This window comes from Colletes latitarsis, chromosome 9, assembly GCF_051014445.1.
Source record: "Colletes latitarsis isolate SP2378_abdomen chromosome 9, iyColLati1, whole genome shotgun sequence".
Taxonomy (NCBI): domain Eukaryota; kingdom Metazoa; phylum Arthropoda; class Insecta; order Hymenoptera; family Colletidae; genus Colletes; species Colletes latitarsis.
The window spans coordinates 2,247,053-2,319,141 of NC_135142.1; positions in this window are offsets into that span (position 1 = coordinate 2,247,053).

Sequence of the window (72,089 nt, forward strand, 5' to 3'; positions counted from 1 at the left end):
TTAGAGGATAACGCATGTTAGGTCTGGGATAGGTCTGGGATTTGCCCTCATCAGACTCATACTTTCGCACACTTCACATACTCGTTGAACAGATCCTGGGTTATTTTCTGGTTTGGATCACATAGTAATGTGGTCCACACTGAAACAGTCGATTAAACCAGGTTTCGATCAATATTTTTGAGGACAACGCATGTGAGGTCTAGGTTAGGCCTGGGATTTTCACTCATCAGACTCATACTTTCGCATTCTTCACATACTTGTTGAACTGAAACTGGGTTTTTTTCTGGTTTGGATCACGTAGTAATGTGGTTCCACACTGAAACAGTCGGTTAAACCTGGTTTCGATCAATATTTTAGTGGATAACGCAAGTTAGGTCTGGGATAGGTCTGGGATTTGCCCTCATCAGACTCATACCTACGCACACTTCACATACTCGTTGAACAGATCCTGGGTTATTTTCTGGTTTGGATCACATAGTTATGTGGTACCAAACTGAAACAGTCGATTAAACCAGGTTTCGATCAATATTTTTGAGAATAACGCATGTTAGGTCTAGGTTAGGCCTGGGATTTTCACTCATCAGACTCATACTTTGCATTCCTCACATACTTGTTGAACGGATCCTGTGATTTGTCTGGCTTGTATCACGTAGTAATGTGGTACCACACTGAAACAATCCATTAAACCTGGTTTGGATCAATATTTTAGAGGATAACGCATGTTAGGTCTAGGTTAGCCCTGGGATTTTCAATCATCAGACTCATACTTTCGCATTCTTCTTATACTTGTTGAACTGATCCTGGGTTTTTTCTGGTTTGGATCACGTAGTAATGTGGTACCACACTGAAACAGTCGATTAAACCTGGTATCGATCAATATTTTAGAGGATAACGCAAGTTAAGTAAGGGATTGGTCTGGGATTTGACCTCATCAGACTCATACTTTCGCACACTTTACATACTCGTTGCACAGATCCTGGGTTATTTTCTGGTTTGGATCACATAGTAATGTGGCACCACACTGAAACAGTCAATTAAACCACGTTTCGATCAATATTTTTGAGGATAACGCATGTTAGGTCTAGGTTAGGCCTGGGATTTTCACACATCAGACTCATACTTTCGCATTCTTCACATACTTGTTGAACGGATCCTGGGTTTTTTCTGGTCTGGATCACGTAGTAATGTGGGACCACACTGGATCAGTCAATTAAACCTGGTTTCGACCAATATTTTAGAGAATAATTCATGTTAGGTCTAAGTTAGGTCTGGGATTTTCTCTCATCAGGCTCATTCTTTCGCATATTTCTCATACTTGATGGCTAGATCCTGGGCTTTTTCTGGATTGGAGCACGTAGTAATGAAGTACAACACTGAAACTGTCAATTAAGCCTGGTTTCCATCAATATTTTAGAGGACAGCGCATGTTAGGTCTAGGTTAGGCCTGGGATTTGCCCTGATCAGGGTCATACTTTCGCAGTTTTAACATACATGTTGACCTGATCGAGGGTTTTTTCTGCTTTGGATCACGTAGTAGAGTGGTACCACACTGAAACAGTCCATTAAACCTAGTTTGGATCAATTGTTTAGAGGATAACGCATGTTAGGTCTAGGTTAGCCCTGGGATTTTCACTCATCAGACTCATACTTTCGCATTCTTCTCATACATGTTGAACTGATCTTGGGGTTTTTCTGGTTTGGATCACGTAGTAATGTGGTACCACACTGAAACAGTCGATTAAACCTGGTTTCGATCAATATCTTAGAGGATAACGCAAGTTAAGTCTGGGATTGGTCTGGGATTTGACCTCATCAGAATCATACTTTCGCACACTTCACATACTCGTTGAACAGATCCTGGGTTATTTTCTGGTTTGGATCACATAGTAATGTGGTACCACACTGAAACAGTCAATTAAACCTGGTTTCCATCAATATCTTAGAGGATAACGCATGTTAGGTCTAGGTTAGGTCTGGGATTTTCACCCTTCAGACTCATACTTTCGCATTCTTCACATACTTGTTGAACGGATCCTGGGTTATTTTCTGGTTTGGATCACATAGTAATGTGGTACCACACTGAAACAGTCGATTAAACCTGGTTTCGATGAATATTTTAGAGAATAATTCATGTTAGGTCAAGGTTAGGTCTGAGATTTGCTCTCATCAGGCTCATTATTTCGCATATTTCTCATACTTGATGGCTAGATCCTGGGCTGTTCCTGGATTGTATCACGTAGTAATGTGGTACCACGCTGAAACAGTCCATTAAACCTGGTTCCGATCAATATTTTAGAGGATAACGCAAGTTAAGTCTGGGATTGGTCTGGGATTTGACCTCATCAGACTCATACTTTCGCGTTTTTCACATACTTGTTGAACAGATCCTGGGTTTTTTCTGGTTTGGATCCCGTAGTAGTGTGGTACCACACTGAAACAGTCCATTAAACCTGGTTTCGCTCAATATTTTAGAGGATAGCGCATGTTAGGTCTAGGTCAGGCCTGGGATTTTCACTCATCAGACTCATACTTTCGCATTCTTCACATACTTGTTGAACGGATCCTGGGTTTTTTCTGGTTTGGATCACGTAGTATTGTGGGTCCACACTGAAACAATCAATTAAACCTGGTCTTGATAAATATTTTAGAGGATAACGCAAGTTAGGTCTGGCATAGGTCTGTGATTCGCCCTCATCAGGCTCATACTTTCGCGTTTTTCACATAGTTGTTGAACAGATGCTGGGTTTTTTCTGGTTTGTATCACGCAGTAGTGTGGTACCACACTGAAACAGTCCATTAAACCTGGTTTGGATGAATATTTTAGAGGATAGCGCATGTAAGGTCTAGGTTAGCCCTGGGATTTTCACTCATCAGACTCATACTTTCGCATTCCTCTCATACTTGTTGAACTGATCCAGGGTTTTTTCTGGTTTGGATCCCGTAGTAGTGTGGTACCACACTGAAACAGTCCATTAAACCTCGTTTCGCCCAATATTTTAGAGGATAACGCATGTTAGGTCTAGGTTAGGTCTGGGATTTGCTCTCATTAGGCTCATTCTTTCGCATATTTCTCATACTTGATGGCTAGGTCATGGGCTTTTTCTGCATTGCATCACGTAGTTATGTAGTACCACACTGGAACAGTCAATGAAACCTGGTTTCCATCAATATTTTAGAGGACAACGCAAGTTAGGTCTAGGTAAGGCCTGAGATTTTCACTGATCAGACTCATAATTTCGCCTTCTTCACATACTCGTTGAACGGATCCTGGTTTTTTTCTGGTTTGGAACACGTAGTAATGTGGTTCCACACTGAAACATTCAATTAAACCTGGTCTTGATAAATATTTTAGAGAACAACGCATGTTAGGTCAGGGTTAGTTCTAGGATTTGCCCTCATCAGGCTCATACTTTCGCATATTTCTCATACTTCATGGCTAGATCCTGGGCTATTTCTGGATTGGATCACGTAGTAAAGTGGTACCACACTGAAACATTCAATGAAACCTGGTCTGGATAAAAATTTTAGAGATTAACGCATGTTAGGTCAAGGTTAGGTCTAAGATTTGCCCTCATCAGGCTCTCAGTTTCGCGTTTTTCACATACTTGTTGAACAGATCCTGGGTTTTTTCTGGTTTGTATCACGCAGTAGCGTGGTACCACACTGAAACAGTCCATTAAACCTGGTTTGGATGAATATTTTAGAGGATAACGCATGTAAGGTCTAGGTTAGCCCAGGGATTTTCACTCATCAGACTCATACTTTCGCATTCTTCTCATACTTGATGGCTAGATCCTGGGCTTTTTCTGGATTGCATCACGTAGTAATGAAGTATAACAATGAAACAGTCAATTAAACCTGGTTTCCATCAATATCTTAGAGGACAACGCAAGTTAGCTCTGGGATTGGTCTGGGATTTGCCCTCATCAGGCTCATACTTTCGCATTCTTCACATACTTGTTGAACGGATCCTGGGTTTTTTCTGGTTTGGTTCAGGTAGTAATGTGGTACCACACTGAAACATTCAATTAAACCTGGTCTTGATAAATATTTTAGAGGATAACGCAAGTTAGGTCTGGCATAGGTCTGGGATTCGCCCTCATCAGGCTCATACTTTCGCGTTTTTCACATACTTGTTGAACAGATCCTGGGTTTTTTCTGGTCTGTATCACGTAGTAGTGTGGTACCACACTGGAACAGTCCATTAAACCTGGTTTGGATGAATATTTTAGAGGATAACGCATGTAAGGTCTAGGTTAGCCCAGGGATTTTCACTCATCAGACTCATACTTTCGCATTCTTCTCATACTTGATGGCTAGATCCTGGGCTTTTTCTGGATTGCATCACGTAGTAATGAAGTATAACAATGAAACAGTCAATTAAACCTGGTTTCCATCAATATCTTAGAGGACAACGCAAGTTAGCTCTGGGATTGGTCTGGGATTTGCCCTCATCAGGCTCATACTTTCGCATTCTTCACATACTTGTTGAACGGATCCTGGGTTTTTTCTGGTTTGGTTCAGGTAGTAATGTGGTACCACACTGAAACATTCAATTAAACCTGGTCTTGATAAATATTTTAGAGGATAACGCAAGTTAGGTCTGGCATAGGTCTGGGATTCGCCCTCATCAGGGTCATACTTTCGCGTTTTTCACATACTTGTTGAACAGATCCTGGGTTTTTTCTGGTCTGTATCACGTAGTAGTGTGGTACCACACTGAAACAGTCCATTAAACCTGGTTTGGATCAATTGTTTAGAGGATAACGCATGTTAGGTCTAGGTTAGCCCTGGGATTTTCACTCATCAGACTCATACTTTCGCATTCTTCACATACTTGTTGAACGGATCCTGCGTTTTTTCTGGTTTGGATCACGTAGTAATGTGGTGCCACACTGAAACAGTCGATTCAACCTGGTTTTGATCAATATTTTAGAGGATAACGCATAGTTAGGTTTGGGATAGGTCTGGGATTTGACCTCATCAGACTCATACTTTCGCACACTTCACATACTCGTTGAACAGATCCTGGGTTATTTTCTGGTTTGGATCACATAGTAATGTGGTACCACACTGAAACAGTCGATTAAACCTGGTTTCGATCAATTTTTTTTTTGGAGAATAATTCATGTTAGGTCTAGGTTAGGTCTGGGATTTGCTCTCATCAGGCTCGCTCTTTCGCATATTTCTCATACTTGATGGCTAGATCCTGCGCTTTATCTGGATTGCATCACGTAGTAATGAAGTACAACACTGAAACAGTTTTCACTCATCAGGCTCATACTTTCGCGTTTTTCACATACTTGTTGAACAGATCCTGGGTTTTCTCTGGTTTGGATCACGTAGTAGTGTGGTACCACACTGAAACAGTCCATTAAACCTGGTTTGGATCAATATTTTAGAGGATAACGCATGTTAGGTCTAGGCTAGGTCTGGGATTTTCACCCTTCAGACTCATACTTTCGCATTCTTCACATACTTGTTGAACGGATCCTGGGTTTTTTCTGGTTTGGATCACGTAGTAATGTGGTACCACACTGAAACAGTCGATTAAACGTGGTTTTGATCAATATTTTAGAGGATAACGCATAGTTAGGTTTGGGATAGGTCTGGGATTTGACCTCATCAGGCTCATACTTTCGCACACTTCACATACTCGTTGAACAGATCCTGGGTTATTTTCTGGTTTGGATCACATAGTAATGTGGTACCACACTGAAACAGTCGATTGAACCTGGTTTCGATGAATATTTTAGAGGACAACGCATCTTAGGTCTGGGTTAGGTCTAAGATTTGCCCTCATCAGGCTCACAGTTTCGCGTTTTTCACATACTTGTTGAACAGATCCTGGGTTTTTTCTGGTTTGAATCACGTAGTAATGTGGTACCACACTAAAACAGTCAATTAAACCTGGTTTCGATCAATATTTTAGAGGATCACGCAAGCTAGGTCTGGGATAGGTCTGGGATTAGCCCTCATCAGACTCATACTTTCGCACGCTTCACATACTCGTTGACAAGATCCTGGGTTTTTTTCTGGCTTGGATCACGTAGTAATGTGGTTCCACACTGAAACAGTCGATTAGACTTGGCTTCGATCACTATTTTAGAGGATAACCCAAGTTAGGTCTGAGATAGGTCTGGGATTTGCCCTCATCAGGCTCATACTTTCGCGTTTTTCACATACTTGTTGAACGGATCCTGGGTTTTTTCTGGTTTTGTTCACGTAGTAATGTGGGTCCACACTGAAACAATCAATTAAACCTGGTCTTGATAAATATTTTAGAGGATAACGCATGTTAGGTCTGGGATAGGTCTGGGATTTGCCCTCATCAGACTCATACTTTCGCACACTTCACATACTCGTTGAACAGATCCTGCGTTATTTTCTGGTTTGGATCACATAGTAATGTGGTACCACACTAAAACAGTCAATTAAACCAGGTTTCGATCAATATTTTGGAGGATGACGCAAGTTAGGTCTGGAATAGGCCTGGGATTTGCTCTCATCAGGCTCATTCTTTCGCATATTTCTCATACTTGATGGCTAGATCCTGAGCTTTTTCTGGATTGCATCACGTAGTAATGTAGTACCACACTGAAACAGTCGATTAGACTTGGCTTCGATCAATATTTTAGAGGATAACCCAAGTTAGGTCTGAGATAGGTCTGGGATTTGCCCTCATCAGGCTCATACTTTCGCGTTTTTCACATACTTGTTGAACGGATCCTGGGCTATTTCTGGATTGGATCACGTAGTAAAGTGGTACCACACTGAAACACTCAATGAAACCTGGTCTGGATAAATATTTTAGAGGATAACGCATCTTAGGTCTGGGTTAGGTCTAAGATTTGCCCTCATCAGGCTCACAGTTTCGCGTTTTTCACATACTTGTTGAACAGATCCTGGGTTTTTTCTGGTTTGGATCACGTAGTAATGTGGTACCACACTAAAACAGTCAATTAAACCAGGTTTCGATCAATATTTTGGAGGATAACACAAGTTAGGTCTGGAATAGGCCTGGGATTTGCTCTCATCAGGCTCATTCTTTCGCATATTTCTCATACTTGATGGCTAGATCCTGAGCTTTTTCTGGATTGCATCACGTAGTAATGTAGTACCACACTGAAACAATCCATTAAACCTGGTTTGGATCAATATTTTAGAGGATAACGCATGTTAGGTCTAGGTTAGCCCTGGGATTTTCAATCATCAGACTCATACTTTCGCATTCTTCTTATACTTGTTGAACTGATCCTGGGTTTTTTCTGGTTTGGATCACGTAGTAATGTGGTACCACACTGAAACAGTCGAGTAAACCTGGTATCGATCAATATTTTAGAGGATAACGCAAGTTAAGTAAGGGATTGGTCTGGGATTTGACCTCATCAGACTCATACTTTCGCACACTTCACATACTCGTTGCACAGATCCTGGGTTATTTTCTGGTTTGGATCACATAGTAATGTGGCACCACACTGAAACAGTCGATTAAACCACGTTTCGATCAATATTTTTGAGGATAACGCATGTTAGGTCTAGGTTAGGCCTGGGATTTTCACACATCAGACTCATACTTTCGCATTCTTCACATACTTGTTGAACGGATCCTGGGTTTTTTCTGGTCTGGATCACGTAGTAATGTGGGACCACACTGGATCAGTCAATTAAACCTGGTTTCGACCAATATTTTAGAGAATAATTCATGTTAGGTCTAGGTTAGGTCTGGGATTTTCTCTCATCAGGCTCATTCTTTCGCATATTTCTCATACTTGATGGCTAGATCCTGGGCTTTTTCTGGATTGGAGCACGTAGTAATGAAGTACAACACTGAAACTGTCAATTAAGCCTGGTTTCCATCAATATTTTAGAGGACAGCGCATGTTAGGTCTGGGGTAGGCCTGGGATTTGCCCTGATCAGGGTCATACTTTCGCAGTTTTAACATACATGTTGACCTGATCGAGGGTTTTTTCTGCTTTGGATCACGTAGTAAAGTGGTACCACACTGAAACAGGCGATTAAACCTGGTTTCGATCAATTTTTTTTTTGGAGAATAATTCATGTTAGGTCTAGGTTAGGTCTGGGATTTGCTCTCATCAGGCTCATTCTTTCGCATATTTCTCATACTTGATGGCTAGATCCTGGGCTGTTTCTGGATTGTATGACGTAGTAATGTGGGTCCACACTGAAACAATCAATTAAACCTGGTCTTGATAAATATTTTAGAGGATAACGCATGTTAGGTCTGGGATAGGTCTGGGATTTGCCCTCATCAGACTCATACTTTCGCACACTTCACATACTCGTTGAACAGATCCTGGGTTACTCTCTGGTTTGGATCACATAGTAATATGGTACCACACTGAAACAGTCGATTAAACCAGGTTTCGATCAATATTTTTGAGGATAACGCATGTTAGGTCTAGGTTAGGCCTGGGATTCTCACTCATCAGACTCATACTTTCGCATTCTTCACGTACTTGTAGAACGGATCCTGGGTTCTTTCTGGTTTGGATCACATAGTAATGTGGTACCACACTGAAACAGTCGATTAAACCAGGTTTCGATCAATATTTTAGAGGATAACGCATGTAAGGTCTAGGTTAGCCCTGGGATTTCCACTCATCAGACTCATACTTTCGCATTCTTCTCATACTTGTTGAACTGATCCTGGGTTTTTTCTGGTTTGGATCACGTAGTAATGTGGTACCACACTGAAACAGACGATTAAACCTGGTTTCGATCAATATCTTAGAGGATAACGCAAGTTAAGTCTGGGGTTGGTCTGGGATTTGACCTCATCAGACTCATACTTTCGCACACTTCACATACTCGTTGAACAGATCCTGGGTTATTTTCTGGTTTGGATCACATAGTAATGTGGTACCACACTGAAACAGTCGATTAAACCAGGTTTCGATCAATATTTTAGAGGATAACGCATGTTAGGTCTAGGTTAGGCCTGGGATTTTCACTCATCAGACTCATACTTTCGCATTCTTCTCATACTTGTTGAACTGATCCTGGGTTTTTTCTGGTTTGGATCACGTAGTAATGTGGTACCACACTGAAACAGACGATTAAACCTGGTTTCGATCAATATCTTAGAGGATAACGCAAGTTAAGTCTGGGGTTGGTCTGGGATTTGACCTCATCAGACTCATACTTTCGCACACTTCACATACTCGTTGAACAGATCCTGGGTTATTTTCTGGTTTGGATCACATAGTAATGTGGTACCACACTGAAACAGTCGATTAAACCAGGTTTCGATCAATATTTTAGAGGATAACGCATGTTAGGTCTAGGTTAGGCCTGGGATTTTCACTCATCAGACTCATACTTTTTTTTTTTTTTTTTTTTTTTTTTTTTTTATCGTGGGGAAAATCTTCGAAAGACTCCCTCCCACCTCCTTGGGGAGAGGTGGGAGGGGTGTGTGGGATTCCCCGCGCCCGTACAACGACAGGCGCGGGACCTACCCACTAAAAACCCCACGGTGACCCTTCGGCACGCTTTGGGAGGATACCGGGAATCGCTCGAAGCATTCTTCCGGTATCCTCCCCGTGCCCGCGCTTTCGCGCCCATCCCCCGGGAGGACAATCGGTCCCCCCAGTAGACACACTGCCTCATAGCGGCGGGACGGGGCCACTCCATCCCGCCGCTATCCGTCCCGGGGCCGCGTTTAGTGGCGGCTGCGAACCCCAACTCGCAACCGCCCGCGACCCCGTTTCCACCCCTCGGCGGCCGGGCGTTCATGGCCGCACCAGACCGCCGAGGGTGCCTCCCCTTGCGTCGGACCGGTAGGGGGAGGCACTCCTACCCCCAACCGGTCCGACCCGGCGCCGCCTGGCGGGAGGAAGGTCCCCTCAGGACCACCCTCCCAGCCTAGGTCATCCGCCACGCCGAGGCGGCCGCCCGCGACGCCTCGCGACCGGGCGACGACCTCGGGCCACCGCACGAGCGCGCGCTTCAGCACGCCGCTGAAGCTCGCGCTCCCTCCCCGCGGCCTCCTTCTGCAACATTACGTTCTCGCAGAAGGAGGCCACGGCCCTCCACTTCTCCTCGCTGCCGAGCATGGCGCGCACCACGCCCGGCAGCGAGACATCCCGCCCGACGACGCCGACCAGGACACGGCGCTCCCCCTCCCACGCGGGGCATACCTCCAGGGTATGATCCGCCGTGTCCTGCTCAGCGTCGCAGTGGCAGCAACGCGCCGTCGGCTCCTTCCCTATCCGGCACAGGTATCTTCCGAAGCTGCCATGCCCGGAAAATACCTGTGCCAGCCGGTAGGTGAGGCTGCCATGGCCTCTGTCCAGCCACTCCTTCAGGAGTGGCCGAACAGCCCCGACAGTCCGGTGCCCCGCGGTTGGCAGAGCCAGCCTCTCCTGCCACGCGAGCAACACGGACTGCCGGGCCTGGCGCTTCAAATCGCCCCAAGCAGGTTCCTGCCCGCCCGGGACCGCCCCCACCCCCGCGCGACGGTCGACGCGGTGCCGGTACATCACCGCGTGCGACCGCGCGAGCAGGTCCATGGGCGGCATCCCCGCTAGAACCGTCGCCGCCTCATGTGACATGGTCCGATACCCGCGGACGACCCTGAGCGCCATGCGCCTCTGCACCCGACGCAGCATAGTCATGCTGCGCCGGGAGGCAGCCAGGTCGTCCGCCCAGACGGGGGCCCCGTATAGGGCCACCGACTGGACCATTGCCACATAGAGGCGACGAACTCGGCCCGCCGGGCCCCCCAGGTTGGGCAGGATCCGGCCCAGAGCCGCAACTATCCTTTCCAACCGGGGGACCAGGCAGCGGAAATGCTGCTCGAAACGCCAGTGGCTATCGAGGATCAGCCCTAGATACCTGATCTGGGGCTTCACCTCGATGTCAGCCCCACCCACCCGGATCAGAGGGGGTGGCGGATCCTGCCGAGGTGAATGAAACGCAATCACCTCGGTCTTATGGACCGCCACCGTCATCCCCATCCCCCTGATCCGGTCGACGACGCGTTGCGACCCCTCCTCCGCGCGACGCATGGCCATCCCCCAGTGCGCCCCGACGGCCAGCACCAGTGTGTCATCCGCATAACACACCGTGCTGACGCCGTCGGGGAGGCCGGCCCGCAACACCGAGTCGTACGCGATGTTCCACAGGAGTGGCCCGAGGACCGACCCCTGCGGAACACCGCAGTACACCTCCCTCCGCATATCACCATCCCGGCCCGGATACTCGATCCACCTGCCGCGGAGATAATCCCCGACGACCGCCCTGAGACAAGGGGGGACTCGATGATATTCGAGTCCCCTCCTTATCTCTTCCCAGGGGAGGGTGTTAAAGGCATTGGCAATATCCAAGGATATTGCCAATGCCACCCCTCCCCGGGAGACGGCCGCCTCCGAGAGGGCCCTCACACGACCTATCGCGTCGATAGTCGATCGGCCCCCCCGGAAACCGAACTGGCAGTCGGCCAGACCGGGATCACCCCGCGACAGGTGCTCGACGAGGCGGGCAGCAATCACACGCTCGAAGAGCTTGCCCACCTCGTCGAGGAGACAAATGGGCCGGTATGCGGAGGGAGACTCCGCGGGCCGACCCTCCTTCCGGAGGAGGACCATCCTCGCCACCTTCCAACTGGGGGGGAATCGCCCGTCCCTCAGGCAGCGGTCGAACAACCGCCTGAGGTCGGCCCCAAGGACGCCCTGGGTCAAGACCCAAACCCGGCCGGGCACACCATCCGGACCCGGGGCCGTGTTACGAACCCCGAGCCGTCTGATGGCCGCTGCCAGCTCCTCCTGCGTGACCCCCAGCTCGACCGTCCACTCCACTGGGACAGCCGCCGCCGCCGGAGGACGCGGTCCCCTCTCCCCAATTGGGAAGAGTGTATTGACCACGTCCTCCAGCAGCCGGGGGTCAAGACCCTCGGTGACGGGGGGCGCCCACGGGCGGAGCTTATTCAGCACCACCTTATATGGGCGCCCCCATGGATCGTCATCAAGGGTCTGGAGGAGCTCCTTCCATGCCTGGGTCTTGGCCCGTTTGATGGCGACCTGCAGAGCAACCCGCGCCACGCGGTATGCTCCATACAGGTCATCAGCTGCCCTCGCTCGCGCCACGCCGTCGCCTGTACGTTGACGACGGCCCGCGCGGGTGTACTGGCGTCGGGCGCGGACAGTCGCGACTCGCAACTCCGCGATCGCGTCCGACCACCAGTACACCGCCCGGCGAGGAGAAGCCCGCCCGACCCGAGGCATCCCCACGTCGCAAATGCCCGTGACCAATGCTCCGAGCCGGGCGACCTCCTCCTCTATGCTCGGCAACTCGGCCGCTCCCTGCGGCCAAGTTGCAGCGAGGGCAGCTGCCATCAGGGCGTCCTTGTCCAGGCGCCGAAGCGCCCAGCGGCGTGGTGGGGTGCCACGCAGGCGGCCGTGTCGCGATGCACTCGCGGCGGCAGAGACCTCCATCCGGATGTACCGGTGATCGGAGAGTGTCTCTGCCCCCGCGACCACGTGCCAACCCGACACCATGCGCACGGCGTTGGGGGTCGCGAATCCAACATCCACGATGGACCCCCCATATCGCCGCACGCATGTGTGCTCCGACCCCCGGTTCAATACCCGGAGGTCGAGCCCCGCCGCCCAATCGCCCAGGATCCCGCCGCGAACGGAGGTCCTGGGGGATCCCCAAGCCACCGACTTGGCATTAAAATCCCCCAGGACCAGCACCGGCCGGGCCACGTAGCGCTGCACGCATGCCGCGACCTCGGCCAAGTACAGCTCGAACGCAGCGTGACCGCTACGGGGCGAAATGTAGCACCCCACCACAGCGACTCCCCCCCAGTCCACGGCGACGAATCCCCGACCGCGCTCCAACAAGGAGAACGGTGGGGACCCGTCGCCCCCTCCCCATACCGTCGCCACCAAGCCGTCCGCGTCGCCCACCCAATGAGGGTGATCAGGGACGCGGTACGGCTCGGCGGCGACCGCCAGGCCAACCCCCCACTCCGCGAGGACTTGGGACATCAAGTCCTGTGCCGCGCGGCAGTGGTTGAGGTTGGCCTGGAGGAGGAGGCGGGGCGGCATTAATTAATGGCCGCGCCAGCCTCCTCCCGGCCGTCCGTCCCCGTAGCACCGTCCACCTCCATGGAGGACGATGCCACCGCACTCGGCACCGGAGCCGGTGCAGCCCGCCTCTTCCTCTCCTTCCGGGAGGGGGGGGAGCACTTCTTGCTCCCCACCCTGTGATCGGCTGGCCTCCCCATGTCCGCACACAGCGGGCAGTGGGGGGCCGCCGAGCACTGGCTCGCACGGTGCTCTTTGGCACCGCAGCGGTAACACTGACCGCTGCGGTCCACCGGCGAGGTGCACCACTGCCTCACGTGCCCCAATTCGAGGCAGCGGTGACACTGGAGCGGGCGCGGCGCGAGGATTTCCACTCGCGCCGAAACCCACCCCACCAACACCCTCCCGGATTCCGCCACCTTACGGGCGGCGGAGAGGGGGCACCGGGCCCACACCGACCCGAGGCCGGAGGGCGACCTGCGGATCTCTCCGATCCGCAGGTCCTCCACAGGACAGTCCCCCGCCCTCGCAAGGGCACGGGACACGTCCTGTGCGCTGACCGAGTCGTCCAGCCCACAAATGCGCATCTCCGTGCGCTTCGTGGGCCGGGCGACCCGGACACCTCGCTCGCCCAGCTGCTCCCGGAGCCTCTGGGCGAGACGATCCGCCTTCGCGCCGCCTTCTGCACCGGGGATCTCCAGCAAGAGACCCCCGGTCACGGCCCTCTTCGCCCTCACGGAGGCGATGCCCAGCTCTTCCAGGGAGATATTCTCCCTGGCGAGCCGCATCGCCTCCGCGAGGGTCAGGTCGCCCCCCTGCGCAACAGTCAGCGTCACCGCTGCCGTTTTTGGGGGACGACCTGGTCGTGCCTTCCCGACCTTCGCGGCATCAGACTCATACTTTCGCATTCTTCACATACTTGTTGAACGGATCCTGGGTTTTTTCTGGTTTGGATCACGTAGTAATGTGGGACCACACTGGAACAGTCAATGAAACCTGGTTTCCATCAATATTTTAGAGGACAACGCAAGTTAGGTCTGGGATAGGTCTGGGATTTGCCCTCATCAGGCTCATACTTTCGCGTTTTTCACATACTTGTTGAACAGATCCTGGGTTTTTTCTGGTTTGGATCCCGTAGTAGTGTGGTACCACAATAAAACAGTCAATTAAACCTGGTTTCGATCAATATTTTAGAGGATATCGCAAGTTAGGTCTGGGATAGGTCTGGGACTTTCACTCATCAGACTCATACTTTCGCATTCTTCACATACTTGTTGAACGGATCCTGTGTTTTTTCTGGATTGGATCACGTAGTAATGTGGTACCACACTGAAACAGTCCATTAAACCTAGTTTCGATCAATATCTTAGAGGATAACGCAAGTTGAGTCTGGGATTGGTCTGGGATTTGACCTCATCAGACTCATACTTTCGCATTCTTCTCATACATGTTGAACTGATCTTGGGGTTTTTCTGGTTTGGATCACGTAGTAATGTGGTACCACACTGAAACAGTCGATTAAACCTGGTTTCGATCAATATCTTAGAGGATAACGCAAGTTAAGTCTGGGATTGGTCTGGGATTTGACCTCATCAGACTCATACTTTCGCACACTTCACATACTCGTTGAACAGATCCTGGGTTATTTTCTGGTTTGGATCACATAGTAATGTGGTACCACACTGAAACAGGCGATTAAACCTGGTTTCGATCAATTTTTTTTTTGGAGAATAATTCATGTTAGGTCTAGGTTAGGTCTGGGATTTGCTCTCATCAGGCTCATTCTTTCGCATATTTCTCATACTTGATGGCTAGATCCTGGGCTGTTTCTGGATTGTATGACGTAGTAATGTGGGTCCACACTGAAACAATCAATTAAACCTGGTCTTGATAAATATTTTAGAGGATAACGCATGTTAGGTCTGGGATAGGTCTGGGATTTGCCCTCATCAGACTCATACTTTCGCACACTTCACATACTCGTTGAACAGATCCTGGGTTACTCTCTGGTTTGGATCACATAGTAATATGGTACCACACTGAAACAGTCGATTAAACCAGGTTTCGATCAATATTTTTGAGGATAACGCATGTTAGGTCTAGGTTAGGCCTGGGATTCTCACTCATCAGACTCATACTTTCGCATTCTTCACGTACTTGTAGAACGGATCCTGGGTTTTTTCTGGTTTGGATCACATAGTAATGTGGTACCACACTGAAACAGACGATTAAACCTGGTTTCGATCAATATCTTAGAGGATAACGCAAGTTAAGTCTGGGGTTGGTCTGGGATTTGACCTCATCAGACTCATACTTTCGCACACTTCACATACTCGTTGAACAGATCCTGGGTTATTTTCTGGTTTGGATCACATAGTAATGTGGTACCACACTGAAACAGTCGATTAAACCAGGTTTCGATCAATATTTTAGAGGATAACGCATGTTAGGTCTAGGTTAGGCCTGGGATTTTCACTCATCAGACTCATACTTTCGCATTCTTCACATACTTGTTGAACGGATCCTGGGTTTTTTCTGGTTTGGATCACGTAGTAATGTGGGACCACACTGGAACAGTCAATGAAACCTGGTTTCCATCAATATTTTAGAGGACAACGCAAGTTAGGTCTGGGATAGGTCTGGGATTTGCCCTCATCAGGCTCATACTTTCGCGTTTTTCACATACTTGTTGAACAGATCCTGGGTTTTTTCTGGTTTGGATCCCGTAGTAGTGTGGTACCACAATAAAACAGTCAATTAAACCTGGTTTCGATCAATATTTTAGAGGATATCGCAAGTTAGGTCTGGGATAGGTCTGGGACTTTCACTCATCAGACTCATACTTTCGCATTCTTCACATACTTGTTGAACGGATCCTGTGTTTTTTCTGGATTGGATCACGTAGTAATGTGGTACCACACTGAAACACTCAACGAAACCTGGTCTGGATAAATATTTTAGATGATAACGCCAGTTAGGTCTGGGATAGGTCTGGGATTAGCCCTCATCAGACTCATACTTTCGCGTTTTTCACATACTTGTTGAACGGATCCTGGGTTTTTTCTGGTTTTGTTCACGTAGTAATGTGGGTCCACACTGAAACAATCAATTAAACCTGGTCTTGATAAATATTTTAGAGGATAACGCATGCTAGGTCTGGGATAGGTCTGGGATTTGCCCTCATCAGACTCATACTTTCGCACACTTCACATACTTGTTGAACAGATCCTGCGTTATTTTCTGGTTTGGATCACATAGTAATGTGGTACCACACTGAAACATTCAATTAAACCTGGTCTTGATAAATATTTTAGAGGATAACGCATGTTAGGTCTGGGTTACGTCTAGGATTTGCCCTCATCAGGCTCATACTTTCGCATATTTCTCATACTTGATGGCTATATCCTGGGCTATTTCTGCATTGGATCACGTAGTAAAGTGGTACCACACTGAAACACTCAATGAAACCTGGTCTGGATAAATATTTTAGAGGATAACGCATCTTAGGTCTGGGTTAGGTCTAAGATTTGCCCTCATCAGGCTCACAGTTTCGCGTTTTTCACATACTTGTTGAACAGATCCTGGGTTTTTTCTGGTTTGGATCACGTAGTAATGTGGTACCACACTAAAACAGTCAATGAAACCTGGTTTCCATCAATATTTTAGAGGACAACGCAAGTTAGGTCTGGGATAGGTCTGGGATTTGCCCTCATCAGGCTCATACTTTCGCGTTTTTCACATACTTGTTGAACAGATCCTGGGTTTTTTCTGGTTTGGATCCCGTAGTAGTGTGGTACCACAATAAAACAGTCAATTAAACCTGGTTTCGATCAATATTTTAGAGGATATCGCAAGTTAGGTCTGGGATAGGTCTGGGACTTTCACTCATCAGACTCATACTTTCGCATTCTTCACATACTTGTTGAACGGATCCTGTGTTTTTTCTGGATTGGATCACGTAGTAATGTGGTACCACACTGAAACACTCAACGAAACCTGGTCTGGATAAATATTTTAGATGATAACGCCAGTTAGGTCTGGGATAGGTCTGGGATTAGCCCTCATCAGACTCATACTTTCGCACACTTCACATACTCGTTGAACAGATCCTGGGTTATTTTCTGGTTTGGATCACATAGTAATGTGGTACCACACTGAAACAGTCGATTAAACCAGGTTTCGATCAATATTTTTGAGGATAACGCATGTTAGGTCTAGGTTAGGCCTGGGATTTTCACTCATCAGACTCATACTTTCGCATTCTTCACATACTTGTTGAACGGATCCTGGGTTTTTTCTGGTTTGGATCACGTAGTAATCTGGGTCCACACTGAAACAATCAATTAAACCTGGTCTTGATAAATATTTTAGAGGATAACGCATGTTAGGTCTGGGATAGGTCTGGGATTTGCCCTCATCAGACTCATACTTTCGCACACTTCACATACTCGTTGAACAGATCCTGGGTTATTTTCTGGTTTGGATCACATAGTAATGTGGTCCACACTGAAACAGTCGATTAAACCAGGTTTCGATCAATATTTTTGAGGACAACGCATGTTAGGTCTAGGTTAGGCCTGGGATTTTCACTCATCAGACTCATACTTTCGCATTCTTCACATACTTGTTGAACTGAAACTGGGTTTTTTTCTGGTTTGGATCACGTAGTAATGTGGTTCCACACTGAAACAGTCGGTTAAACCTGGTTTCGATCAATATTTTAGTGGATAACGCAAGTTAGGTCTGGGATAGGTCTGGGATTTGCCCTCATCAGACTCATACCTACGCACACTTCACATACTCGGTGAACAGATCCTGGGTTATTTTCTGGTTTGGATCACATAGTAATGTGGTACCAAACTGAAACAGTCGATTAAACCAGGTTTCGATCAATATTTTTGAGGATAACGCATGTTAGGTCTAGGTTAGGCCTGGGATTTTCACTCATCAGACTCATACTTTCGCATTCCTCACATACTTGTTGAACGGATCCTGTGATTTGTCTGGCTTGTATCACGTAGTAATGTGGTACCACACTGAAACAGTCCATTAAACCTGGTTTGGATCAATATTTTAGAGGATAACGCATGTTAGGTCTGGGTTAGCCCTGGGATTTTCAATCATCAGACTCATACTTTCGCATTCTTCTTATACTTGTTGAACTGATCCTGGGTTTTTTCTGGTTTGGATCACGTAGTAATGTGGTACCACACTGAAACAGTCGATTAAACCTGGTATCGATCAATATTTTAGAGGATAACGCAAGTTAAGTAAGGGATTGGTCTGGGATTTGACCTCATCAGACTCATACTTTCGCACACTTCACATACACGTTGCACAGATCCTGGGTTATTTTCTGGTTTGGATCACATAGTAATGTGGCACCACACTGAAACAGTCGATTAAACCACGTTTCGATCAATATTTTTGAGGATAACGCATGTTAGGTCTAGGTTAGGCCTGGGATTTTCACACATCAGACTCATACTTTCGCATTCTTCACATACTTGTTGAACGGATCCTGGGTTTTTTCTGGTCTGGATCACGTAGTAATGTGGGACCACACTGGATCAGTCAATTAAACCTGGTTTCGACCAATATTTTAGAGAATAATTCATGTTAGGTCTAGGTTACGTCTGGGATTTTCTCTCATCAGGCTCATTCTTTCGCATATTTCTCATACTTGATGGCTAGATCCTGGGCTTTTTCTGGATTGGAGCACGTAGTAATGAAGTACAACACTGAAACTGTCAATTAAGCCTGGTTTCCATCAATATTTTAGAGGACAGCGCATGTTAGGTCTAGGTTAGGCCTGGGATTTGCCCTGATCAGGGTCATACTTTCGCAGTTTTAACATACATGTTGACCTGATCGAGGGTTTTCTCTGCTTTGGATCACGTAGTAAAGTGGTACCACACTGAAACAGTCCATTAAACCTAGTTTGGATCAATTGTTTAGAGGATAACGCATGTTAGGTCTAGGTTAGCCCTGGGATTTTCACTCATCAGACTCATACTTTCGCATTCTTCACATACTTGTTGAACGGATCCTGGGTTTTTTCTGGTTTGGTTCAGGTAGTAATGTGGTACCACACTGAAACATTCAATTAAACCTGGTCTTGATAAATATTTTAGAGGATAACGCAAGTTAGGTCTGGCATAGGTCTGGGATTCGCCCTCATCAGGCTCATACTTTCGCGTTTTTCACATACTTGTTGAACAGATCCTGGGTTTTTTCTGGTCTGTATCACGTAGTAGTGTGGTACCACACTGGAACAGTCCATTAAACCTGGTTTGGATGAATATTTTAGAGGATAACGCATGTAAGGTCTAGGTTAGCCCAGGGATTTTCACTCATCAGACTCATACTTTCGCATTCTTCTCATACTTGATGGCTAGATCCTGGGCTTTTTCTGGATTGCATCACGTAGTAATGAAGTATAACAATGAAACAGTCAATTAAACCTGGTTTCCATCAATATCTTAGAGGACAACGCAAGTTAGCTCTGGGATTGGTCTGGGATTTGCCCTCATCAGGCTCATACTTTCGCATTCTTCACATACTTGTTGAACGGATCCTGGGTTTTTTCTGGTTTGGTTCAGGTAGTAATGTGGTACCACACTGAAACATTCAATTAAACCTGGTCTTGATAAATATTTTAGAGGATAACGCAAGTTAGGTCTGGCATAGGTCTGGGATTCGCCCTCATCAGGGTCATACTTTCGCGTTTTTCACATACTTGTTGAACAGATCCTGGGTTTTTTCTGGTCTGTATCACGTAGTAGTGTGGTACCACACTGAAACAGTCCATTAAACCTGGTTTGGATCAATTGTTTAGAGGATAACGCATGTTAGGTCTAGGTTAGCCCTGGGATTTTCACTCATCAGACTCATACTTTCGCATTCTTCACATACTTGTTGAACGGATCCTGCGTTTTTTCTGGTTTGGATCACGTAGTAATGTGGTGCCACACTGAAACAGTCGATTCAACCTGGTTTTGATCAATATTTTAGAGGATAACGCATAGTTAGGTTTGGGATAGGTCTGGGATTTGACCTCATCAGACTCATACTTTCGCACACTTCACATACTCGTTGAACAGATCCTGGGTTATTTTCTGGTTTGGATCACATAGTAATGTGGTACCACACTGAAACAGTCGATTAAACCTGGTTTCGATCAATTTTTTTTTTGGAGAATAATTCATGTTAGGTCTAGGTTAGGTCTGGGATTTGCTCTCATCAGGCTCGCTCTTTCGCATATTTCTCATACTTGATGGCTAGATCCTGCGCTTTATCTGGATTGCATCACGTAGTAATGAAGTACAACACTGAAACAGTTTTCACTCATCAGGCTCATACTTTCGCGTTTTTCACATACTTGTTGAACAGATCCTGGGTTTTCTCTGGTTTGGATCACGTAGTAGTGTGGTACCACACTGAAACAGTCCATTAAACCTGGTTTGGATCAATATTTTAGAGGATAACGCATGTTAGGTCTAGGCTAGGTCTGGGATTTTCACCCTTCAGACTCATACTTTCGCATTCTTCACATACTTGTTGAACGGATCCTGGGTTTTTTCTGGTTTGGATCACGTAGTAATGTGGTACCACACTGAAACAGTCGATTAAACGTGGTTTTGATCAATATTTTAGAGGATAACGCATAGTTAGGTTTGGGATAGGTCTGGGATTTGACCTCATCAGGCTCATACTTTCGCACACTTCACATACTCGTTGAACAGATCCTGGGTTATTTTCTGGTTTGGATCACATAGTAATGTGGTACCACACTGAAACAGTCGATTGAACCTGGTTTCGATGAATATTTTAGAGGACAACGCATCTTAGGTCTGGGTTAGGTCTAAGATTTGCCATCATCAGGCTCACAGTTTCGCGTTTTTCACATACTTGTTGAACAGATCCTGGGTTTTTTCTGGTTTGAATCACGTAGTAATGTGGTACCACACTAAAACAGTCAATTAAACCTGGTTTCGATCAATATTTTAGAGGATCACGCAAGCTAGGTCTGGGATAGGTCTGGGATTAGCCCTCATCAGACTCATACTTTCGCACGCTTCACATACTCGTTGACAAGATCCTGGGTTTTTTTCTGGCTTGGATCACGTAGTAATGTGGTTCCACACTGAAACAGTCGATTAGACTTGGCTTCGATCACTATTTTAGAGGATAACCCAAGTTAGGTCTGAGATAGGTCTGGGATTTGCCCTCATCAGGCTCATACTTTCGCGTTTTTCACATACTTGTTGAACGGATCCTGGGTTTTTTCTGGTTTTGTTCACGTAGTAATGTGGGTCCACACTGAAACAATCAATTAAACCTGGTCTTGATAAATATTTTAGAGGATAACGCATGTTAGGTCTGGGATAGGTCTGGGATTTGCCCTCATCAGACTCATACTTTCGCACACTTCACATACTCGTTGAACAGATCCTGCGTTATTTTCTGGTTTGGATCACATAGTAATGTGGTACCACACTAAAACAGTCAATTAAACCAGGTTTCGATCAATATTTTGGAGGATAACGCAAGTTAGGTCTGGAATAGGCCTGGGATTTGCTCTCATCAGGCTCATTCTTTCGCATATTTCTCATACTTGATGGCTAGATCCTGAGCTTTTTCTGGATTGCATCACGTAGTAATGTAGTACCACACTGAAACAGTCGATTAGACTTGGCTTCGATCAATATTTTAGAGGATAACCCAAGTTAGGTCTGAGATAGGTCTGGGATTTGCCCTCATCAGGCTCATACTTTCGCGTTTTTCACATACTTGTTGAACGGATCCTGGGCTATTTCTGGATTGGATCACGTAGTAAAGTGGTACCACACTGAAACACTCAATGAAACCTGGTCTGGATAAATATTTTAGAGGATAACGCATCTTAGGTCTGGGTTAGGTCTAAGATTTGCCCTCATCAGGCTCACAGTTTCGCGTTTTTCACATACTTGTTGAACAGATCCTGGGTTTTTTCTGGTTTGGATCACGTAGTAATGTGGTACCACACTAAAACAGTCAATTAAACCAGGTTTCGATCAATATTTTGGAGGATAACACAAGTTAGGTCTGGAATAGGCCTGGGATTTGCTCTCATCAGGCTCATTCTTTCGCATATTTCTCATACTTGATGGCTAGATCCTGAGCTTTTTCTGGATTGCATCACGTAGTAATGTAGTACCACACTGAAACAATCCATTAAACCTGGTTTGGATCAATATTTTAGAGGATAACGCATGTTAGGTCTAGGTTAGCCCTGGGATTTTCAATCATCAGACTCATACTTTCGCATTCTTCTTATACTTGTTGAACTGATCCTGGGTTTTTTCTGGTTTGGATCACGTAGTAATGTGGTACCACACTGAAACAGTCGAGTAAACCTGGTATCGATCAATATTTTAGAGGATAACGCAAGTTAAGTAAGGGATTGGTCTGGGATTTGACCTCATCAGACTCATACTTTCGCACACTTCACATACTCGTTGCACAGATCCTGGGTTATTTTCTGGTTTGGATCACATAGTAATGTGGCACCACACTGAAACAGTCGATTAAACCAGGTTTCGATCAATATTTTAGAGGATAACGCATGTAAGGTCTAGGTTAGCCCTGGGATTTCCACTCATCAGACTCATACTTTCGCATTCTTCTCATACTTGTTGAACTGATCCTGGGTTTTTTCTGGTTTGGATCACGTAGTAATGTGGTACCACACTGAAACAGACGATTAAACCTGGTTTCGATCAATATCTTAGAGGATAACGCAAGTTAAGTCTGGGGTTGGTCTGGGATTTGACCTCATCAGACTCATACTTTCGCACACTTCACATACTCGTTGAACAGATCCTGGGTTATTTTCTGGTTTGGATCACATAGTAATGTGGTACCACACTGAAACAGTCGATTAAACCAGGTTTCGATCAATATTTTAGAGGATAACGCATGTTAGGTCTAGGTTAGGCCTGGGATTTTCACTCATCAGACTCATACTTTCGCATTCTTCTCATACTTGTTGAACTGATCCTGGGTTTTTTCTGGTTTGGATCACGTAGTAATGTGGTACCACACTGAAACAGACGATTAAACCTGGTTTCGATCAATATCTTAGAGGATAACGCAAGTTAAGTCTGGGGTTGGTCTGGGATTTGACCTCATCAGACTCATACTTTCGCACACTTCACATACTCGTTGAACAGATCCTGGGTTATTTTCTGGTTTGGATCACATAGTAATGTGGTACCACACTGAAACAGTCGATTAAACCAGGTTTCGATCAATATTTTAGAGGATAACGCATGTTAGGTCTAGGTTAGGCCTGGGATTTTCACTCATCAGACTCATACTTTTTTTTTTTTTTTTTTTTTTTTTTTTTTATCGTGGGGAAAATCTTCGAAAGACTCCCTCCCACCTCCTTGGGGAGAGGTGGGAGGGGTGTGTGGGATTCCCCGCGCCCGTACAACGACAGGCGCGGGACCTACCCACTAAAAACCCCACGGTGACCCTTCGGCACGCTTTGGGAGGATACCGGGAATCGCTCGAAGCATTCTTCCGGTATCCTCCCCGTGCCCGCGCTTTCGCGCCCATCCCCCGGGAGGACAATCGGTCCCCCCCAGTAGACACACTGCCTCATAGCGGCGGGACGGGGCCACTCCATCCCGCCGCTATCCGTCCCGGGGCCGCGTTTAGTGGCGGCTGCGAACCCCAACTCGCAACCGCCCGCGACCCCGTTTCCACCCCTCGGCGGCCGGGCGTTCATGGCCGCACCAGACCGCCGAGGGTGCCTCCCCTTGCGTCGGACCGGTAGGGGGAGGCACTCCTACCCCCAACCGGTCCGACCCGGCGCCGCCTGGCGGGAGGAAGGTCCCCTCAGGACCACCCTCCCAGCCTAGGTCATCCGCCACGCCGAGGCGGCCGCCCGCGACGCCTCGCGACCGGGCGACGACCTCGGGCCACCGCACGAGCGCGCGCTTCAGCACGCCGCTGAAGCTCGCGCTCCCTCCCCGCGGCCTCCTTCTGCAACATTACGTTCTCGCAGAAGGAGGCCACGGCCCTCCACTTCTCCTCGCTGCCGAGCATGGCGCGCACCACGCCCGGCAGCGAGACATCCCGCCCGACGACGCCGACCAGGACACGGCGCTCCCCCTCCCACGCGGGGCATACCTCCAGGGTATGATCCGCCGTGTCCTGCTCAGCGTCGCAGTGGCAGCAACGCGCCGTCGGCTCCTTCCCTATCCGGCACAGGTATCTTCCGAAGCTGCCATGCCCGGAAAATACCTGTGCCAGCCGGTAGGTGAGGCTGCCATGGCCTCTGTCCAGCCACTCCTTCAGGAGTGGCCGAACAGCCCCGACAGTCCGGTGCCCCGCGGTTGGCAGAGCCAGCCTCTCCTGCCACGCGAGCAACACGGACTGCCGGGCCTGGCGCTTCAAATCGCCCCAAGCAGGTTCCTGCCCGCCCGGGACCGCCCCCACCCCCGCGCGACGGTCGACGCGGTGCCGGTACATCACCGCGTGCGACCGCGCGAGCAGGTCCATGGGCGGCATCCCCGCTAGAACCGTCGCCGCCTCATGTGACATGGTCCGATACCCGCGGACGACCCTGAGCGCCATGCGCCTCTGCACCCGACGCAGCATAGTCATGCTGCGCCGGGAGGCAGCCAGGTCGTCCGCCCAGACGGGGGCCCCGTATAGGGCCACCGACTGGACCATTGCCACATAGAGGCGACGAACTCGGCCCGCCGGGCCCCCCAGGTTGGGCAGGATCCGGCCCAGAGCCGCAACTATCCTTTCCAACCGGGGGACCAGGCAGCGGAAATGCTGCTCGAAACGCCAGTGGCTATCGAGGATCAGCCCTAGATACCTGATCTGGGGCTTCACCTCGATGTCAGCCCCACCCACCCGGATCAGAGGGGGTGGCGGATCCTGCCGAGGTGAATGAAACGCAATCACCTCGGTCTTATGGACCGCCACCGTCATCCCCATCCCCCTGATCCGGTCGACGACGCGTTGCGACCCCTCCTCCGCGCGACGCATGGCCATCCCCCAGTGCGCCCCGACGGCCAGCACCAGTGTGTCATCCGCATAACACACCGTGCTGACGCCGTCGGGGAGGCCGGCCCGCAACACCGAGTCGTACGCGATGTTCCACAGGAGTGGCCCGAGGACCGACCCCTGCGGAACACCGCAGTACACCTCCCTCCGCATATCACCATCCCGGCCCGGATACTCGATCCACCTGCCGCGGAGATAATCCCCGACGACCGCCCTGAGACAAGGGGGGACTCGATGATATTCGAGTCCCCTCCTTATCTCTTCCCAGGGGAGGGTGTTAAAGGCATTGGCAATATCCAAGGATATTGCCAATGCCACCCCTCCCCGGGAGACGGCCGCCTCCGAGAGGGCCCTCACACGACCTATCGCGTCGATAGTCGATCGGCCCCCCCGGAAACCGAACTGGCAGTCGGCCAGACCGGGATCACCCCGCGACAGGTGCTCGACGAGGCGGGCAGCAATCACACGCTCGAAGAGCTTGCCCACCTCGTCGAGGAGACAAATGGGCCGGTATGCGGAGGGAGACTCCGCGGGCCGACCCTCCTTCCGGAGGAGGACCATCCTCGCCACCTTCCAACTGGGGGGGAATCGCCCGTCCCTCAGGCAGCGGTCGAACAACCGCCTGAGGTCGGCCCCAAGGACGCCCTGGGTCAAGACCCAAACCCGGCCGGGCACACCATCCGGACCCGGGGCCGTGTTACGAACCCCGAGCCGTCTGATGGCCGCTGCCAGCTCCTCCTGCGTGACCCCCAGCTCGACCGTCCACTCCACTGGGACAGCCGCCGCCGCCGGAGGACGCGGTCCCCTCTCCCCAATTGGGAAGAGTGTATTGACCACGTCCTCCAGCAGCCGGGGGTCAAGACCCTCGGTGACGGGGGGCGCCCACGGGCGGAGCTTATTCAGCACCACCTTATATGGGCGCCCCCATGGATCGTCATCAAGGGTCTGGAGGAGCTCCTTCCATGCCTGGGTCTTGGCCCGTTTGATGGCGACCTGCAGAGCAACCCGCGCCACGCGGTATGCTCCATACAGGTCATCAGCTGCCCTCGCTCGCGCCACGCCGTCGCCTGTACGTTGACGACGGCCCGCGCGGGTGTACTGGCGTCGGGCGCGGACAGTCGCGACTCGCAACTCCGCGATCGCGTCCGACCACCAGTACACCGCCCGGCGAGGAGAAGCCCGCCCGACCCGAGGCATCCCCACGTCGCAAATGCCCGTGACCAATGCTCCGAGCCGGGCGACCTCCTCCTCTATGCTCGGCAACTCGGCCGCTCCCTGCGGCCAAGTTGCAGCGAGGGCAGCTGCCATCAGGGCGTCCTTGTCCAGGCGCCGAAGCGCCCAGCGGCGTGGTGGGGTGCCACGCAGGCGGCCGTGTCGCGATGCACTCGCGGCGGCAGAGACCTCCATCCGGATGTACCGGTGATCGGAGAGTGTCTCTGCCCCCGCGACCACGTGCCAACCCGACACCATGCGCACGGCGTTGGGGGTCGCGAATCCAACATCCACGATGGACCCCCCATATCGCCGCACGCATGTGTGCTCCGACCCCCGGTTCAATACCCGGAGGTCGAGCCCCGCCGCCCAATCGCCCAGGATCCCGCCGCGAACGGAGGTCCTGGGGGATCCCCAAGCCACCGACTTGGCATTAAAATCCCCCAGGACCAGCACCGGCCGGGCCACGTAGCGCTGCACGCATGCCGCGACCTCGGCCAAGTACAGCTCGAACGCAGCGTGACCGCTACGGGGCGAAATGTAGCACCCCACCACAGCGACTCCCCCCCAGTCCACGGCGACGAATCCCCGACCGCGCTCCAACAAGGAGAACGGTGGGGACCCGTCGCCCCCTCCCCATACCGTCGCCACCAAGCCGTCCGCGTCGCCCACCCAATGAGGGTGATCAGGGACGCGGTACGGCTCGGCGGCGACCGCCAGGCCAACCCCCCACTCCGCGAGGACTTGGGACATCAAGTCCTGTGCCGCGCGGCAGTGGTTGAGGTTGGCCTGGAGGAGGAGGCGGGGCGGCATTAATTAATGGCCGCGCCAGCCTCCTCCCGGCCGTCCGTCCCCGTAGCACCGTCCACCTCCATGGAGGACGATGCCACCGCACTCGGCACCGGAGCCGGTGCAGCCCGCCTCTTCCTCTCCTTCCGGGAGGGGGGGGAGCACTTCTTGCTCCCCACCCTGTGATCGGCTGGCCTCCCCATGTCCGCACACAGCGGGCAGTGGGGGGCCGCCGAGCACTGGCTCGCACGGTGCTCTTTGGCACCGCAGCGGTAACACTGACCGCTGCGGTCCACCGGCGAGGTGCACCACTGCCTCACGTGCCCCAATTCGAGGCAGCGGTGACACTGGAGCGGGCGCGGCGCGAGGATTTCCACTCGCGCCGAAACCCACCCCACCAACACCCTCCCGGATTCCGCCACCTTACGGGCGGCGGAGAGGGGGCACCGGGCCCACACCGACCCGAGGCCGGAGGGCGACCTGCGGATCTCTCCGATCCGCAGGTCCTCCACAGGACAGTCCCCCGCCCTCGCAAGGGCACGGGACACGTCCTGTGCGCTGACCGAGTCGTCCAGCCCACAAATGCGCATCTCCGTGCGCTTCGTGGGCCGGGCGACCCGGACACCTCGCTCGCCCAGCTGCTCCCGGAGCCTCTGGGCGAGACGATCCGCCTTCGCGCCGCCTTCTGCACCGGGGATCTCCAGCAAGAGACCCCCGGTCACGGCCCTCTTCGCCCTCACGGAGGCGATGCCCAGCTCTTCCAGGGAGATATTCTCCCTGGCGAGCCGCATCGCCTCCGCGAGGGTCAGGTCGCCCCCCTGCGCAACAGTCAGCGTCACCGCTGCCGTTTTTGGGGGACGACCTGGTCGTGCCTTCCCGACCTTCGCGGCATCAGACTCATACTTTCGCATTCTTCACATACTTGTTGAACGGATCCTGGGTTTTTTCTGGTTTGGATCACGTAGTAATGTGGGACCACACTGGAACAGTCAATGAAACCTGGTTTCCATCAATATTTTAGAGGACAACGCAAGTTAGGTCTGGGATAGGTCTGGGATTTGCCCTCATCAGGCTCATACTTTCGCGTTTTTCACATACTTGTTGAACAGATCCTGGGTTTTTTCTGGTTTGGATCCCGTAGTAGTGTGGTACCACAATAAAACAGTCAATTAAACCTGGTTTCGATCAATATTTTAGAGGATATCGCAAGTTAGGTCTGGGATAGGTCTGGGACTTTCACTCATCAGACTCATACTTTCGCATTCTTCACATACTTGTTGAACGGATCCTGTGTTTTTTCTGGATTGGATCACGTAGTAATGTGGTACCACACTGAAACAGTCCATTAAACCTAGTTTCGATCAATATCTTAGAGGATAACGCAAGTTGAGTCTGGGATTGGTCTGGGATTTGACCTCATCAGACTCATACTTTCGCATTCTTCTCATACATGTTGAACTGATCTTGGGGTTTTTCTGGTTTGGATCACGTAGTAATGTGGTACCACACTGAAACAGTCGATTAAACCTGGTTTCGATCAATATCTTAGAGGATAACGCAAGTTAAGTCTGGGATTGGTCTGGGATTTGACCTCATCAGACTCATACTTTCGCACACTTCACATACTCGTTGAACAGATCCTGGGTTATTTTCTGGTTTGGATCACATAGTAATGTGGTACCACACTGAAACAGGCGATTAAACCTGGTTTCGATCAATTTTTTTTTTGGAGAATAATTCATGTTAGGTCTAGGTTAGGTCTGGGATTTGCTCTCATCAGGCTCATTCTTTCGCATATTTCTCATACTTGATGGCTAGATCCTGGGCTGTTTCTGGATTGTATGACGTAGTAATGTGGGTCCACACTGAAACAATCAATTAAACCTGGTCTTGATAAATATTTTAGAGGATAACGCATGTTAGGTCTGGGATAGGTCTGGGATTTGCCCTCATCAGACTCATACTTTCGCACACTTCACATACTCGTTGAACAGATCCTGGGTTACTCTCTGGTTTGGATCACATAGTAATATGGTACCACACTGAAACAGTCGATTAAACCAGGTTTCGATCAATATTTTTGAGGATAACGCATGTTAGGTCTAGGTTAGGCCTGGGATTCTCACTCATCAGACTCATACTTTCGCATTCTTCACGTACTTGTAGAACGGATCCTGGGTTTTTTCTGGTTTGGATCACATAGTAATGTGGTACCACACTGAAACAGACGATTAAACCTGGTTTCGATCAATATCTTAGAGGATAACGCAAGTTAAGTCTGGGGTTGGTCTGGGATTTGACCTCATCAGACTCATACTTTCGCACACTTCACATACTCGTTGAACAGATCCTGGGTTATTTTCTGGTTTGGATCACATAGTAATGTGGTACCACACTGAAACAGTCGATTAAACCAGGTTTCGATCAATATTTTAGAGGATAACGCATGTTAGGTCTAGGTTAGGCCTGGGATTTTCACTCATCAGACTCATACTTTCGCATTCTTCACATACTTGTTGAACGGATCCTGGGTTTTTTCTGGTTTGGATCACGTAGTAATGTGGGACCACACTGGAACAGTCAATGAAACCTGGTTTCCATCAATATTTTAGAGGACAACGCAAGTTAGGTCTGGGATAGGTCTGGGATTTGCCCTCATCAGGCTCATACTTTCGCGTTTTTCACATACTTGTTGAACAGATCCTGGGTTTTTTCTGGTTTGGATCCCGTAGTAGTGTGGTACCACAATAAAACAGTCAATTAAACCTGGTTTCGATCAATATTTTAGAGGATATCGCAAGTTAGGTCTGGGATAGGTCTGGGACTTTCACTCATCAGACTCATACTTTCGCATTCTTCACATACTTGTTGAACGGATCCTGTGTTTTTTCTGGATTGGATCACGTAGTAATGTGGTACCACACTGAAACACTCAACGAAACCTGGTCTGGATAAATATTTTAGATGATAACGCCAGTTAGGTCTGGGATAGGTCTGGGATTAGCCCTCATCAGACTCATACTTTCGCGTTTTTCACATACTTGTTGAACGGATCCTGGGTTTTTTCTGGTTTTGTTCACGTAGTAATGTGGGTCCACACTGAAACAATCAATTAAACCTGGTCTTGATAAATATTTTAGAGGATAACGCATGCTAGGTCTGGGATAGGTCTGGGATTTGCCCTCATCAGACTCATACTTTCGCACACTTCACATACTTGTTGAACAGATCCTGCGTTATTTTCTGGTTTGGATCACATAGTAATGTGGTACCACACTGAAACATTCAATTAAACCTGGTCTTGATAAATATTTTAGAGGATAACGCATGTTAGGTCTGGGTTACGTCTAGGATTTGCCCTCATCAGGCTCATACTTTCGCATATTTCTCATACTTGATGGCTATATCCTGGGCTATTTCTGCATTGGATCACGTAGTAAAGTGGTACCACACTGAAACACTCAATGAAACCTGGTCTGGATAAATATTTTAGAGGATAACGCATCTTAGGTCTGGGTTAGGTCTAAGATTTGCCCTCATCAGGCTCACAGTTTCGCGTTTTTCACATACTTGTTGAACAGATCCTGGGTTTTTTCTGGTTTGGATCACGTAGTAATGTGGTACCACACTAAAACAGTCAATGAAACCTGGTTTCCATCAATATTTTAGAGGACAACGCAAGTTAGGTCTGGGATAGGTCTGGGATTTGCCCTCATCAGGCTCATACTTTCGCGTTTTTCACATACTTGTTGAACAGATCCTGGGTTTTTTCTGGTTTGGATCCCGTAGTAGTGTGGTACCACAATAAAACAGTCAATTAAACCTGGTTTCGATCAATATTTTAGAGGATATCGCAAGTTAGGTCTGGGATAGGTCTGGGACTTTCACTCATCAGACTCATACTTTCGCATTCTTCACATACTTGTTGAACGGATCCTGTGTTTTTTCTGGATTGGATCACGTAGTAATGTGGTACCACACTGAAACACTCAACGAAACCTGGTCTGGATAAATATTTTAGATGATAACGCCAGTTAGGTCTGGGATAGGTCTGGGATTAGCCCTCATCAGACTCATACTTTCGCACACTTCACATACTCGTTGAACAGATCCTGGGTTATTTTCTGGTTTGGATCACATAGTAATGTGGTACCACACTGAAACAGTCGATTAAACCAGGTTTCGATCAATATTTTTGAGGATAACGCATGTTAGGTCTAGGTTAGGCCTGGGATTTTCACTCATCAGACTCATACTTTCGCATTCTTCACATACTTGTTGAACGGATCCTGGGTTTTTTCTGGTTTGGATCACGTAGTAATCTGGGTCCACACTGAAACAATCAATTAAACCTGGTCTTGATAAATATTTTAGAGGATAACGCATGTTAGGTCTGGGATAGGTCTGGGATTTGCCCTCATCAGACTCATACTTTCGCACACTTCACATACTCGTTGAACAGATCCTGGGTTATTTTCTGGTTTGGATCACATAGTAATGTGGTCCACACTGAAACAGTCGATTAAACCAGGTTTCGATCAATATTTTTGAGGACAACGCATGTTAGGTCTAGGTTAGGCCTGGGATTTTCACTCATCAGACTCATACTTTCGCATTCTTCACATACTTGTTGAACTGAAACTGGGTTTTTTTCTGGTTTGGATCACGTAGTAATGTGGTTCCACACTGAAACAGTCGGTTAAACCTGGTTTCGATCAATATTTTAGTGGATAACGCAAGTTAGGTCTGGGATAGGTCTGGGATTTGCCCTCATCAGACTCATACCTACGCACACTTCACATACTCGGTGAACAGATCCTGGGTTATTTTCTGGTTTGGATCACATAGTAATGTGGTACCAAACTGAAACAGTCGATTAAACCAGGTTTCGATCAATATTTTTGAGGATAACGCATGTTAGGTCTAGGTTAGGCCTGGGATTTTCACTCATCAGACTCATACTTTCGCATTCCTCACATACTTGTTGAACGGATCCTGTGATTTGTCTGGCTTGTATCACGTAGTAATGTGGTACCACACTGAAACAGTCCATTAAACCTGGTTTGGATCAATATTTTAGAGGATAACGCATGTTAGGTCTGGGTTAGCCCTGGGATTTTCAATCATCAGACTCATACTTTCGCATTCTTCTTATACTTGTTGAACTGATCCTGGGTTTTTTCTGGTTTGGATCACGTAGTAATGTGGTACCACACTGAAACAGTCGATTAAACCTGGTATCGATCAATATTTTAGAGGATAACGCAAGTTAAGTAAGGGATTGGTCTGGGATTTGACCTCATCAGACTCATACTTTCGCACACTTCACATACACGTTGCACAGATCCTGGGTTATTTTCTGGTTTGGATCACATAGTAATGTGGCACCACACTGAAACAGTCGATTAAACCACGTTTCGATCAATATTTTTGAGGATAACGCATGATAGGTCTAGGTTAGGCCTGGGATTTTCACACATCAGACTCATACTTTCGCATTCTTCACATACTTGTTGAACGGATCCTGGGTTTTTTCTGGTCTGGATCACGTAGTAATGTGGGACCACACTGGATCAGTCAATTAAACCTGGTTTCGACCAATATTTTAGAGAATAATTCATGTTAGGTCTAGGTTACGTCTGGGATTTTCTCTCATCAGGCTCATTCTTTCGCATATTTCTCATACTTGATGGCTAGATCCTGGGCTTTTTCTGGATTGGAGCACGTAGTAATGAAGTACAACACTGAAACTGTCAATTAAGCCTGGTTTCCATCAATATTTTAGAGGACAGCGCATGTTAGGTCTAGGTTAGGCCTGGGATTTGCCCTGATCAGGGTCATACTTTCGCAGTTTTAACATACATGTTGACCTGATCGAGGGTTTTCTCTGCTTTGGATCACGTAGTAAAGTGGTACCACACTGAAACAGTCCATTAAACCTAGTTTGGATCAATTGTTTAGAGGATAACGCATGTTAGGTCTAGGTTAGCCCTGGGATTTTCACTCATCAGACTCATACTTTCGCATTCTTCTCATACACGTTGAACTGATCTTGGGGTTTTTCTGGTTTGGATCACGTAGTAATGTGGTACCACACTGAAACAGTCGATTAAACCTGGTTTCGATCAATATCTTAGAGGATAACGCAAGTTAAGTCTGGGATTGGTCTGGGATTTGACCTCATCAGACTCATACTTTCGCACACTTCACATACTCGTTGAACAGATCCTGGGTTATTTTCTGGTTTGGATCACATAGTAATGTGGTACCACACTGAAACAGTCGATTAAACCTGGTTTCGATCAATTTTTTTTTTGGAGAATAATTCATGTTAGGTCTAGGTTAGGTCTGGGATTTGCTCTCATCAGGCTCATTCTTTCGCATATTTCTAAAACTTGATGGCTAGATCCTGGGCTTTTTCTGGATTGCGTCATGTAGTAGTGAAGTACAACACTGAAACAGTCAATTAAACCTGGTTTCCATCAATATCTTAGAGGACAACGAAAGTTAGGTCTGGGATAGGTCTGGGATTTGACCTCATCAGACTCATACTTTCGCACACTTCACATACTCGTTGAACAGATCCTGGGTTATTTTCTGGTTTGGATCACATAGTAATGTGGTACCACACTGAAACAGTCGATTAAACCTGGTTTCGATCAATATTTTAGAGAATAATTCATGTTAGGTCTAGGTTAGGTCTGGGATTTGCTCTCATCAGGCTCATTCTTTCGCATATTTCTCATACTTGATGGCTAGATCCTGGGCTGTTTCTGGATTGTATGACGTAGTAATGTGGGTCCACACTGAAACAATCAATTAAACCTGGTCTTGATAAATATTTTAGAGGATAACGCATGTTAGGTCTGGGATAGGTCTGGGATTTGCCCTCATCAGACTCATACTTTCGCACACTTCACATACTCGTTGAACAGATCCTGGGTTACTTTCTGGTTTGGATCACATAGTAATGTGGTACCACACTGAAACAGTCGATTAAACCAGGTTTCGATCAATATTTTTGAGGATAACGCATGTTAGGTCTAGGTTAGGCCTGGGATTCTCACTCATCAGACTCATACTTTCGCATTCTTCACGTACTTGTAGAACGGATCCTGGGTTTTTTCTGGATTGGATCACATAGTAATGTGGTACCACACTGAAACAGTCCATTAAACCTGGTTTGGATGAATATTTTAGAGGATAACGCATGTAAGGTCTAGGTTAGCCCTGGGATTTCCACTCATCAGACTCATACTTTCGCATTCTTCTCATACTTGTTGAACTGGTCCTGGGTTTTTTCTGGTTTGGATCACGTAGTAATGTGGTTCCACACTGAAACAGACGATTAAACCTGGTTTCGATCAATATCTTAGAGGATAACGCAAGTTAAGTCTGGGATTGGTCTGGGATTTGACCTCATCAGACTCATACTTTCGCACACTTCACATACTCGTTGAACAGATCCTGGGTTATTTTCTGGTTTGGACCACATAGTAATGTGGTACCACACTGAAACAGTCGATTAAACCAGGTTTCGATCAATATTTTAGAGGATATCGCAAGTTAGGTCTAGGTTAGGCCTGGGATTTTCACTCATCAGACTCATACTTTCGCATTCTTCACATACTTGTTGAACGGATCCTGGGTTTTTTCTGGTTTGGATCACGTAGTAATGTGGGACCACACTGAAACAGTCAATTAAACCTGGTTTCCATCAATATTTTAGACGACAACGCAAGTTAGGTCTGGGATAGGACTGGGATTTGCCCTCATCAGGCTCATATTTTCGCGTTTTTCACATGCTTGTTGAACAGATCCTGGGTTTTTTCTGGTTTGGATCCCGTAGTAGTGTGGTACCACAATAAAACAGTCAATTAAACCTGGTTTCGATCAATATTTTAGAGGATATCGCAAGTTAGGTCTGGGATAGGTCTGGGATTTTCACTCATCAGACTCATACTTTCGCATTCTTCACATACTTGTTGAACGGATCCTGTGTTTTTTCTGGATTGGATCACGTAGTAATGTGGTACCACACTGAAACATTCAATGAAACCTGGTCTGGATAAATATTTTAGAGGATAACGCAAGTTAGGTCTGGGATAGGTCTGGGACTAGCCCTCATCAGACTCATACTTTCGCTTTCTTCACATACTCGTTGAACAGATCCTGTGTTTATTTCTGGTTTGGATCACATAGTAATGTGGTACCACATTGGAACAGTCGATTAAACCAGGTTTCGATCAATATTTTTGAGGATAACGCATGTTAGGTCTAGGTCAGGTCTGGGATTTTCACTCATCAGACTCATACTTTCGCATTCTTCACATACTTGTGGAACGGATCCTGGGTTTTTTCTGGATTGGATCACGTAGTAATGTGGTACCACACTGAAACATTCAATGAAACCTGGTCTGGATAAATATTTTAGAGGATAACGCAAGTTAGGTCTGGGGTAGGTCTGGGATTAGCCCTCATCAGACTCATACTTTCGCACACTTCACATACTCGTTGAACAGATCCTGGGTTTTTTTCTGGTTTGGATCACGTAGTAATGTGGTAACACACTGAAACAGTCGATTAAACCTGGTTTCGATCAATATTATTGAGGATAACGCATGTTAGGTCTAGGACAGGTCTAGGATTTGCCCTCATCAGGCTCATACTTTCTCATATTTCTCATACTTCATGGCTGGATCCTGGGCTATTTCTGGATTGGATCACGTAGTAATGTGGTACCACACTGAAACAGTCAATTAAACCTGGTCTTGATAAATATTTTAGAGAATAACGCATGTTAGGTCTGGGTTAGGTCTAGGATTTGCCCTCATCAGGCTCATACTTTCGCATATTTCTCATACTTCATGGCTAGATCCTGGGCTATTTCTGGATTGGATCACGTAGTAATGTGGTACCACACTGAAACAGTCAATTAAACCTGGTCTTGATAAATATTTTAGAGAATAACGCATGTTAGGTCTGGGTTAGGTCTAGGATTTGCCCTCATCAGGCTCATACTTTCGCATATTTCTCATACTTCATGGCTAGATCCTGGGCTATTTCTGGATTGGATCACGTAGTAAAGTGGTACCACACTGAAACATTCAATGAAACCTGGTCTGGATATAAATTTTAAAGGATAACGCATGTTAGGTCAAGGTTAGGTCTAAGATTTGCCCTCATCAGGCTCACAGTTTCGCGTTTTTCACATACTTGTCGAACAGATCCTGGGTTTTTTGTGGTTTGGATCACGTAGTAATGTAGTACCACACTGAAACATTCAATTAAACCTGGTCTTGATAAATATTTTAGAGGATAACGCATGTTAGGTCTGGGATAGGTCTGGGATTAGCCCTCATCAGACTCATACTTTCGCACACTTCACATACTCGTTGACGTGATCCTGGGTTTTTTTCTAGTTTGGATCACGCAGTAATGTGGTACCACACTGAAACAGTCGATTAAACCCGGTTTCGATCAATATTTTTGAGGATAACGCATGGTAGGTCTGGGATAGGTCTGGGATTAGACCTCATCAGACTCATACTTTCGCTTTCTTCATACTTGTTGAACGGATCCTGGGTTTTTTCTGGTTTGGTTCACGTAGTAATGTGGTACCACACTGAAACAGTCAATTAAACCTGGTTTCGATCAATATTTTAGAGAATAACGCATGTTAGGTCTGGGTTAGGTCTAGGATTTGCCCCCATCAGGCTCATACTTTCGCATATTTCTCATACTTCATGGCTAGATCCTGGGCTGTTTCTGCATTGTATCTCGTAGTAATGCGGTACCACGCTGAAACAGTCAATTAAACCTGGATTCGATCAATATTTTAGAGGATAACGCAAGTTAGGTCTGGGATAGGTGTAGGATTTGCCTTCATGAGGCTCTTACTATCGCATATTTCTCATACTTCATGGCTAGATCCTGGGCTATTTCTGGATTGGATCACGTAGTAAAGTGGTACCACACTGAAACATTCAATGAAACCTATTCTGGATAAATATTTTAGAGGATAACGCATCTTAGGTCTGGGTTAGGTCTAAGATTTGCCCTCATCAGGCTCACAGTTTCGCGTTTTTCACATACTCGTTGAACAGATCCTGGGCTATTTTCTGGTTTGGATCACATAGTAATGTGGTACCACACTGAAACAGTCGATTAAACCAGGTTTCGATCAATATTTTTGAGAATAACGCATGTTAGGTCTAGGTTAGGCCTGGGATTTTCACTCATCAGACTCATACTTTCGCATTCTTCACATACTTGTTGAACTGAAACTGGGTTTTTTCTGGTTTGGATCACGTAGTAATGTGGTTCCACACTGAAACAGTCGGTTATACCTGGTTTCGATCAATATTTTAGTGGATAACGCAAGTTAGGTCTGGGATAGGTCTGGGATTTGCCCTCATCAGACTCATACCTACGCACACTTCACATACTCGTTGAACAGATCCTGGGTTTTTTCTGGAGTGGATCACGTAGTAATGAAGTACAACACTGAAACAGTCAATTAAACCTGGTTTCCATCAATATTTTAGAGGACAGCGCATGTTAGGTCTAGGTTAGGCCTGGGATTTGCCCTGATCAGGGTCATACTTTCGCAGTTTTAACATACATGTTGACCTGATCGAGGGTTTTTTCTGCTTTGGATCACGTAGTAAAGTGGTACCACACTGAAACAGTCCATTAAACCTGGTTTGGATCAATTGTTTAGAGGATAACGCATGTTAGGTCTAGGTTAGCCCTGGGATTTTCAATCATCAGACTCGTACTTTCGCATTCTTCTCATACTTGTTGAACAGATCCTGGGTTTTTTTCTGGTTTGCATCACGTAGTAGTGTGGTACCACACTGAAACAGTCCATTAAACCTGGTTTGGATCAATTGTTTAGAGGATAACGCATGTTAGGTCTAGGTTAGCCCTGGGATTTTCACTCATCAGACTCATACTTTCGCATTCTTCTCATACTTGTTGAACTGATCCTGGGGTTTTTCTGGTTTGGATCACGTAGTAATGTGGTACCACACTGAAACAGTCGATTAAACCTGGTTTCGATCAATATCTTGGAGGATAACGCAAGTTAAGTCTGGGATTGGTCTGGGATTTGACCTCATCAGACACATACTTTCGCACACTTCACATACTCGTTGAACAGATCCTGGGTTATTTTCTGGTTTGGATCACATAGTAATGTGGTACCACACTGAAACAGTCAATTAAACCAGGTATCGATGAATATTTTTGAGGATAACGCATGTTAGGTCTAGGTTAGGCCTGGGATTTTCACTCATCAGACTCATACTTTCGCATTCTTCACATACTTGTTGAACTGATCCTGGGTTTTTTCTGGTTTGGATCACGTAGTAATGTGGTACCACACTGAAACAGTCGATTAAACCTGGTTTCGATCAATATTGTAGAGGGTAACGCAAGTTAAGTCTGGGATTGGTCTTGGATTTGACCTCATCAGATTCATACTTTCGTACACTTCACATACTCGTTGAACAGATCCTGGGTTACTTTCTGGTTTGGATCACATAGTAATGTGGTACCACACTGAAACTGTCGATTAAACCTGGTTTCGATTAATATTTTAGAGGATAACGCATGTTAGGTCTGGGATAGGTCTAGGATTTGCCCCCATCAGGCTTATACTTTCGCATATTTCTCATACTTCATGGCTGGATCCTGGGCTATTTCTGGATTGGGTCACGTAGTAATGTGGTACCACACTGAAACAGTCAATTAAGCATGGTTTTGATCAATATTTTAGAGAATAATTCATGTTAGGTCCAGGTTAGGTCTGGGATTTGCTCTCGTCGGGCTCATTCTTTCGCATATTTCACATACTTGATGGCTAGATCCTGGGCTTTTTCTGGATTGCATCACGTAGTAATGAAGTGCAACACTGAAACAGTCAATTAAGCCTGGTTTCGATTAATATTTTAGAGGATAACGCATGTTAGGTCTGGGATAGGTCTGGGATTCGCCCTCATCAGGCTCATACTTTCGCATATTTCTCATACTTGTTGAACGGATCCTGGGTTTTGTCTGGTTTGGATCACGTAGTAATGTGATACCACACTGAAACATTCAATTAAACCTGGTCTTGATAAATATTTTAGAGGATAACGCATGTTAGGTCTGGGTTAGGTCTAGGATTTGCCCCCATCAGGCTTATACTTTCGCATATTTCTCATACTTCATGGCTGGATCCTGGGCTATTTCTGGATTGGGTCACGTAGTAATGTGGTACCACACTGAAACAGTCAATTAAGCCTGGTTTTGATCAATATTTTAGAGAATAATTCATGTTAGGTCCAGGTTAGGTCTGGGATTTGCTCTCGTCGGGCTCATTCTTTCGCATATTTCTCATACTTGATGGCTAGATCCTGGGCTTTTTCTGGATTGCATCACGTAGTAATGAAGTGCAACACTGAAACAGTCAATTAAGCCTGGTTTCCATCAATATTTTAGAGGACAACGCATGTTAGGTCTAGGTTAGCCCAGGGATTTACACTCATCAGACTCATACTTTCGCATTCTTCACATACTTGTTGAACGGATCCTGGGTTTTTTCTGGTTTGGATCACGTAGTAATGTGGGACCACACTGAAACAATCAATTAAACCTGGTCATGATAAATATTTTAGAGGATAACGCATGTTAGGTCTGGGTTTGGTCTAGGATTTGCCCTCGTCAGGCTCATACTTTCGCATATTTCTCATACTTCATGGCTGGATCCTGGTCTATTTCTGGATTGGATCACGTAGTAATGTGGTGCCACACTGAAACAGTCGATTAAACCAGGTTTCTATCAATATTTATGAGGATAACGCAAGTTAGGTCTGGGATAGGTCTGGGATTTGCCCTCATCAGGCTCATACTTTCGCGGTTTTCACATACTTGTTGAACAGATCCTGGGTTTTTTCCTGTTTGGGTCACGTAGTAGTGTGGTACCACACTGAAACAGTCGATTAAACCTGGTTTCGATCAATATTTTTGAGGATATCGCATGTTAGGTCTAGGTTAGGTCTGAGATTTTCACTCATCAGGCTCATACTTTCGCATTTTTCTCATACTTCATGGCTAGATCCTGGGCTATTTCTGGATTGTATCACGTAGTAATGTGGTACCACACTGAAACAGTCCATTAAACCTGGTTTCGCTCAATAGTTTAGAGGATAACGCATGTTAGGTCTAGGTCAGGCCTGGGATTTTCACTCATCAGGCTCATTCTTTCGTATATTTCTCATACATGTTGAACAGATCCTGGGAATTTTCTGGTTTGGATCACGTAGTAATGTGGGACCACACTGAAACAATCAATTAAACCTGGTTTCCATCAATATTTTAGAGGACAACGCAAGTTAGGTCTGGGATAAGTCTGGGATTTGCCCTCATCAGGCTCATACTTTCGCATTCTTCTCATACTTGTTGAACAGATCCTGGGTTTTTTTCTGGTTTGCATCACGTAGTAGTGTGGTACCACACTGAAACAGTCCATTAAACCTGGTTTGGATCAATTGTTTAGAGGATAACGCATGTTAGGTCTAGGTTAGCCCTGGGATTTTCACTCATCAGACTCATACTTTCGCATTCTTCTCATACTTGTTGAACTGATCCTGGGTTTTTTCTGGTTTGGATCACGTAGTAATGTGGTACCACACTGAAACAGTCGATTAAACCTGGTTTCGATCAATATTTTAGAGGATAACGCAAGTTAGGTCTGGGATAGGTCTGGGATTAGCCCTCATCAGACTCATACTTTCGCTTTCTTCACATACTCGTTGAACAGATCCTGTGTTATTTTCTGGTTTGGATCACATAGTAATGTGGTACCACACTGAAACAGTCGATTAAACCAGGTTTGGATCAATATTTTTGAGGATAACGCATGTTAGGTCTAGGCTAGGTCTGGGATTTTCACTCATCAGGCTCATACTTTCTCATATTTCTCATACTTCATGGCTGGATCCTGGGCTATTTCTGGATTGGATCACGTAGTAATGTGGAACCACACTGAAACAGTCAATTAAACCTGGTTTCGATTAATATTTTAGAGAATAATTCATGTTTGGTCTGGGATAGGTCTGGGATTCGCCCCCATCAGGCTCATACTTTCGCATATTTCTCATACTTGATGGCTAGATCCTGGGCTTTTTCTGGATTGCATCATGTAGTCATGAAGTACAACACTGAAACAGTCAATTAAACCTGGTTTCCATCAATATCTTAGAGGACAACGCAAGTTAGGTCTAGGTTAGGTCTGGGATTTGCCCTCATCAGGCTCATACTTTCGCGTTTTTCACATACTTGTTGAACAGATCCTGGGTTTTTTCTGGTTTGGATCACGTAGTAGTGTGGTACCACACTGAAACTGTCGATTAAACCTGGTTTCGATTAATATTTTAGAGGATAACGCATGTTAGGTCTGGGATAGGTCTAGGATTTGCCCCCATCAGGCTTATACTTTCGCATATTTCTCATACTTCATGGCTGGATCCTTGGCTATTTCTGGATTGGGTCACGTAGTAATGTGGTACCACACTGAAACAGTCAATTAAGCATGGTTTTGATCAATATTTTAGAGAATAATTCATGTTAGGTCCAGGTTAGGTCTGGGATTTGCTCTCGTCGGGCTCATTCTTTCGCATATTTCACATACTTGATGGCTAGATCCTGGGCTTTTTCTGGATTGCATCACGTAGTAATGAAGTGCAACACTGAAACAGTCAATTAAGCCTGGTTTCGATTAATATTTTAGAGGATAACGCATGTTAGGTCTGGGATAGGTCTGGGATTCGCCCTCATCAGGCTCATACTTTCGCATATTTCTCATACTTGTTGAACGGATCCTGGGTTTTGTCTGGTTTGGATCACGTAGTAATGTGGTACCACACTGAAACATTCAATTAAACCTGGTCTTGATAAATATTTTAAAGGATAACGCATGTTAGGTCTGGGTTAGGTCTAGGATTTGCCCCCATCAGGCTTATACTTTCGCATATTTCTCATACTTCATGGCTGGATCCTGGGCTATTTCTGGATTGGGTCACGTAGTAATGTGGTACCACACTGAAACAGTCAATTAAGCCTGGTTTTGATCAATATCTTAGAGAATAATTCATGTTAGGTCCAGGTTAGGTCTGGGATTTGCTCTCGTCGGGCTCATTCTTTCGCATATTTCTCATACTTGATGGCTAGATCCTGGGCTTTTTCTGGATTGCATCACGTAGTAATGAAGTGCAACACTGAAACAGTCAATTAAGCCTGGTTTCCATCAATATTTTAGAGGACAACGCATGTTAGGTCTAGGTTAGCCCAGGGATTTTCACTCATCAGACTCATACTTTCGCATTCTTCACATACTTGTTGAACGGATCCTGGGTTTTTTCTGGTTTGGATCACGTAGTAATGTGGGACCACACTGAAACAATCAATTAAACCTGGTCATGATAAATATTTTAGAGGATAACGCATGTTAGGTCTGGGTTTGGTCTAGGATTTGCCCTCGTCAGGCTCATACTTTCGCATATTTCTCATACTTCATGGCTAGATCCTGGGCTATTTCTGGATTGGATCACGTAGTAATGTGGTGCCACACTGAAACAGTCGATTAAACCAGGTTTCTATCAATATTTTTGAGGATAACGCAAGTTAGGTCTGGGATAGGTCTGGGATTTGCCCTCATCAGGCTCATACTATCGCGGTTTTCACATACTTGTTGAACAGATCCTGGGTTTTTTCCTGTTTGGGTCACGTAGTAGTGTGGTACCACACTGAAACAGTCGATTAAACCTGGTTTCGATCAATATTTTTGAGGATAACGCATGTTAGGTCTAGGTTAGGTCTGAGATTTGCCCCCATCAGGGTCATACTTTCGCAGTTTTAACATACATGTTGGCCTGATCGAGGGTTTTTTCTGCTTTGGATCACGTAGTGAAGTGGTACCGCACTGAAGCAGACCATTAAACCTGGTTTGGATCAATATTTTAGAGGATAACGCATTTTAGGTCTAGGTTGGGCCTGGGATTTTCACTCATCAGACACATATTTTCGCATTCTTCACATACTTGTTGAACGTATCCTGGGTTTTTCCTGGTTTGGAGCAGGTAGTAATGTGGGACCACACTGGAGCAGTCAATTAAACCTGGTTTCGATCAATGTTTTAGAGAAGATTTCATGTTAGGTCTAGGTTAGGTCTGGGATTTGCTCTCATCAGGCTCATACTTTCGCATATTTCTCATACTTCATGGCTGGATCCTGGGCTATTTCTGGATTGGATCACGTAGTAATGTGGTGCCACACTGAAACAGTCGATTAAACCAGGTTTCTATCAATATTTATGAGGATAACGCAAGTTAGGTCTGGGATAGGTCTGGGATTTGCCCTCATCAGGCTCATACTTTCGCGGTTTTCACATACTTGTTGAACAGATCCTGGGTTTTTTCCTGTTTGGGTCACGTAGTAGTGTGGTACCACACTGAAACAGTCGATTAAACCTGGTTTCGATCAATATTTTTGAGGATATCGCATGTTAGGTCTAGGTTAGGTCTGAGATTTTCACTCATCAGGCTCATACTTTCGCATTTTTCTCATACTTCATGGCTAGATCCTGGGCTATTTCTGGATTGTATCACGTAGTAATGTGGTACCACACTGAAACAGTCCATTAAACCTGGTTTCGCTCAATAGTTTAGAGGATAACGCATGTTAGGTCTAGGTCAGGCCTGGGATTTTCACTCATCAGGCTCATTCTTTCGTATATTTCTCATACATGTTGAACAGATCCTGGGAATTTTCTGGTTTGGATCACGTAGTAATGTGGGACCACACTGAAACAATCAATTAAACCTGGTTTCCATCAATATTTTAGAGGACAACGCAAGTTAGGTCTGGGATAAGTCTGGGATTTGCCCTCATCAGGCTCATACTTTCGCATTCTTCTCATACTTGTTGAACAGATCCTGGGTTTTTTTCTGGTTTGCATCACGTAGTAGTGTGGTACCACACTGAAACAGTCCATTAAACCTGGTTTGGATCAATTGTTTAGAGGATAACGCATGTTAGGTCTAGGTTAGCCCTGGGATTTTCACTCATCAGACTCATACTTTCGCATTCTTCTCATACTTGTTGAACTGATCCTGGGTTTTTTCTGGTTTGGATCACGTAGTAATGTGGTACCACACTGAAACAGTCGATTAAACCTGGTTTCGATCAATATTTTAGAGGATAACGCAAGTTAGGTCTGGGATAGGTCTGGGATTAGCCCTCATCAGACTCATACTTTCGCTTTCTTCACATACTCGTTGAACAGATCCTGTGTTATTTTCTGGTTTGGATCACATAGTAATGTGGTACCACACTGAAACAGTCGATTAAACCAGGTTTGGATCAATATTTTTGAGGATAACGCATGTTAGGTCTAGGCTAGGTCTGGGATTTTCACTCATCAGGCTCATACTTTCTCATATTTCTCATACTTCATGGCTGGATCCTGGGCTATTTCTGGATTGGATCACGTAGTAATGTGGAACCACACTGAAACAGTCAATTAAACCTGGTTTCGATTAATATTTTAGAGAATAATTCATGTTTGGTCTGGGATAGGTCTGGGATTCGCCCCCATCAGGCTCATACTTTCGCATATTTCTCATACTTGATGGCTAGATCCTGGGCTTTTTCTGGATTGCATCATGTAGTCATGAAGTACAACACTGAAACAGTCAATTAAACCTGGTTTCCATCAATATCTTAGAGGACAACGCAAGTTAGGTCTAGGTTAGGTCTGGGATTTGCCCTCATCAGGCTCATACTTTCGCGTTTTTCACATACTTGTTGAACAGATCCTGGGTTTTTTCTGGTTTGGATCACGTAGTAGTGTGGTACCACACTGAAACTGTCGATTAAACCTGGTTTCGATTAATATTTTAGAGGATAACGCATGTTAGGTCTGGGATAGGTCTAGGATTTGCCCCCATCAGGCTTATACTTTCGCATATTTCTCATACTTCATGGCTGGATCCTTGGCTATTTCTGGATTGGGTCACGTAGTAATGTGGTACCACACTGAAACAGTCAATTAAGCATGGTTTTGATCAATATTTTAGAGAATAATTCATGTTAGGTCCAGGTTAGGTCTGGGATTTGCTCTCGTCGGGCTCATTCTTTCGCATATTTCACATACTTGATGGCTAGATCCTGGGCTTTTTCTGGATTGCATCACGTAGTAATGAAGTGCAACACTGAAACAGTCAATTAAGCCTGGTTTCGATTAATATTTTAGAGGATAACGCATGTTAGGTCTGGGATAGGTCTGGGATTCGCCCTCATCAGGCTCATACTTTCGCATATTTCTCATACTTGTTGAACGGATCCTGGGTTTTGTCTGGTTTGGATCACGTAGTAATGTGGTACCACACTGAAACATTCAATTAAACCTGGTCTTGATAAATATTTTAAAGGATAACGCATGTTAGGTCTGGGTTAGGTCTAGGATTTGCCCCCATCAGGCTTATACTTTCGCATATTTCTCATACTTCATGGCTGGATCCTGGGCTATTTCTGGATTGGGTCACGTAGTAATGTGGTACCACACTGAAACAGTCAATTAAGCCTGGTTTTGATCAATATCTTAGAGAATAATTCATGTTAGGTCCAGGTTAGGTCTGGGATTTGCTCTCGTCGGGCTCATTCTTTCGCATATTTCTCATACTTGATGGCTAGATCCTGGGCTTTTTCTGGATTGCATCACGTAGTAATGAAGTGCAACACTGAAACAGTCAATTAAGCCTGGTTTCCATCAATATTTTAGAGGACAACGCATGTTAGGTCTAGGTTAGCCCAGGGATTTTCACTCATCAGACTCATACTTTCGCATTCTTCACATACTTGTTGAACGGATCCTGGGTTTTTTCTGGTTTGGATCACGTAGTAATGTGGGACCACACTGAAACAATCAATTAAACCTGGTCATGATAAATATTTTAGAGGATAACGCATGTTAGGTCTGGGTTTGGTCTAGGATTTGCCCTCGTCAGGCTCATACTTTCGCATATTTCTCATACTTCATGGCTAGATCCTGGGCTATTTCTGGATTGGATCACGTAGTAATGTGGTGCCACACTGAAACAGTCCATTAAACCAGGTTTCTATCAATATTTTTGAGGATAACGCAAGTTAGGTCTGGGATAGGTCTGGGATTTGCCCTCATCAGGCTCATACTATCGCGGTTTTCACATACTTGTTGAACAGATCCTGGGTTTTTTCCTGTTTGGGTCACGTAGTAGTGTGGTACCACACTGAAACAGTCGATTAAACCTGGTTTCGATCAATATTTTTGAGGATAACGCATGTTAGGTCTAGGTTAGGTCTGAGATTTTCACTCATCAGGCTCATACTTTCGCATTTTTCTCATACTTCATGGCTAGATCCTGGGCTATTTCTGGATTGTATCACGTAGTAATGTGGTACCACACTGAAACAGTCAATTAAACCTGGTTTCGCTCAATATTTTAGAAGATAACTCATGTTAGTCCTAGGTTAGGCCTGGGATTTGCCCTCATCAGGGTCATACTTTCGCAGTTTTAACATACATGTTGGCCTGATCGAGGGTTTTTTCTGCTTTGGATCACGTAGTGAAGTGGTACCGCACTGAAGCAGACCATTAAACCTGGTTTGGATCAATATTTTAGAGGATAACGCATTTTAGGTCTAGGTTGGGCCTGGGATTTTCACTCATCAGACACATATTTTCGCATTCTTCACATACTTGTTGAACGTATCCTGGGTTTTTCCTGGTTTGGATCAGGTAGTAATGTGGGACCACACTGGAGCAGTCAATTAAACCTGGTTTCGATCAATGTTTTAGAGAAGATTTCATGTTAGGTCTAGGTTAGGTCTGGGATTTGCTCTCATCAGGCTCATACTTTCGCATATTTCTCATACTTCATGGCTGGATCCTGGGCTATTTCTGGATTGGATCACGTGGTAATGTGGTACCACACTGAAACAGTCAATTAAACCTGGTTTCCATCAATATTTTAGAGGAAAACGCATGTTAGGTCTAGGTTAGGCCTGGGATTTGCCCTCATCAGGGTCATACTTCCGCAGTTTTAACATACATGTTGACCTGATCGAGGGTTTTTTCTGCTTTGGATCACGTAGTGGAGTGGTACCGCACTGAAGCTGACCATTAAACCTGGTTTGGATCAATATTTTAGAGGATAACGCATGTTAGGTTTGGGTTAGGTCTAGGATTTGCACACATCAGGCTCATACTTTCGCATATTTCTCATACTTCATGGCTAGGTCCTGGGCTGTTTCAGGATTGTATCACGTAGTAATGTGGTACCACGCTGAAACAGTCAATTAAAACTGGTTTCGATCAATATTTTAGAGGATAACGCAAGTTTGGTCTGGGATAGGTCTGGGATTTGCCCTCATCAGGCTCATACTTTCGCGTTTTTCACATACTTGTTGAACTGGTCCTCGGTTTTTTCTGGTTTGGATCACGTAGCAATGTGGTACCACACTGAAGCAGTCGGTTAAACCTGGTTTCGATCAATATTTTAGAGGATAACGCAAGTTTGGTCTGGGATAGGTCTGGGATTTGCCCTCATCAGGCTCATACTTTCGCATTCTTCACATACTTGTTGAACGGATCCTGGGTTTTTTCTGGTTTGGATCACGTAATAATGTGGGACCACACTGAAACAATCAATTAAACCTGGTCATGATCAATATTTTAGAGAATAATTCATGTTGTGTCTAGGTTAGGTCTGGGATTTGCTCTCATCAGGCTCATTCTTTCGCATATTTCTCATACTTGATGGCTAGATCCTGGGCTTTTTCTGGATTGCATCACGTAGTAATGAAGTACAACACTGAAACAGTCAATTAAACCTGGTGTTGATAAATATTTTAGAGGATAACGCATGTTAGGTTTGGGTTAGGTCTAGGATTTGCCCTCATCAGGCTCATTCTTTCGCATATTTCTCATACTTGATGGCTAGATCCTGGGCATTTTATGGATTGCATCACGTAGTATTGTGGTACCACACTGAAACAGTCGATTAAACCAGGTTTCGATCAATATTTTTGAGGATAACGCATGTTAGGTCTAGGTTAGGCCTGGGATTTTCACTCATCAGACTCATACTTTCGCATTCTTCACATACTTGTTGAACGGATCTTGGGTTTTTTCTGGTGTGGATCGCGTAGTGATGTGGTACCACACAGATACAATCAATTAAACCTGGTCTTGATAAATATTTTAGAGGATAACGCATGTTAGGTCTGGGTTAGGTCTAGGATTTGCCCTCATCAGGCTCATACTTTCGCATATTTCTCACACTTCATGGCTAGATCCTGGGCTATTTCTGGATTGGATCACGTAGTAATGTGGTACCACACTGAAACAGCCCACAAAACCTGGTTCCGATCAATATTTCAGAGGATAACGAAAGTTATGTCTAGGTTAGGCCTGGGATTTGCTCTCATCAGACTCATGCTTTCGCATTTTTCACATACTTGTGGAACAAATCCTGGGTTTTTTCTGGTATGGATCACGTAGTAATGTGGTACCACACTAAAACATTCAGTTAAACCTGGTCTTGATAAATATTTTTGAGGATAACGCATGTTAGGTTTGGGTTAGGTCTAGGATTTGCCCACATCAGGCTCATACTTTCGCATTTTTCACAGACTTGTTGAACAGATCCTGGGATTTTTCTGGTATGGATCACGTAGTAATGTGGTACCATACTGAAACGTTCAGTTAAACCTGGTCTTGATAAATATTTTTGAGGATAACGAATGTTAGGTCTGGGTTAGGTCTAGGATTTGCCCTCATCAGGCTCATGCTTTCGCATATTTCTTATACTTCATGGATAGATCCTGGGCTATTTTCTGGTTTGGATCACATAGTAATGTGGTACCACACTGAAACAGTCGATTAAACCAGGTTTCGATCAATATTTTTGTGGATAACGCATGTTAGGTCTAGGTTAGGCCTGGGATTTTCACTCATCAGACTCATTCTTTCGCATACTTCACATACTTGTTGAACGGATCCTGGGTTTTTTCTGGTTTGGATCACGTAGTGTTGTGGGACCACACTGAAACAATCAATTAAACCTGGTCTTGATAAATATTTTAGAGGATAACGCATGTTAGGTCTGGGTTAGGTCCAGGATTTGCCCTCATCACGCTCATACTTTCGCATATTTCTCATACTTCATGGCTATATCCAGGGCTTCTTCTGGATTGCATCACTTAGTAATAAAGTACAACACTGAAACAGTCTATTAAACCTGGTTTCGATAAATATTTTAGAGAATAATTCATGTTAGGCCTAGGTTAGGCCTGGGATTTGCCCTCATCAGGGTCATACTTTCGCAGTTCTAACATACGTGTTGACCTGATCGAGGGTTTTTTCTGCTTTGGATCGCGTAGTAAAGTGGTACCACACTGAAACAGTACACTAAACCTGGTTTGGATCAATATTTTAGAGGATAATGCATGTTAGGTCTAGGTTAGCCCTGAGATTTTCACTCATCAGACTCATACTTTCGCATTCTTCAGATACTTGTTGAACGGATCCTGGGTTTTTTCTGGTATGGTTCACGTAGTAATGTGGTACCACACTGAAACAATCAATTAAACCAGGTCTTGATAAATATTTTAGATGATAACGGATGTTAGGTCTGGGTTAGGTCTAGGATTTGCCCTCATCAGGCTCATACTTTCGCATACTTCTCATACTTCATGGCTGGTTCCTGGGCTATTTCTGGATTGGATCACGTAGTAATGTGGTACCACACTGAAACAGTCGATTAAACCAGGTTTCGATCAATATTTTTGAGGATAACGCATGTTAGGTCTAGGTTAGGCCTGGGATTTTCACTCATCAGACTCATTCTTTCGCATTCTTCACATACTTGTTGAACGAATCCTGGGTTTTTTCTGGTTTGGATCACGTAGTAATGTGGGACCACACTGAAACAATCAATTAAACCTGGTCTTGATAAATATTTTAGAGGATAACGCATGTTAGGTCTGGGTTAGGTCTAGGATTTGCCCTCATCAGGCTCATTCTTTCGCATATTTCTCATACTTGATGGCTAGATCCTGGGCTTTTTCTGGATTGCATCACGTAGTAATGAAGTACAACACTGAAACAGTCAATTAAACCTGGTTTCGATAAATATTTTAGAGAATAATTCATGTTAGGTCTAGGTTAGGCGTGGGATTTGCCCTCATCTGGGTCACCCTTTCGCAGTTCTAACATACATATTGACCTGATTGAGGGTTTTTTCTGCTTTGGATCACGTAGTAAAGTGGTACCACACTGAAACAGTCCACTAAACCTGGTTTCCATCAATATCTTAGAGGACAACGCAAGTTAGGTCTGGGATAGGTCTGGGATTTGCCCTCATCAGACTCATACTTTCGCATTCTTCAGATACTTGTTGAACAGATCCTGGGATTTTTCTGGTATGGATCACGTAGTAATGTGGTACCATACTGAAACATTCAGTTAAACCTGGTCTTGATAAATATTTTTGAGGATAACGCATGTTAGGTCTGGGTTAGGTCTAGGATTTGCCCTCACCACGCTCATACTTTCGCATATTTCTCATACTTGATGGCTAGATCCTGGGCATTTTCTGGATTGCAACACGTAGTATAATGGTACCACACTGAAATAGTCGATTAAACCTGGTTTCGATCAATATTTTTGAGGATAACGCATGTTAGGTCTAGGTTAGGCCTGGGATTTTCAATCATCAGACTCATACTTTCGCATTCTTCACATACTTGTTGAACGGATCTTGGGTATTTTCTGGTGTGGATCACGTAGTAATGTGGTACCATACTGAAACGTTCAGTTAAACCTGGTCTTGATAAATATTTTTGAGGATAACGAATGTTAGGTCTGGGTTAGGTCTAGGATTTGCCCTCATCAGGCTCATGCTTTCGCATATTTCTTATACTTCATGGATAGATCCTGGGCTATTTTCTGGTTTGGATCACATAGTAATGTGGTACCACACTGAAACAGTCGATTAAACCAGGTTTCGATCAATATTTTTGTGGATAACGCATGTTAGGTCTAGGTTAGGCCTGGGATTTTCACTCATCAGACTCATTCTTTCGCATACTTCACATACTTGTTGAACGGATCCTGGGTTTTTTCTGGTTTGGATCACGTAGTGTTGTGGGACCACACTGAAACAATCAATTAAACCTGGTCTTGATAAATATTTTAGAGGATAACGCATGTTAGGTCTGGGTTAGGTCCAGGATTTGCCCTCATCACGCTCATAGTTTCGCATATTTCTCATACTTCATGGCTAGATCCTGGGCTATTTCTGGATTGGATCAGGTAGTAATGTGGTACCACACTGAAACAGTCGATTAAACCAGGTTTCGATCAATATTTTTGAGGATAACGCATGTTAGGTCTAGGTTAGGCCTGGGATTTTCACTCATCAGACTCATTCTTTCGCATTCTTCACATGCTTGTTGAACGGATCCTGGGTTTTTTCTGGTTTGGATCACGTAGTAATGTGGGACCACACTGAAACAATCAATTAAACCTGGTCTTGATAAATATTTTAGAGGATAACGCATGTTAGGTCTGGGTTAGGTCTAGGATTTGCTCTCGTCAGGCTCATACTTTCGCATATTTCTCATACTTGATGGCTAGATCCTGGGCTATTTTCTGGTTTGGATCACATAGTAATGTGGTACCACACTGAAACAGTCGATTAAAACAGGTTTTGCTCAATATTCACGAGGATAACGCATGTTAGGTCTAGGTAAGGCCTGGGATTTTCACTCATCAGGGTCATACTTTCGCAGTTTTAACATGCATGTTGACCTGATCGAGGGTTTTTTCTGCTTTGGATCACGCAGTAAAGTGGTACCACACTTAAACAGTCAATTAAACCTGGTTTCGATCAATATTTTAGAGGATAACGCAAGTTAGGCCTGGGATAGGTCTAGGATTTGCCCTCATCAGGCTCATTCTTTCGCATATTTCTCATACTTGATGGCTAGATCCTGGGCATTTTCTGGATTGCAACACGTAGTATAATGGTACCACACTGAAACAGTCGATTAAACCTGGTTTCGATCAATATTTTTGAGGATAACGCATGTTAGGTCTAGGTTAGGCCTGGGATTTTCAATCATCAGACTCATACTTTCGCATTCTTCACATACTTGTTGAACGGATCTTGGGTATTTTCTGGTGTGGATCACGTAGTAATGTGGTACCACACTGATACAATCAATTAAACCTGGTCTTGATAAATATTTTAGAGGATAACGCATGTTAGGTCTGGGTTAGGTCTAGGATTTGCCCTCATCAGGCTCATACTTCCGCATATTTCTCATACTTCATGGATAGATCCTGGGCTATTTTCTGGTTTGGATCACATAGTAATGTGGTACCACACTGAAACAGTCGATTAAACCAGGTTTCGATCAATATTTTTGAGGATAACGCATGTTAGGTCTAGGTTAGGCCTGGGATTTTCACTCATCAGACTCATTCTTTCGCATACTTCACATACTTGTTGAACGGATCCTGGGTTTTTTCTGGTTTGGATCACGTAGTAATGTGGGACCACACTGAAACAATCAATTAAACCTGGTCTTGATAAATATTTTAGAGGATAACGCATGTTAGGCCTGGGTTAGGTCCAGGATTTGCCCTCATCACGCTCATACTTTCGCATATTTCTCATACTTCATGGCTATATCCAGGGCTTTTTCTGGATTGCATCACGTAGTAATGAAGTACAACACTGAAACAGTCAATTAAACCTGGTTTCGATAAATATTTTAGAGAATAATTCATGTTAGGCCTAGGTTAGGCCTGGGATTTGCCCTCATCAGGGTCATACTTTCGCAGTTCTAACATACGTGTTGACCTGATCGAGGGTTTTTTCTGCTTTGGATCGCGTAGTAAAGTGGTACCACACTGAAACAGTACACTAAACCTGGTTTGGATCAATATTTTAGAGGATAATGCATGTTAGGTCTAGGTTAGCCCTGAGATTTTCACTCATCAGACTCATACTTTCGCATTCTTCAGTTACTTGTTGAACGGATCCTGGGTTTTTTCTGGTATGGTTCACGTAGTAATGTGGTACCACACTGAAACAATCAATTAAACCAGGTCTTGATAAATATTTTAGATGATAACGGATGTTAGGTCTGGGTTAGGTCTAGGATTTGCCCTCATCAGGCTCATACTTTCGCATATTTCTCATACTTCATGGCTAGATCCTGGGCTATTTCTGGATTGGATCACGTAGTAATGTGGTACCACACTGAAACAGTCGATTAAACCAGGTTTCGATCAATATTTTTGAGGATAACGCATGTTAGGTCTAGGTTAGGCCTGGGATTTTCACTCATCAGACTCATTCTTTCGCATTCTTCACATACTTGTAGAACGGATCCTGGGTTTTTTCTGGTTTGGATCACGTAGTAATGTGGGACCACACTGAAACAATCAATTAAACCTGGTCTTGATAAATATTTTAGAGGATAACGCATGTTAGGTCTGGGTTAGGTCTAGGATTTGCCCTCATCAGGCTCATTCTTTCGCATATTTCTCATACTTGATGGCTAGATCCTGGGCTTTTTCTGGATTGCATCACGTAGTAATGAAGTACAACACTGAAACAGTCAATTAAACCTGGTTTCGATAAATATTTTAGAGAATAATTCATGTTAGGTCTAGGTTAGGCGTGGGATTTGCCCTCATCAGGGTCATACTTTCGCAGTTCTAACATACATATTGACCTGATCGAGGGTTTTTTCTGCTTTGGATCACGTAGTAAAGTGGTACCACACTGAAACAGTCCACTAAACCTGGTTTCCATCAATATCTTAGAGGACAACGCAAGTTAGGTCTGGGATAGGTCTGGGATTTGCCCTCATCAGACTCATACTTTCGCATTCTTCAGATACTTGTTGAACAGATCCTGGGATTTTTCTGGTATGGATCACGTAGTAATGTGCTACCATACTGAAACATTCAGTTAAACCTGGTCTTGATAAATATTTTTGAGGATAACGCATGTTAGGTCTGGGTTAGGTCTAGGATTTGCCCTCACCACGCTCATACTTTCGCATATTTCTCATACTTCATGGCTAGATCCAGGGCTTTTTCTGGATTGCATCACGTAGTAATGAAGTACAACACTGAAACAGTCAATTAAACCTGGTTTCGATAAATATTTTAGAGAATAATTCATGTTAGGCCTAGGTTAGGCCTGGGATTTGCCCTCATCAGGGTCATACTTTCGCAGTTCTAACATACGTGTTGACCTGATCGAGGGTTTTTTCTGCTTTGGATGACGTAGTAAAGTGGTACCACACTGAAACAGTACACTAAACCTGGTTTGGATCAATATTTTAGAGGATAATGCATGTTAGGTCTAGGTTAGCCCTGAGATTTTCACTCATCAGACTCATACTTTCGCATTCTTCAGATACTTGTTGAACGGATCCTGGGTTTTTTCTGGTATGGTTCACGTAGTAATGTGGTACCACACTGAAACAATCAAATAAACCAGGTCTTGATAAATATTTTAGATGATAACACATGTTAGGTCTGGGTTAGGTCTAGGATTTGCCCTCATCAGGCTCATACTTTCGCATATTTCTCATACTTCATGGCTAGATCCTGGGCTATTTCTGGATTGGATCAGGTAGTAATGTGGTACCACACTGAAACAGTCGATTAAACCAGGTTTCGATCAATATTTTTGAGGATAACGCATGTTAGGTCTAGGTTAGGCCTGGGATTTTCACTCATCAGACTCATTCTTTCGCATTCTTCACATACTTGTTGAACGGATCCTGGGTTTTTTCTGGTTTGGATCACGTAGTAATGTGGGACCACACTGAAACAATCAATTAAACCTGGTCTTGATAAATATTTTAGAGGATAACGCATGTTAGGTCTGGGTTAGGTCTAGGATTTGCTCTCGTCAGGCTCATACTTTCGCATATTTCTCATACTTGATGGCTAGATCCTGGGCTATTTTCTGGTTTGGATCACATAGTAATGTGGTACCACACTGAAACAGTCGATTAAAACAGGTTTTGATCAATATTCACGAGGATAACGCATGTTAGGTCTAGGTAAGGCCTGGGATTTTCACTCATCAGGGTCATACTTTCGCAGTTTTAACATGCATGTTGACCTGATCGAGGGTTTTTTCTGCTTTGGATCACGCAGTAAAGTGGTACCACACTTAAACAGTCAATTAAACCTGGTTTCGATCAATATTTTAGAGGATAACGCAAGTTAGGCCTGGGATAGGTCTAGGATTTGCCCTCATCAGGCTCATTCTTTCGCATATTTCTCATACTTGATGGCTAGATCCTGGGCATTTTCTGGATTGCATCACGTAGTATAATGGTACCACACTGAAACAGTCGATTAAACCTGGTTTCGATCAATATTTTTGAGGATAACGCATGTTAGGTCTAGGTTAGGCCTGGGATTTTCACTCATCAGACTCATACTTTCGCATTCTTCACATACTTGTTGAACGGATCTTGGGTATTTTCTGGTGTGGATCACGTAGTAATGTGGTACCACACTGATACAATCAATTAAACCAGGTCTTGATAAATATTTTAGAGGATAACGCATGTTAGGTCTGGGTTAGGTCTAGGATTTGCCCTCATCAGGCTCATACTTCCGCATATTTCTCATACTTCATGGCTGGACCCTGGGCTGTTACTGGTTTGGATCACGTAGTAATGTGGTACCACACTGAAACAGTCAATTAAACCTGGTTTCGATCAATATTTTAGAGAATAATTCATGTTAGGTCTGCGTTAGGTCTGGGATTTGCTCTCATCAGGCTCATTCTTTCGCAGTTCTAACATACATGTTGACCTGATCGAGTGTTTTTTCTGCTTTGGATCACGTAGTAAAGTGGTACCACACTGAAACAGTCCACTAAACCTGGTTTGGATCAATATTTTAGAGGATAATGCATGTTAGGTCTAAGTTAGCCCTGAGATTTTCACTCATCAGACTCATACTTTCGCATTCTTCAGATACTTGTTGAACGGATCCTGGGTTTTTTGTGGTTTGGATCACGTAGTAATGTGGGACCACACTGAAACAATCAATTAAACCTGGTCTTGATAAATATTTTAGAGGATAACGCATGTTAGGTCTGGGTTAGGTCTAGGATTTGCTCTCGTCAGGCTCATACTTTCGCATATTTCTCAAACTTGATGGCTAGATCCTGGGCTTTTTCTGGATTGCATCACGTAGTAATGAAGTGCAACACTGAAACAGTCAATTAAACCTGGTTTCCATCAATATCTTAGAGGACAACGCAAGTTAGGTCTGGGATTGGGGCTCGCAGCCGCCACTAAACGCGGCCCCGGGACGGATAGCGGCGGGATGGAGTGGCCCCGTCCCGCCGCTATGAGGCAGTGTGTCTACTGGGGGGACCGATTGTCCCCCCGGGGGATGGGCGCGAAAGCGCGGGCACGGGGAGGATACCGGAAGAATGCTTCGAGCGATTCCCGGTATCCTCCCAAAGCGTGCCGAAGGGTCACCGTGGGGTTTTTAGTGGGTAGGTCCCGCGCCTGTCGTTGTACGGGCGCGGGGAATCCCACACACGCCTCCCACCTCTCCCCAAGGAGGTGGGAGGGAGTCTTTCGAAGATTTTCCCCACGACAAAAAAAAAAAAAAAAAAAAAAAAAGTTAGGTCTGGGATAGGTCTGGGATTTGCCCTCATCAGACTCATACGTTTCGTTTTTCACATACTTGTTGAACGGATCCTGGGTTTTTTCTGGATTGCATCACGTAGTAATGAAGTACAACACTGAAACAGTCAATTAAACCTGGTTTGGATAAATATTTTAGAGAATAATTCATGTTAGGCCTAGGTTAGGCCTGGGTTTTGCCCTCATCAAGGTCATACTTTCGCAGTTCTAACATACGTGTTGACCTGATCGAGGGTTTTTTCTGCTTTGGATCACGTAGTAAAGTGGTACCACACTGAAACAGTCCACTAAACCTGGTTTGGATCAATATTCTAGAGGATAATGCATGTTAGGTCTAGGTTAGCCCTGAGATTTTCACTCATCAGACTCATACTTTCGCATTCTTCAGATACCTGTTGAACGGATCCTGGGTTTTTTCTGGTCTGGTTCACGTAGTAATGTGGTACCACACTGAAACATTCACTTAAACCTGGTCTTGATAAATATTAAAGAGGATAACGCATGTTAGGTCTGGGTTAGGTCTAGGATTTGCCCTCATCAGGCTCCTCCTTTCGCATATTTCTCATACTTCATGGCTGGATCCTGGGCTATTTCTGGATTGGATCACATAGTAATGTGGTACCACACTGAAACAGTCAACTAAACCTGGTTTTGATCAATATTTTAGAGAATAATTCATGTTAGGTCTAGGTTCGGTCAGGGATTTGCTCTCATCAGGCACATTCTTTCGCATATTTCTCATACTTGATGGCTAGATCCTGGGCATTTTCTGGATTGCTTCACGTAGTAATGAAGCACAACACTGAAACAGTCAATTAAACCAGGTTTCGATCAATATTTTAGAGAATAATTCATGTTAGGTCTAGGTTAGGTCTGGGATTTGCTCCCATCAGGCTCATTCTTTCGCATATTTGTCATACTTGATGGCTAGATCCTGGGCTTTTTCTGGATTGCATCACGTAGTAATGAAGTACAACACTGAAACAGTCAATTAAACCTAGTTTCCATCAATATCTTAGAGGACAACGCAAGTTAGGTCTGGGATAGGTCTGGGATTTGCCCACATCAGGCTCATACTTTCGCGTTTTTCACATACTTGTTGAACAGATCCTGGGTTTTTTCTGGTTTGGATCACGTAGTAGAGGGTACCACACTGAAACAGTCCATTAAACCTGGTTTGGATCTATATTTTAGAGGATAACGCATGTTAGGTCTAGGTTAGGTCTAGGATTTGCCCTCATCACGCTCATACTTTCGCATATTTCTCATACTTCATGGCTAGATCCTGGGCTATTTCTGGATTGGATCACGTAGTAATGTGGTACCACACTGAAACAGTCAATTAAACCTGGTTACGATCAATATTTTAGAGGACAATGCAAGTTAGGTCTGGGATAGGTCTGGGCCTTGCCCACATCAGGGTCATACTTTCGCATTTTTCACATACTTGTTGAACAGATCCTGGGTTTTTTCTGGTTTGGATCGCGCAGTAATGTGGTACCACACTGAAACAGCCCACTAAACCTGGTTCCGATCAATATTTTAGAGGATAACGAAAGTTATGTCTAGGTTAGGCCTGGGATTTGCTCTCATCAGACTCATGCTTTCGCATTTTTCACATACTTATGGATCAGATCCTGGGTTTTTTCTGGTATGGATCACGTAGTAATGTGGTACCACACTGAAACATTCAGTTAAACCTGGTCTTGATAAATATTTTTGAGGATAACGCATGTTAGGTCTGGGTTAGGTCTAGGATTTGCCCTCATCAGGCTCATACTTTCGCATATTTCTCATACTTCCTGGGCTGTTTCTGGATTGTATCACGTAGTAATGTGGTACCACGCTGAAACAGTCAATTAAACCTTGTTTCGATCAATATTTTAGAGGATAACGCAAGTTAGGTTTGGGTTAGGTCTAGGATTTGCCCACATCAGGCTCATACTTTCGCATTTTTCACAGACTTGTTGAACAGATCCTGGGATTTTTCTGGTATGGATCACGTAGTAATGTGGTACCATACTGAAACATTCAGTTAAACCTGGTCTTGATAAATATTTTTGAGGATAACGCATGTTAGGTCTGGGTTAGGTCTAGGATTTGCCCTCATCAGGCTCATACTTTCGCATATTTCTTACACTTCATGGATAGATCCTGGGCTATTTTCTGGTTTGGATCACATAGTAATGTGGTACCACACTGAAACAGTCGATTAAACCAGGTTTCGATCAATATTTTTGAGGATAACGCATGTTAGGTCTAGGTTAGGCCTGGGATTTTCACTCATCAGACTCATTCTTTCGCATATTTCTCATACTTCATGGCTAGATCCTGGGCTATTTCTGGATTGGATCACGTAGTAATGTGGTACCACACTGAAACGGTCAATTAAACCTGGTTTCCATCAATATCTTAGAGGACAACGCAAGTTAGGTCTGCGATAGGTCTGGGATTTGCCCTCATCTGACTCATATGTTCGCATTTTTCACATACTTGTTGAACGGATCCTGGGTTTTTTCTGGTTTGGAACACGTAGTAATGTGGTACCACACTGAAACATTCAAATAAACCAGGTCTTGATAAATATTTTAGATGATAACACATGTTAGGTCTGGGTTAGGTCAAGGATTTGCCCTCATCAGGCTCATACTTTCGCATATTTCTCCTACTTGATGGCTAGATCCTGGGCTATATCTGGATTGGATCACGTAGTAATGTGGTACCACACTGAAACGGTCAATTAAACCTGGTTTCGATCAATATTTTAGAGGACAATGCAAGTTAGGTCTGGGATAGGTCTGGGATTTGCCCTCATCAGACTCATACGTTCGCGTTTTTCACATACTTGTTGAACGGATCCTGGGTTTTTTCTGGTTTGGATCACGTAGTAATGTGGTACCACACTGAAACATTCAAATAAACCAGGTATTGATAAATATTTTAGATGATAACACATGTTAGGTCTGGGTTAGGTCTAGGATTTGCCCTCATCAGGCTCATACTTTCGCATATTTCTCATACTTCATGGCTAGATCCTGGGCTATTTCTGGTTTGGATCGCGCAGTAATGTGGTACCACACTGAAACAGCCCACTAAACCTGGTTTCGATCAATATTTTAGATGATAACGAAAGTTATGTCTAGGTTAGGCCTGGGATTTTCACTCATCAGACTCATTCTTTCGCATACTTCACATACTTGTTGAACGGATCCTGGGTTTTTTCTGGTTTGGATCACGTAGTAATGTGGGACCACACTGAAACAATCAATTAAACCTGGTCTTGATAAATATTTTAGAGGATAACGCATGTTAGGTCTGGGTTAGGTCCAGGATTTGCCCTCATCACGCTCATACTTTCGCATATTTCTCATACTTCATGGCTATATCCAGGGCTTTTTCTGGATTGCATCACGTAGTAATGAAGTACAACACTGAAGCAGTCAATTAAACCTGGTTTCGATAAATATTTTAGAGAATAATTCATGTTAGGCCTAGGTTAGGCCTGGGATTTGCCCTCATCAGGGTCATACTTTCGCAGTTCTAACATACGTGTTGACCTGATCGAGGGTTTTTTCTGCTTTGGATCGCGTAGTAAAGTGGTACCACACTGAAACAGTACACTAAACCTGGTTTGGATCAATATTTTAGAGGATAATGCATGTTAGGTCTAGGTTAGCCCTGAGATTTTCACTCATCAGACTCATACTTTCGCATTCTTCAGTTACTTGTTGAACGGATCCTGGGTTTTTTCTGGTATGGTTCACGTAGTAATGTGGTACCACACTGAAACAATCAATTAAACCAGGTCTTGATAAATATTTTAGATGATAACGGATGTTAGGTCTGGGTTAGGTCTAGGATTTGCCCTCATCAGGATCATACTTTAGCATATTTCTCATACTTCATGGCTAGATCCTGGGCTATTTCTGGATTGGATCACGTAGTAATGTGGTACCACACTGAAACAGTCGATTAAACCAGGTTTCGATCAATATTTTTGAGGATAACGCATGTTAGGTCTAGGTTAGGCCTGGGATTTTCACTCATCAGACTCATTCTTTCGCATTCTTCACATACTTGTTGAACGGATCCTGGGTTTTTTCTGGTTTGGATCACGTAGTAATGTGGGACCACACTGAAACAATCAATTAAACCTGGTCTTGATAAATATTTTAGAGGATAACGCATGTTAGGTCTGGGTTAGGTCTAGGATTTGCCCTCATTAGGCTCATTCTTTCGCATATTTCTCATACTTGATGGCTAGATCCTGGGCTTTTTCTGGATTGCATCACGTAGTAATGAAGTACAACACTGAAACAGTCAATTAAACCTGGTTTCGATAAATATTTTAGAGAATAATTCATGTTAGGTCTAGGTTAGGCGTGGGATTTGCCCTCATCAGGGTCATACTTTCGCAGTTCTAACATACATATTGACCTGATCGGGGGTTTTTTCTGCTTTGGATCACGTAGTAAAGTGGTACCACACTGAAACAGTCCACTAAACCTGGTTTCCATCAATATCTTAGAGGACAACGCAAGTTAGGTCTGGGATAGGTCTGGGATTTGCCCTCATCAGACTCATACTTTCGCATTCTTCAGATACTTGTTGAACAGATCCTGGGATTTTTCTGGTATGGATCACGTAGTAATGTGGTACCATACTGAAACATTCAGTTAAACCTGGTCTTGATAAATATTTTTGAGGATAACGCATGTTAGGTCTGGGTTAGGTCTAGGATTTGCCCTCACCACGCTCATACTTTCGCATATTTCTCATACTTCATGGCTAGATCCAGGGCTTTTTCTGGATTGCATCACGTAGTAATGAAGTACAACACTGAAACAGTCAATTAAACCTGGTTTCGATAAATATTTTAGAGAATAATTCATGTTAGGCCTAGGTTAGGCCTGAGATTTGCCCTCATCAGGGTCATACTTTCGCAGTTCTAACATACGTGTTGACCTGATCGAGGGTTTTTTCTGCTTTGGATCACGTAGTAAAGTAGTACCACACTGAAACAGTACACTAAACCTGGTTTGGATCAATATTTTAGAGGATAATGCATGTTAGGTCTAGGTTAGCCCTGAGATTTTCACTCATCAGACTCATACTTTCGCATTCTTCAGATACTTGTTGAACGGATCCTGGGTTTTTTCTGGTATGGTTCACGTAGTAATGTGGTACCACACTGAAACAATCAATTAAACCAGGTCTTGATAAATATTTTAGATGATAACGGATGTTAGGTCTGGGTTAGGTCTAGGATTTGCCCTCATCAGGCTCATACTTTCGCATATTTCTCATACTTCATGGCTAGATCCTGGGCTATTTCTGGATTGGATCACGTAGTAATGTGGTACCACACTGAAACAGTCGATTAAACCAGGTTTCGATCAATATTTTTGAGGATAACGCATGTTAGGTCTAGGTTAGGCCTGGGATTTTCACTCATCAGACTCATGCTTTCGCATTTTTCACATACTTGTGGAACAGATCCTGGGTTTTTTCTGGTTTGGATCACGTAGTAATGTGGGACCACACTGAAACAATCAATTAAACCTGGTCATGATAAATATTTTAGAGGATAACGCATGTTAGGTCTGGGTTAGGTCCAGGATTTGCCCTCATCACGCTCATACTTTCGCATATTTCTCATACTTCATGGCTATATCCAGGGCTTTTTCTGGATTGCATCACGTAGTAATGAAGTACAACACTGAAACAGTCAATTAAACCTGGTTTCGATAAATATTTTAGAGAATAATTCATGTTAGGCCTAGGTTAGGCCTGGGATTTGCCCTCATCAGGGTCATACTTTCGCAGTTCTAACATACGTGTTGACCTGATCGAGGGTTTTTTCTGCTTTGGATCGCGTAGTAAAGTGGTACCACACTGAAACAGTACACTAAACCTGGTTTGGATCAATATTTTAGAGGATAATGCATGTTAGGTCTAGGTTAGCCCTGAGATTTTCACTCATCAGACTCATACTTTCGCATTCTTCAGTTACTTGTTGAACGGATCCTGGGTTTTTTCTGGTATGGTTCACGTAGTAATGTGGTACCACACTGAAACAATCAATTAAACCAGGTCTTGATAAATATTTTAGATGATAACGGATGTTAGGTCTGGGTTAGGTCTAGGATTTGCCCTCATCAGGATCATACTATAGCATATTTCTCATACTTCATGGCTAGATCCTGGGCTATTTCTGGATTGGATCACGTAGTAATGTGGTACCACACTGAAACAGTCGATTAAACCAGGTTTCGATCAATATTTTTGAGGATAACGCATGTTAGGTCTAGGTTAGGCCTGGGATTTTCACTCATCAGACTCATTCTTTCGCATTCTTCACATACTTGTTGAACGGATCCTGGGTTTTTTCTGGTTTGGATCACGTAGTAATGTGGGACCACACTGAAACAATCAATTAAACCTGGTCTTGATAAATATTTTAGAGGATAACGCATGTTAGGTCTGGGTTAGGTCTAGGATTTGCCCTCATCAGGCTCATTCTTTCGCATATTTCTCATACTTGATGGCTAGATCCTGGGCTTTTTCTGGATTGCATCACGTAGTAATGAAGTACAACACTGAAACAGTCAATTAAACCTGGTTTCGATAAATATTTTAGAGAATAATTCATGTTAGGTCTAGGTTAGGCGTGGGATTTGCCCTCATCAGGGTCATACTTTCGCAGTTCTAACATACATATTGACCTGATCGGGGGTTTTTTCTGCTTTGGATCACGTAGTAAAGTGGTACCACACTGAAACAGTCCACTAAACCTGGTTTCCATCAATATCTTAGAGGACAACGCAAGTTAGGTCTGGGATAGGTCTGGGATTTGCCCTCATCAGACTCATACTTTCGCATTCTTCAGATACTTGTTGAACAGATCCTGGGATTTTTCTGGTATGGATCACGTAGTAATGTGGTACCATACTGAAACATTCAGTTAAACCTGGTCTTGATAAATATTTTTGAGGATAACGCATGTTAGGTCTGGGTTAGGTCTAGGATTTGCCCTCACCACGCTCATACTTTCGCATATTTCTCATACTTCATGGCTAGATCCAGGGCTTTTTCTGGATTGCATCACGTAGTAATGAAGTACAACACTGAAACAGTCAATTAAACCTGGTTTCGATAAATATTTTAGAGAATAATTCATGTTAGGCCTAGGTTAGGCCTGAGATTTGCCCTCATCAGGGTCATACTTTCGCAGTTCTAACATACGTGTTGACCTGATCGAGGGTTTTTTCTGCTTTGGATCACGTAGTAAAGTAGTACCACACTGAAACAGTACACTAAACCTGGTTTGGATCAATATTTTAGAGGATAATGCATGTTAGGTCTAGGTTAGCCCTGAGATTTTCACTCATCAGACTCATACTTTCGCATTCTTCAGATACTTGTTGAACGGATCCTGGGTTTTTTCTGGTATGGTTCACGTAGTAATGTGGTACCACACTGAAACAATCAATTAAACCAGGTCTTGATAAATATTTTAGATGATAACGGATGTTAGGTCTGGGTTAGGTCTAGGATTTGCCCTCATCAGGCTCATACTTTCGCATATTTCTCATACTTCATGGCTAGATCCTGGGCTATTTCTGGATTGGATCACGTAGTAATGTGGTACCACACTGAAACAGTCGATTAAACCAGGTTTCGATCAATATTTTTGAGGATAACGCATGTTAGGTCTAGGTTAGGCCTGGGATTTTCACTCATCAGACTCATGCTTTCGCATTTTTCACATACTTGTGGAACAGATCCTGGGTTTTTTCTGGTATGGATCACGTAGTAATGTGGTACCACACTGAAACATTCAGTTAAACCTGGTCTTGATAAATATTTTTGAGGATAACGCATGTTAGGTCTGGGTTAGGTCTAGGATTTGCCCTCATCAGGCTCATACTTTCGCATATTTCTCATACTTCCTGGGCTGTTTCTGGATTGTATCACGTAGTAATGTGGTACCACGCTGAAACAGTCAATTAAACCTTGTTTCGATCAATATTTTAGAGGATAGCGCAAGTTAGGTTTGGGTTAGGTCTAGGATTTGCCCACATCAGGCTCATACTTTCGCATTTTTCACAGACTTGTTGAACAGATCCTGGGATTTTTCTGGTATGGATCACGTAGTAATGTGGTACCATACTGAAACATTCAGTTAAACCTGGTCTTGATAAATATTTTTGAGGATAACGCATGTTAGGTCTGGGTTAGGTCTAGGGTTTGCCCTCATCAGGCTCATACTTTCGCATATTTCTTATACTTCATGGATAGATCCTGGGCTATTTTCTGGTTTGGATCACATAGTAATGTGGTACCACACTGAAACAGTCGATTAAACCAGGTTTCGATCAATATTTTTGAGGATAACGCATGTTAGGTCTAGGTTAGGCCTGGGATTTTCACTCATCAGACTCATTCTTTCGCATATTTCTCATACTTCATGGCTAGATCCTGGGCTATTTCTGGATTGGATCACGTAGTAATGTGGCACCACACTGAAACAGTCAATTAAACCTGGTCTTGATAAATATTTTAGAGGATAACGCATGTTAGGTTTGGGTTAGGTCTAGGATTTGCCCACATCAGGCTCATACTTTCGCATTTTTCACAGACTTGTTGAACAGATCCTGGGATTTTTCTGGTATGGATCACGTAGTAATGTGGCACCACACTGAAACAGTCAATTAAACCTGGTCTTGATAAATATTTTAGAGGATAACGCATGTTAGGTCTGGGTTAGGTCTAGGATTTGCTCTCGTCAGGCTCATACTTTCGCATATTTCTCATACTTGATGGCTAGATCCTGGGCTTTTTCTGGATTGCATCACGTAGTAATGAAGTACAACACTGAAACAATCAATTAAACCTGGTTTCCATCAATATCTTAGAGGACAACGCAAGTTAGGTCTGCGATAGGTCTGGGATTTGCCCTCATCTGACTCATATGTTCGCGTTTTTCACATACTTGTTGAACGGATCCTAGGCTTTTTCTGGTTTGGATCACGTAGTAATGTGGTACCACACTGAAACATTCAAATAAACCAGTTCTTGATAAATATTTTAGATGATAACACACGTTAGGTCTGGGTTAGGTCTAGGATTTGCCCTCATCAGGCTCATACTTTCGCATATTTCTCATACTTCATGGCTAGATCCTGGGCTATATCTGGATTGGATCACGTAGTAATGTGGTACCACACTCAAACGGTCAATTAAACCTGGTTTCGATCAATATTTTAGAGGACAATGCAAGTTAGGTCTGGGATAGGTCTGGGATTTGCCCACATCAGGGTCATACTTTCGCATTTTTCACATACTTGTTGAACAGATCCTGGGTTTTTTCTGGTTTGGATCGCGCAGTAATGTGGTACCACACTGAAACATTCAAATAAACCTGGTCTTGATAAATATTTTAGAGGATAACGCATGTTAGGTTTGGGTTAGGTCTAGGATTTGCCCACATCGGGCTCATACTTTCGCATTTTTCACATACTTGTTGAACAGATCCTGGCTTTTTCTGGTTTGGATCGCGCAGTAATGTGGTACCACACTGAAACAGCCCACTAAACCTGGTTTCGATCAATATTTTAGAGGATAACGAAAGTTATGTCTAGGTTAGGCCTGGGATTTGCCCTCATCAGACTCATGCTTTCGCATTTTTCACACACTTGTTGAACAGATCCTGGGATTTTTCTGGTATGGATCACGTAGTAATGTGGTACCATACTGAAACAGTCAGTTAAACCTGGTCTTGATAAATATTTTTGAGGATAACGCATGTTAGGTCTGGGTTAGGTCTAGGATTTGCCCTCATCAGGCTCATACTTTCGCATATTTCTCATACTTCATGGCTAGATCCTGGGCTATTTCTGGATTGGATCACGTAGTAATGTGGTACCACACAGAAACATTCAATGAAACCTGGTCTGGATAAATATTTTAGAGGATAACGCATCTTAGGTCTGTGTTAGGTCTAAGATTTGCCCTCCTCAGGCTCACAGTTTCGCGTTTTTCGCATACTTGTTGAACAGATCCTGGGTTTTCTCTGGTTTGGATCACGAAGTAGTGAGGTACCACAGTGAAACAGTCCATTAAACCTGGTTTCGCTCAATATCTAAGAAGATAACGCATGTTAGGTCTAGGTTAGGCCTGGGATTTGCCCTCATCAGGGTCATACTTTCGCAGTTTTAACATGCATGTTGACCTGATCGAGGGTTTTTTCTGCTTTGGATCACGCAGTAAAGTGGTACCACACTAAAACAGTCAATTAAACCTGGTTTCGATCAATATTTTAGAGGATAACGCAAGTTAGGTCTGCGATAGGTCTGGGATTTGCCCTCATCTGACTCATACGTTCGCGTTTTTCACATACTTGTTGAACGGATCCTGGGTTTTTTCTGGTTTGGATCACGTAGTAATGTGGTACCACACTGAAACATTCAAATAAACCAGGTCTTGATAAATATTTTAGATGATAACACATGTTAGGTCTGGGTTAGGTCTAGGATTTGCCCACATCAGGCTCATACTTTCGCATATTTCTCCTACTTGATGGCTAGATCCTGGGCTTTTTCTGGATTGCATCACGTAGTAATGAAGTACAACACTGAAACAGTCAATAAAACCTGGTTTCCATCAATATCATAGAGGACAACGCAAGTTAGGTCTGCGATAGGTCTGGGATTTGCCCTCATCAGACTCATACGTTCGCGTTTTTCACATACTTGTTGAACGGATCCTGGGTTTTTTCTGGTTTGGATCACGTAGTAATGTGGTACCACACTGAAACATTCAAATAAACCAGGTATTGATAAATATTTTAGATGATAACACATGTTAGGTCTGGGTTAGGTCTAGGATTTGCCCTCATCAGGCTCATACTTTCGCATATTTCTCATACTTCATGGCTAGATCCTGGGCTATTTCTGGTTTGGATCGCGCAGTAATGTGGTACCACACTGAAACAGCCCACTAAACCTGGTTTCGATCAATATTTTAGAGGATAACGAAAGTTATGTCTAGGTTAGGCCTGGGATTTGCTCTCATCAGACTCATGCTTTCGCATTTTTCACATACTTGTTGAACAGATCCTGGGTTTTTTCTGGTATGGATCACGCAGTAATGTGGTACCACACTGAAACATTCAGTTAAACCTGGTCTTGATAAACATTTTTGAGGTTAACGCATGTTAGGTCTGGGTTAGGTCTAGGATTTGCCCTCATCAGGCTCATACTTCCGCATATTTCTTATACTTCATGGATAGATCCTGGGCTATTTTCTGGTTTGGATCACATAGTAATGTGGTACCACACTGAAACAGTCCACTAGACCTGGTTTGGATCAATATTTTAGAGGATAATGCATGTTAGGTCTGGGTTAGGTCTAGGATTTGCTCTCGTCAGGCTCATACGTTCGCATATTTCTCTTACTTGATGGCTAGATCCTGGGCTTTTTCTGGACTGCATCACGTAGTAATGAAGTACAACACTGAAACAGTCAATTAAACCTGGTTTCTATCAATATCTTAGAGGACAACGCAAGTTCGGTCTGGGATAGGTCTGGGATTTGCCCTCATCAGACTCATACGTTCGCGTTTTTCACATACTTGTTGAACGGATCCTGGGTTTTTTCTGGTTTGGATCACGTAGTAATGTGGTACCACACTGAAACATTCAAATAAACCTGGTCTTGATAAATATTTTAGAGGATAACGCATGTTAGGTTTGGGTTAGGTCTAGGATTTGCCCACATCAGGCTCATACTTTCGCATTTTTCACAGACTTGTTGAACAGATCCTGGGATTTTTCTGGTATGGATCACGTAGTAATGTGGTACCATACTGAAACATTCAGTTAAACCTGGTCTTGATAAATGTTTTTGAGGATAACGCATGTTAGGTCTGGGTTAGGTCTAGTATTTGCCCTCATCAGGCTCATACTTTCGCATACTTCTTATACTTCATGGATAGATCCTGGGCTATTTTCTGGTTTGGATCACATAGTAATGTGGTACCACACTGAAACAGTCGATTAAACCAGGTTTCGATCAATATTTTTGAGGATAACGCATGTTAGGTCTAGGTTAGGCCTGGGATTTTCACTCATCAGACTCATTCTTTCGCATACATCACATACTTGTTGAACGGATCCTGGGTTTTTTCTGGTTTGGATCACTTAGTAATGTGGGACCACACTGAAACAATCAATTAAACCTGGTCTTGATAAATATTTTAGAGGATAACGCATGTTAGGTCTGGGTTAGGTCCAGGATTTGCCCTCATCACGCTCATACTTTCGCATATTTCTCATACTTCATGGCTATATCCAGGGCTTTTTCTGGATTGCATCACGTAGTAATGAAGTACAACACTGAAACAGTCAATTAAACCTGGTTTCGATAAATATTTTAGAGAATAATTCATGTTAGGCCTAGGTTAGGCCTGGGATTTGCCCTCATCAGGGTCATACTTTCGCAGTTCTAACATACGTGTTGACCTGATCGAGGGTTTTTTCTGCTTTGGATCGCGTAGTAAAGTGGTACCACACTGAAACAGTACACTAAACCTGGTTTGGATCAATATTTTAGAGGATAATGCATGTTAGGTCTAGGTTAGCCCTGAGATTTTCACTCATCAGACTCATACTTTCGCATTCTTCAGTTACTTGTTGAACGGATCCTGGGTTTTTTCTGGTATGGTTCACGTAGTAATGTGGTACCACACTGAAACAATCAATTAAACCAGGTCTTGATAAATATTTTAGATGATAACGGATGTTAGGTCGGGGTTAGGTCTAGGATTTGCCCTCATCAGGCTCATACTTTCGCATATTTCTCATACTTCATGGCTAGATCCTGGGCTATTTCTGGATTGGATCACGTAGTAATGTGGTACCACACTGAAACAGTCGATTAAACCAGGTTTCGATCAATATTTTTGAGGATAACGCATGTTAGGTCTAGGTTAGGCCTGGGATTTTCACTCATCAGACTCATTCTTTCGCATTCTTCACATACTTGTTGAACGGATCCTGGGTTTTTTCTGGTTTGGATCACGTAGTAATGTGGGACCACACTGAAACAATCAATTAAACCTGGTCTTGATAAATATTTTAGAGGATAACGCATGTTAGGTCTGGGTTAGGTCTAGGATTTGCCCTCATCAGGCTCATTCTTTCGCATATTTCTCATACTTGATGGCTAGATCCTGGGCTTTTTCTGGATTGCATCACGTAGTAATGAAGTACAACACTGAAACAGTCAATTAAACCTGGTTTCGATAAATATTTTAGAGAATAATTCATGTTAGGTCTAGGTTAGGCGTGGGATTTGCCCTCATCAGGGTCATACTTTCGCAGTTCTAACATACATATTGACCTGATCGAGGGTTTTTTCTGCTTTGGATCACGTAGTAAAGTGGTACCACACTGAAACAGTCCACTAAACCTGGTTTCCATCAATATCTTAGAGGACAACGCAAGTTAGGTCTGGGATAGGTCTGGGATTTGCCCTCATCAGACTCATACTTTCGCATTCTTCAGATACTTGTTGAACAGATCCTGGGATTTTTCTGGTATGGATCACGTAGTAATGTGGTACCATACTGAAACATTCAGTTAAACCTGGTCTTGATAAATATTTTTGAGGATAACGCATGTTAGGTCTGGGTTAGGTCTAGGATTTGCCCTCACCACGCTCATACTTTCGCATATTTCTCATACTTCATGGCTAGATCCAGGGCTTTTTCTGGATTGCATCACGTAGTAATGAAGTACAACACTGAAACAGTCAATTAAACTTGGTTTCGATAAATATTTTAGAGAATAATTCATGTTAGGCCTAGGTTAGGCCTGGGATTTGCCCTCATCAGGGTCATACTTTCGCAGTTCTAACATACGTGTTGACCTGATCGAGGGTTTTTTCTGCTTTGGATCACGTAGTAAAGTGGTACCACACTGAAACAGTACACTAAACCTGGTTTGGATCAATATTTTAGAGGATAATGCATGTTAGGTCTAGGTTAGCCCTGAGATTTTCACTCATCAGACTCATACTTTCGCATTCTTCAGATACTTGTTGAACGGATCCTGGGTTTTTTCTGGTATGGTTCACGTAGTAATGTGGTACCACACTGAAACAATCAATTAAACCAGGTCTTGATAAATATTTTAGATGATAACGGATGTTAGGTCTGGGTTAGGTCTAGGATTTGCCCTCATCAGGCTCATACTTTCGCATATTTCTCATACTTCATGGCTAGATCCTGGGCTATTTCTGGATTGGATCACGTAGTAATGTGGTACCACACTGAAACAGTCGATTAAACCAGGTTTCGATCAATATTTTTGAGGATAACGCATGTTAGGTCTAGGTTAGGCCTGGGATTTTCACTCATCAGGGTCATACTTTCGCAGTTTTAACATGCATGTTGACCTGATCGAGGGTTTTTTCTGCTTTGGATCACGCAGTAAAGTGGTACCACACTAAAACAGTCAATTAAACCTGGTATCGATCAATATTTTAGAGGATAACGCAAGTTAGGCCTGGGATAGGTCTAGGATTTGCCCTCATCAGGCTCATTCTTTCGCATATTTCTCATACCTGATGGCTAGATCCTGGGCATTTTCTGGATTGCATCACGTAGTATAATGGTACCACACTGAAACAGTCGATTAAACCAGGTTTCGATCAATATTTTTGAGGATAACGCATGTTAGGTCTAGGTTAGGCCTGGGATTTTCACTCATCAGACTCATACTTTCGCATTCTTCACATACTTGTTGAACGGATCTTGGGTATTTTCTGGTGTGGATCACGTAGTAATGTGGTACCACACTGATACAATCAATTAAACCTGGTCTTGATAAATATTTTAGAGGATAACGCATGTTAGGTCTGGGTTAGGTCTAGGATTTGCCCTCATCAGGCTCATACTTCCGCATATTTCTCATACTTCATGGCTGGATCCTGGGCTGTTACTGGTTTGGATCACGTAGTAATGTGGTACCACACTGAAACAGTCAATTAAACCTGGTTTCGATCAATATTTTAGAGAATAATTCATGTTAGGTCTGCGTTAGGTCTGGGATTTGCTCTCATCAGGCTCATTCTTTCGCATATTTCTCATACTTGATGGCTAGATCCTG